The 68,420-nt window shown below is 56.7% G+C and overlaps 2 protein-coding genes and 1 long non-coding RNA gene across 9 annotated transcripts; 2 read left to right on the plus strand and 1 right to left on the minus strand.

Annotated features, from left to right (window-relative positions):
- The first annotated feature begins 555 nt into the window (after positions 1–555).
- On the plus strand, positions 556–14,175 carry NOC2L (NOC2 like nucleolar associated transcriptional repressor). 2 transcript variants are annotated; one of them, XM_019460991.2, is made up of 19 exons: positions 556–687; positions 838–990; positions 2,434–2,608; positions 2,697–2,819; positions 3,499–3,619; positions 3,706–3,796; positions 4,414–4,492; positions 4,620–4,730; positions 5,217–5,330; positions 6,044–6,232; positions 6,580–6,719; positions 7,609–7,720; positions 9,316–9,429; positions 9,770–9,871; positions 11,155–11,298; positions 11,423–11,536; positions 12,514–12,649; positions 13,029–13,127; positions 13,441–14,175. In XM_019460991.2, exons 1-19 carry the CDS (start codon positions 662–664, stop codon positions 13,545–13,547), a joined length of 2,250 nt encoding a protein of 749 aa, XP_019316536.2. In that variant the 5' UTR covers positions 556–661; the 3' UTR covers positions 13,548–14,175. The 2 variants fall into 2 exon arrangements, with proteins under 2 accessions (XP_019316536.2, XP_019316537.2); XM_019460992.2 differs by having other exon boundaries at positions 3,502–3,619.
- Positions 10,796–35,260, minus strand: SAMD11 (sterile alpha motif domain containing 11). Of its 6 annotated transcripts, none has more exons than XM_053899149.1 (14): positions 34,277–35,259; positions 33,034–33,125; positions 28,909–29,090; positions 27,471–27,521; positions 23,360–23,484; positions 20,008–20,097; positions 19,700–19,834; positions 17,577–17,739; positions 16,360–16,475; positions 16,052–16,130; positions 15,454–15,968; positions 15,087–15,211; positions 14,613–14,723; positions 10,796–14,496 (listed from the first exon to the last, which is right to left on the minus strand). In XM_053899149.1, the coding sequence occupies exons 1-14, from the start codon at positions 34,791–34,793 to the stop codon at positions 14,251–14,253; spliced, it is 2,547 nt and encodes an 848-aa protein (XP_053755124.1). In that variant the 5' UTR covers positions 34,794–35,259; the 3' UTR covers positions 10,796–14,250. The 6 variants fall into 6 exon arrangements, with proteins under 6 accessions (XP_053755124.1, XP_053755127.1, XP_053755126.1 ...); XM_053899152.1 differs by having other exon boundaries at positions 15,836–15,968; positions 16,052–16,104; positions 34,277–35,258; XM_053899151.1 differs by having other exon boundaries at positions 15,697–15,968; positions 34,277–35,258.
- A 461-nt stretch (positions 35,261–35,721) lies between these two features.
- On the plus strand, positions 35,722–41,981 carry LOC109273895 (uncharacterized). The gene is made up of 2 exons (XR_002083323.2): positions 35,722–36,070; positions 36,173–41,981. It is a non-coding gene; the product is annotated as an uncharacterized LOC109273895 (long non-coding RNA).
- The last annotated feature ends 26,439 nt before the right edge of the window (positions 41,982–68,420 follow it).

Consider the following 68,420-nt stretch of genomic DNA (forward strand, 5'->3'; position numbering starts at 1 on the left):
CTCTCAGTGTTTTTTTTTTTTGGTTGTTGTTTTTTTTGGCGAACTGCCCATCCAAGGCATTGCCTTTTCAACTAGACCGTTTTTCCTACTAGGTTGTTGGGTTTTTATTATTGATTTGTAAAAGCTTGTTGCATAGAAGTCCTCTCTGTCAAGTGTTTCCATCTGGATGCATTTTGTCCACTGTCAGTGCATTGACATCTCACAGGCACGTGCCATGGAGCTCTAGGGAGGCTGCGGGCAGGGCTGGGAGAGGTTGCCCCAGGTCCCGGCCTCTCTTCCCTCAGACAGGTACCGCTATTACTGTCTCCTAGAACCAGGAAGGACACAGATTTGTGAGCAGCAGGTCGGGATTCTATCATATGCAGTTCTGCCCGATTTTCGAGAGCTACGGCCCCTCACTCAGTGATGTGTGCGGGACCCATGACTGAACCAGGCCTGCGCCATTAGCCCCAATTCCGCCGGCCACCGTGGGAGCCCGGAGCCAGGAGGATGTGAATGCGCCCTTCCGCCTGGATGCCTCCGGAGCCACCGCTGGAGAAACTTAGAGCCACCGGTGGGGCGCGGAGGGGCGGTATTGGGGGCGGGGCCCGCCTGGAGGAAGTGCGGCTAACGCACGGCATTCTGGAGCCGGAAGTCGGGCGCACGCTGAGGTTTGGCAGTAATGGCGGTGGTGCGGGGCACCAAGCGGTAAGTTGAGGCTCTGAGGATCGATTCGGCTTTCCAGGGGACCCTTATATTCACAGCGGCTCTCCTTGAGCTCAAACGCGTTCCTGGTGCAGCAAGGCTGGGGCAAACCGGCCTGGCAGGGAGTCCTGATCCAGATGTCGTAACCCGCAGGCGGCTGGCGGAGCTGACGGTGGACGAGTTCTTGGCTTCGGGCTTTGATTCTGAGTCTGAATCGGATCCCGAAGGAGCCCCAGAAGCGGAGACGTGGGCGGCGTGTGGAGCCGACCGGAGTCTGGATAAGCCAGGCGGAAGCCCCTCGTCCAGGTGAGGGGAGCGTTTCCCGCGGGACGTCTGTAAAGCCAGACCCTCTTCACCGTCCTGGCCCACCCGTCACGTGTATGCTGACCAGTCCTGGGGCCTGAGGATCGCTGGCCCCTTCCCCAGACCCTTCGCCTTACTCATTCTTTCTTCCCGTGTTTGCTGAGGTTGTGTTCTGTGACAAACGTACATTGGTGAATAATAGGCCCCTTTCTGGTGTAGAGGAGCTCGCTCAGTCTCGGGTGATTCACGACGTGTGGTATGTGAGAAGAAATGAGTGCGGCAAACAGGAAAAATAGAAGGGGTAGAGAAATGGGGAGCGTGTTGGGCACCAGCTGTTGCTGTGTTTAGTGGAGACGGCCCTTTGAAGAGCTGGTAACTGGACAGAGACTTGGGGGAGTAAGCCACGCAGGCGGGAAGAACGCTTTGGTGTTTCACGCAGCAGGAACAGCCAGGCTCCCGAAGTGGGAGCGGGTCTGGCACAGAGGTGAGTGTGTATGGAGGAGCGAGGGGGAGAGTAGTAGGAGGGGAACCAGGAGAGATGATACCGGGGTCAGGTTTTGTAGACGGTTTATAAGACATGCGCTAAAACGGGAAGTCATCTCAGGGTTTTGAGCTGTGAAGTCACGTCCTGTGACATGCAATTCAGGGGTCACTTGGGTTGCTGTGTTGACAGTAGGTTGGAGGTGGTGGGTGTGGAGATAGGGGGAGACCACTGTGGTAATTGGGAGCATTGAGAGATGGTGTTGGTTTTTGTTTTTAATTTTTTTTTTCACGTTTGTTTATTTTTGAGACAGAGAGAGACAGAGCGTGAACAGGGGAGGGGCAGAGAGAGAGGGAGACACAGAGTCTGAAACAGGCTTCAGGCTCAGAGCTGTCAGCACAGAGCCCGACGCGGGGCTCGAACTCGCGGACCGTGAGATCGTGATCTGAGCCGGAGTCGGACGCTTCAGCGACCGAGCCACCCAGGTGCCCCGAGATGGTGCTGGTTTAACTAGGAGGCATGAGAGGCTCTGAAGGGCTTTTGCCAATTAGGTCTCATGGCACATTGCATGCTGGGTATGAGAGACAGAGGTTGTCTTTCACCTGAGTGCCTGTAAAGGTAGAGTTACCCGCAGCTGAGGTGGAGCAGAGTGCTGGCAGAGCAAGTTTGGGGGAAACCACAAGTGCGGTGTTGTATGTGGGTTTGAAATGCAGGTGTTGAGGCAGTTGGCTGTGCGAGTGTGGAGTCTGGGGGAGAGAGGAATCTGCTGAAAACTTAACTGCTGGAAATCCCCTACCTTGGTTGTGGGTAGCTGTTGTGGAGAGAGCAGATCAAGCCCTGTAGTTTCCCTGTGGAGGCTGGCGAGCTTGCAGTGTGGAGGACAAGAAGCCTTACCCCACGTCCCGTACTCCCCAGTCCTGTGGGCTATGCCTGTCCTGTGGACTTGACGACCCCTGCCTTCTCAGTCGGCGTAAAGGTCGTGCGTCTGAGCATAAGGACCAGCTCTCTCGGCTGAAGGACAAAGACCCGGAGTTCTACAAGTTCCTGCAGGAGAATGACCAGAGCTTGCTGAACTTCAGTGATTCGGACAGCACCGAGGACGAGGAGGAGCAGCTGCACGCTCTGCCCGACACGTTGGAAGTGAGGGCTTAGGCAGAGTTGGTGGGCGCAGGGGCACACTTATGGCCTCTGCATCCTGCTCCAGCCTGGTCCTCTGTGTCTGGTGCAGGAAGCAAGTGGGGAGGAGGAAGATTCGGATGAGGATGAGGTCCCCAGAGGACTGAAGGGGAAGAAAAGGGATTCTGCTCCTGTGACCCTAGCCATGGTTGAGAGGTGGAAGCAGGCAGCAATGGTGAGAAGTGGCATGGCGTGGGCAGCTGGACACCCCCCACCCCTTTAGGAGTCTGCCCTTGACTCATTTTAGTTACCTGGGTCTGTGGCAGACGGGAGGAGCCCCTTCTCTGAGCACCCACACTGGGGTCCTCTTCTGCACCAGACCCTCATGTGAAGGATGTCGCATGGTTCTGCCTTTCTGCTAAGAGGCTCCAGGATTGCATTCTCCCCTTCGGTCAGAGATTCTAGGGGCTCTTTCTGCTCTCTTCCACTCAGTGTCTCTCTCGGGCTCCCTGTTCCCTGAAGTCTGTCGTGGGTTAGGACATAGTCTCTGCCTTTGTCAGGAGCTAGAGCCCTTCCTCCAAGGGTTTTACGTTGGTTTCTGCAGAGATAGGAAAGGACAGAAGGGAGAACCCTAGAAACCACCTGGTGCAGGCCACCATCCAGATCTGGGACCTTCAGCCTCTCCCCTGAGCCAGGCTCCCTGCCCTCCCAGGAAGATTCTGGACTCTGGTTTTTTGTTGTTTTCCCTGCACGTGGCTCAGCAACACTGCCTCCACCTCTGCTCCGTGTCTCAGAATGTGGGCGAGGGGTACCTTTCTGTCACAGCATGTTTCTGGAGCTCTGGTTGCCTATTGCTCTGTCCAACACAGCTGACCGCTTCCCCAACGTTCTGGGTCCTCTTATCCCTAATTTAGCAGCACCTTACTCCGAAGCTGTTCCATGAAGTTGTGCAGGCATTCCGAGCTGCTGTGGTCACCACCCAAGGAGACCAGGAAGGTGCTGAAGTCAGCAAATTCCAGGTCACGGACAGTGCTGGTGAGCTGGGGTGAGGGGACCTGGGATGCAGGCTCTCTGTTCTGTCTTCTGTCCTGTGAGCGGTATCTGTGGTCCCCTCATTGCAGTGTTCAACGCCCTGGTCACCTTCTGCATTAGAGATCTTTTTGGTTGTCTCCAGAAGCTACTGTTTGGGAAAGCCCCCAAGGACAACAGCAGGTGAAAGGGAAGAGGGGAGGTAGGGGGGGTGTGGTCAGCACCGCGCACTGGGGAAGGCAGAGGCCTTGTGATCTGGCAGTCCCCCTCTCGACCCAACCAGCACAGAGGGATGCCGAAGACGGAACCAGGCCCTTTGCCGGGCTCCGGGGAGAGGCTGGGCGGGGCCGGTTGGGTGGCTTTGTCCTTCCTCCTTTCTGTTTTCCTTCTGAAAAGGTACATTCTCTGCCCACAGTTCCTCGGGGGGCCCAGAGTGTGTGCTTGGCTTTGCACCACTGGTTTCTTAGGTCAGGATTCTCCCCCTTTCACTCTTTTTTTCCTCTTCAAGTGAATATTTCATCCACTCTTCTGCTGTTTGCTCTGGGGATGGTGTGTGTATCTGTAGGTAGGGGCCTCATTGAGGAAGCTGACAGGTGATGGTGGAGGGGATAGCCGTTGAGCGAGTGGGCAGCAAACACACGTATCGTGAGTGGTGCTGGCATCGGCCAGGCACAGACTCTTGTGCGAAGGGGGCCGCTGCACTGGGAGAGCAGTCACCGTGAAGGGTGGGGGGCTTTGGGGGGAGGTGTGCGGTGCGGGGGGGGTTCGCTCAAGATGGGGTGGGCTTGGTCTCTCTGCAGGGTGCTGCAGCCGTCCAGTAGCCCGCTGTGGGGGAAGCTCCGGCTGGACGTCAAGGTCTACCTGAGCTCAGTCGTACAGGTGCAGTTCCAGCGGGGAGGGGGCCTCCTGTATCCCGCGAGGCCTGGCTGAAGCCGGTGGTGCAGTCCTTCCTTGTGTCCCAGACGTGAGTGGGTCTGGGGCCCCGCTGACCCTCCTGCTTCCCCAGCTGGTGGCCTGCGTGACGGAGGCGACAGCAGCGGCGGCCGTGCTCCAGCATGTCAGCAGTTCCGTGCCATACTACTTGACCTTTCCCAAGCAGTGCCGCATGCTACTCAAGGTACCCGGCTCTCTCCCTTTGGCACCGTGATCGGAGGCGCGTGTGGCCACCCCGCCAGCGTGCCCCGCCCCCAGCCAGAGTGGGGGTGGCATCTGCACCCGCCCCCCACCCTACGCCCTGCTGGGATTCTGTTTCGGTCAGCTCTCTGCCCTTGGTGCCGCAGGCACTTGTCAGCTGACAAGAGCTGTAGCAAGACGAGCTCTTCTTGTGTTCTAACGTGCCTTTCTGCTTAACCGACGGAGCCACCCAGGTGCCCCCTAACGTGCCTTTCTGGACGCGTGCCTAACAACAAAGCTGTGTTTCTGTGGTACAGCCTTCTTGGGGAGTCTCTGTTACCTTTCACGTTTTTGTTACTTTTTCACTGAGGTGTAACCGTAGCTCTATCCTGAGGTGCTTAGGGAAGGGCTGTCTCCTAGCAGTGGCCACAGGGGCCTCTGGCTGGGCTTGGGGAGGCTGGGGCAGGCAGTGATGTCTCTCCTTCTGCAGAGGATGGTGATTCTGTGGAGCACAGGTGAAGAGACGTTGCGCGTACTGGCGTTCCTGGTCCTCGTCAGGGTCTGTCGGCACAAGAAGGCTGTCTTCCTGAGTCCTATCCTCAAGGTAGTGTGGACCCCCGGCTCCTGCCTCTGATGCCCCCCAGTCTGTGTCCATTAGAGTCTGGGTTGAAAGTCTTGGCCTGAGGTCTGGGCGGCTGCCTTTGTGGTCAGCTCCTCTTGCTGAGGCTGTGGCTCTGGGCTGACCCGGGCCATCACTGCAGTTCTCTCCCTAGGAAGTGGGGGACAGTGACAGGGATGGGAGCTCTTGGTCCCCTGGGGCTCCACATACACTGCTCTGCACAGCTCTCCCCTCAGCAGATGAGGACATCAGGTGTGGAGAGGGACAGGGACCCTGCTGCTTGGCTGCACGCCTGGGGTGATGTGTCCCGCACAGTGACCCTCTAGAAACCCCTGCGTGGGCCTGGCCTGTAGCTGCAGCTTTTCTAGCCCCTCCTTCCCAGTCCCTCCGTGGTCTCCTTGCCTCTTCCTGCAGTTATTCGCGCTGCGTTTTCCTTGGCACCGCGCCCTCCCTATAAGTCTCCTGTTCCGTGCGCGGCAGACTTTGTGTGTGAGATTGGTGGGTACACGTGTGTGGCAGCTGAGCAGCAGAGGGCCCAAGGAGCGTGTGCCACGTAGGGGGAGGGGTCTGCAGCAGACGTGGCCAGCCGTGGCTCCCACTGAGGAAAGGCCCGGGTGTCTGGCAGCGGCTTGGAGCTGGGTAGCGGGTGCACAGTGCCCTGGAAGCTCGGGTGGCCCTGACTGGGATCTTTCTGGCAGCAAATGTACATCACCTACGTGAGGAACTGCAAGTTTACCTCCCCCGGCACCCTGCCCTTCATCAACTTCATGCAGCGGACCCTGACCGAGTTGCTTGCCCTGGACACTGGCATCGCCTACCAGCATGCCTTCCTCTACATTCGCCAGCTCGCCATCCACCTGCGCAATGCCATGACCACACGCAAGAAAGTGCGTGGTTGGGCTTATGGGGTGGGGGTTGGCATGTCCGGGGTCGGGCCCCACCCCACCGTATACTTAGGGCTCCACAGCTGAGGGGCTGGGACCTCCTGGAAGCCTCCGTATTCCTGTGTAGCCCTGGGGAGAGACATCCCAGTGTCTCGGAGGGCTCAGGGCCCTTGCCGGGGGGGGGGGCTTGGGGAACAGGTGGAGGGTGCGGGCAGCTCTGAGGGTGGGTCGGGGAGGGGGTGGGGTAGGTGGTCGCTGCGGCTGCTGGCTGGGACCCCGTGGGTGAGGGAGGGCTGGACCCTTCTGGGACCCCTGGGCTGACTTGGAAACGGACTTCACTCTGTGCCCAGGAGACCTACCAGTCAGTGTACAACTGGCAGTTCGTGCACTGTCTCTACCTGTGGTGTCGTGCCCTCAGCACTGTGTACCCCAGCGAAGCCCTGCAGCCCTTGATCTACCCCCTCTCGCAAGTGGTAATTGGCTGCATCAAGTGAGTGACGGATGGGCGGGGTCACCCTGAGGGCCAAAGGAGGTCAGGGCCAGGGTATGTGGGCTGTTACGGGGGTCAGGGTTGTACAGACTGTCTTTGGACAAGGTCATGGGAGGCTGGTTTAGAGGAGAGGGTTACACAGGGAGGCATCCTGGAGGGTCAGGAGGAGCTAGTTCTCCAAGGGTATGAGCCATCCCTGGGCCCTGGGGTCTGTTACTTGGCAGCACCTGTGGAAGGACGGGGGGGGGGGGGGGGGGGGGGGTTGGCGCCATTTGTGGCCCAGAGGCCAGCATGGGAGAATGCCCCAGATTCATGCATTCTGGGAGATGCTGGGTAGAAGGGACTATGTGCGGTTTGAAGGGAGTTTGGGTGTCTGTCTTACCATGGGGTTCTTGGGCAGCGGGTCTAGTACAACGCGCCACATTTCAGTTGTGACCGTTGAGCTTCGGTTTCTGGGGGCAGAGAATGGAGGAGCCGCGTGTGCCCAGGTGGCTGCCTTTGTTAGCCAGGAGGGGTCGCCCCTGTGCTCCTGAAGGAGGAGACTTGAAAGCAGGGAGCTGGGAAGAAAGAAAGCTTTGAATGAACCATCTCCCGCTGCTCTCCTCCTGCATTAAAGTGAAATTAAGTTAAAAGCCGCGTGGGATGTTCTCTCACCCGATAATTGAGTGAGGAGGCAGGTCCTTAAGACCCAGATTTTAGTCGGGGACTTTTGGTCTGCCCTGTTCTGTCTGGAAGAATCAGAGCAGGTGTGGCCCCTGACCCTGACAGAAGTGACCAAGAGGGGCCCTTCCTGAGGTTCGAGCCCCATGGATAGAAACAGGTCATGGGGAGCCAGGCTGGGATGGTGAGGCTAGGGCCTCTGCTCACTCCTGCCTTTCCATGCTCCCAGGCTGGTTCCCACTGCCCGCTTCTACCCCCTGCGCATGCACTGCGTGCGTGCTCTGACCCTGCTCTCGGAGAGCACCGGCACCTTCATCCCAGTGCTGCCCTTCATACTGGAGGTGAGAGGGTGCCCGTCGCTTGGGGTGGGAGGGGGCAACACAGTGCCTCTGTGGTCTGCTTGGAGGCGCTCCTTGCTGCGCACAGACCGCCTATCCCGAGATGCAGTGTAACCCTCCTGAGTGCTGGTGTTCTCATCTGTAGAGGAGGTTTTATGAGGACATTGCTCTGTGCAGTGCCTTGCTCCCTGCCCCAGCTGGGGTGTGTGTTGGCAGGCGAGTGGCAGGGAGGACAAGGACAGCTGCTCTGCAGGGCTGGCCTGAGGGTGCTGGTTTTAGGACACGCTTGAGTCTATTCCAGTGGGCAGGAGAGCTGGGCTGGAACCCTAGATCTGATTCCAAAGCTGCGTTTCTTTTTGCACGCTCCTTTGTGTATGCGTGTGTCTTTGCGTGTCTGTGTGGATCTGTGTGCATGCTTGCATGCCCCGGGGGTTAGGCCCCACCCCACCTTATACTTAGGACTTCACATCTCCCTACTAGAGAGGCCCTTAGTGCCACCTGCTGGATGGGCCGGATTAGTGGCTCAATGTGGCCAGAGCTGTGGTCTGCACCGGTTTACCAAAGTAGGGGAGAGAAGGGAGCCCCTGGGGTTTCTCTTCTGATTTCGTGTTTTCTTTTTGCACAGCCCTTGTACTGATCCCTGCGTCAGCATGCCGTAGCTGTACTGGCATGTCCTTTTTACATCCACAGGTGCAGGCCTGTCCTTTCCAGAGAAAATAAGTCACAGAGGCAGAAGGAAAGCTCTTTGCCCCCAGGGCGTTTTTGCCCTTGCCTCCCTGGGTGGGTGGGAAGGGGTGCTGAGAGCAGCCCCTGCTCCACCTCAGGCTGAGTCAGGCTAGAGAAAGGGCAGTGCTCCCCTAGGGAAACCTGTTACTAGCACAGTCATGGGTGCTTTTTATCTGGAGCTGTGCTGAGCTCAGCTGTGAAGCATCATCCTCTGCTCTGTGGTATCTTCAGCATCGGCCACCCACCCCCCTCAGGACAACATCCTGGATCACCCCTGCGCGAGGGTGGTGAGGAGGGGCCAGGCATGGCTCCTGCTCCGCTATCCCAGGACAGCCTGCAGCCTTCGGACACGGGGAGGACTTCCCTGAGAGGCAGAGGCCGATGGGCACAGCCTGTGGTCTCTGTGGAGGATGAGGAGTTATGAGCTCCTCAGGCCCTTGCTGAGACCCTCTGGCCATTGGCATATCACTCCCAGGATGCAGCCTTGGGGTTGGGACCAGGCCTTGGGAATGCAGTCATGGGTGAGGACGTTGCAGTGTCAGTGACCCTGTACAGAAAGGACCTTTCTTTTGTTTCCAGACACTGGTTCTTAGGGCTTCTTGGTCTGGTTTTAGGAGAGGGTCGGTAGCAGTGTGCACGGGTGTGCTTCTGATCCTGCCCCCATTGGCCAGAATCCCGCTCTGCAATGAAGTGATGCCCTTGGAGGCCGGAGCTCTGGAAGGGAGGGGGTCTCTGGGGCCACAGGACTGGCACTGCATGTGGCTACCTCTCCCTGGTTTTGGGGCCTCTAAGGATCTGGGGTACAGATGGGGGGGTGGGATACAGTGGGGCATGAGGCACAGCAGGCCGAGCTGAAGTGGCTTTTGGGACAGGTTTTCCAGCAGGTCGACTTCAATAAGAGGCCGGGGCGCATGAGCTCCAAGCCCATCAACTTCACTGTGATCCTCAAGCTGTCCAAGGTCAACCTACAGGAGAAGGCATACCGGGTAAGGCTGGCCTCCAGGCCTCCTGTGGAGACGCTTGGGAAAATACCTTGGGCGGGGTCATAGCAGGATGTTCTAGGGCACCGAGGTCAGCGTACAGGGTGACTGGAGTCCAGTTAGTGTGGACGGGAGGGGGCTTGCTGCCCTCCAGTTTGTGTGGGCCTTCGTGGGTCTCTTGCGGGGGAGGTTGTGCTCCTTGGCCTCAGCCATATTGAGCCAGAGTGTGGCTTCCGGGGAGGCTGTGGAGGCACATCCTCCGATTTCCACCCTGATAGCAAGCAGGCGTGAAGAGGGCTGTGTTCCCATCTCCCCTGACGTTCTCCTTTCTTCTCTGCTGCCTCAGGATGGTCTGGTGGAGCAGCTGTACGACCTCACCCTGGAGTACCTGCACAGCCAGGCCCAGAGCATTGCCTTCCCCGAACTGGCGCTGCCCGCTGTGCTGCAGGTGTGTGCCAGCCGTCCGGCTCCCTCTTCCTTTCCCAGATGCCTTGATGGCGTGCTTCGTAGCAGACTAGGCTGTCTTCATGGGCTCAGCTTCCCATTGACACAGGGGCCAGAAGGAGGCACCCTTGTCACAGCCACACAGGGTCAGTGGCAGAGCCTAACCTGCTGCGGGGTTTCATGTTGGCGCTGCCTCATCATAGGTAGCACGAACATAGGGGTGTGGGGTCCTGAGGGGTGGGGTTGGCGCAGGCGAGTTAACGGGGACCCTCGGACTTGCTAGCTCCTCCCCAGGCCTGTCACAGCCCAGGGACCAGACCGACCAAGAATTCTCTTCTAGGAGTAGTCCTGGTGGAGCGGGCTGGACCCGGCCCCCCAGCCCTGGGTCAGGCTGGTCTCCTGACTGTATACTTTCCCAAATGGTCCTGCATGCAGGTTTGGGGCAGGAGGAAGTCCCGGTCAGCCTCAGCACCAACCCTGCCTCAGTTTTCCTTCAGGTGATACAAGGGTGGGGTTGGAGTCCTTTCTCTCACAAGTCCCTTCTGGGCCTGTCAGAGGTCCATTTGCTCTCAGCCCAGGTGTTTGCCATCTCAAGGAGGCAGGGGCCTTTCACGGGAAGGGCCAGGTCCTGTCCCTGATTCTGGTGGGCAGAGTCAGCTCCCCCAGCTGTAGGCCTGCTTGGTGAGTAGGGGTGGGCTGCCCACACCCGAACTGCACCTGGTTCCGAGGCCCATCCGGACACATGTGGCCGTGTAGGCAAGGCTTTATTTCTGGACTCCAGGTCCCAGAATCATGGTCTAGAACATGGGTCAGCAAACTGTTCTGGCAGAGAGAGCTAAATGGTATTTTAGGCTTTACAGTCATGTGGTTTCTCACAACTGCTCAGGTCTCCTCTTTGAAGTACAAAAAATCCACAGAAATGCCTAAGTGAAGGAGTGTGGATGTGTATCAATACAGCTTTATTTACACAGACAGGCTGAGGGTGGGATGTGACCTGGAGGGTAGATCCATGCCGCCTGTTCCTCTGCCCGGCCCGTAGGGTGGGCCGTCTGCTCTCCAGCCCCCACAGGGCCCAGGCAACAGGGGTCATGTGGCACCACGCCGCGGCCCCCACCCCACACCAACGTAACTGCCCCGTTCCCCAACTGTGTGCGCTAGGGCTGTGAGACACATGTTTCCTGCTCCCCCATCACCTCCCCGTGGTCATGTGTGATCCCGGCAGATCATGGTCTGTGCCTGGACCTAGGCTGAGCACCGCGCCACCCCCCCCCCCCCTTCCTTTTGCAGTTGAAATCCTTCCTCCGGGAATGCAAGGTGGCCAACTACTGTCGGCAGCTACGCCAGCTGCTAGAGAAGGTGCAGGAGAACGCTGAGTATATCTGCAGTCGCCGCCAGAGGGCCTCCTTCGGTGTGGCTGACCAGCATGCAGTGGTCAGTTGGGAGCTGGTGTCTGGGTGGGTGGGGTGGGCAGCACTGCCTGAGGGCACTAGTCAGTGTAGGGCTGGGGTTTGGAGGTTTCCCCAGGGTGGACATGATCCTGAACCTCTCCCCATAGGACACCTGGGAGAAGCAGACCCGAGAAGAGGGGACACCTCTCACCAAGTACTATAGCCAGTGGCGGAAGCTGAGAGAGCGAGAGATCCAGCTGGAGATCAGTGGCAAAGAGCGGGTATGTCTGCAGAGGAGGTTCGGAGCGGGGATGTGGGCATGACCACCTGGTTTGTTCTGAGACCAGGGTCTAGCACCCTGGCTCTGACTTTAAGACCAGAGTGGGGAACGGGGCTTGTGGGAGGAAATAGTCTCAGGGACGATGTCACCAGGACGGTTGGGGCCTGTTCCCAGCTGCAGCCTGTCCTGGGGCTGCTCTGGAGGGGCAGACATCATGCATTACTGGGTGACCAGGGGGCTTCTCTCATGACCTCCAGGAGGAGGTCCTTACCCCTTGTCAGGCCTGACTGGGCTGGGGATTTTGGGGGAATAAGTGGCCAGACTGACCTTGTTTCTCAGGCCAGCCTGTGGACACCAGGAGGGCAGGCAGGGAGGGGCAGGAGGAGCTGTGCCAGTGGGTGTGGCATGGTGTGACTTGAGGGGACAGTTTCGTGCTGAGTGGCATGCCTGTGACTGTATCCCTGTCCTGGTATCATGGGTCTGCAATCCCATGACGTGATGGCTAAAGACGTGGAGACACAAAGGTGGCGGGGGTGGGGGGGGCTATAGCTGGGCCTTCAGCCAGTGGATGTAACTATGCTTTTGATGGTACTTAGTGGCCAGTGTGCGTGGCTGGGGCCCCCTCACCTGCCTGGCAGGGTGGCTGTCCAGGAGTCCTACCCAGCGATGCCTACCAAGTTGGCCAAGCAGAGTCTGTGTGGGGACGGGTTGGGAGGCAAGGCCTGAAGGGAAATGGAAAAGGGAATAGGATGCCGGGTTTGGGTAAAGTCTGTCTTTGGGAATGGGAGGGAAGGACAGTAGCTGCGGTCAGGGCTCTTGCTGCATGACGCATGATGTGACCCAGCTGTGGCTGTGAGCTAAGCCTTGAGGTGGAGGGTGGGGCCCAGGGCTGAGACATGGTGGGTTGGGGATTGGGCCAGGTGGGTTCTCTCATGGCCACCAGACCACCCTCACCACTCTGGCTTTGGGTCTTTGCAGCTGGAAGACTTGAACTTCCCAGAGATAAAGCGGCGGAAAGTGGGAGGCAATAAGAATGAAGACAGAGTGGAATTTAAGGACCTCTTTGATCGGGACAGTGACGAGGAAGACAGTACCGTGGATTTCTCAGAGAGAGGTAGGGGCCTGGACTCCTGAGCCTGAGCTCCCTGTGGGGAAGGGGTAGGTGGCCCTGGAAGGCTTCCTGACACATCCCATGGAACCAGAAGAGGGTGCCTGTTTCCCCTGGCTGCTCACGTTTGCGGTGCCCCTTCTCCTACCACTTCACTTGCTTTGAGGTGAGGGCCTCCCAGAGTTGGGACACGTGTCCCAAGACCTTATTCCCTCACCTGTACTATTGGCTGGACACTTCTGAATCCTTTCCACCTGTACGAAGGGGGCCTGAGGGAAGGGTGGGTGGGTGCGGGGTTGTGAGCCTGGCCCACACTCCTACGTTAGCTGTCCCCAGTATGTATTTGCTGGTGGGCTTACTCCCATGGGCTCTTCTTGGTCCCCAGGGATGCCCGGGTCCCCGAGAGCTTGGCAGAGGGTAGAGGAGGAAAAGGAGGAGGAGGATGGCAGCCTTAGCGACCAAGAGGAAATCAGCAATGCCAAGGGTGAGTGATTCCTGGGAGTGAGGGGTGGTGCTGTGGCCCTTTGAACCTGTCTGTTCAGGAACCCAAGGCTGTCGGGGGCGTCACTTCGTCGGTGGGTGGGTGGGGCCGTTGGGTGGGAGAATGGCTCTAAGTTGGGCTCACACCCCTCCTTGAGGTTGCCACGCCAGCTGCTCCGTTCCCGCTGGCTCTGGCAGCCGGTAACGGTGGCACCAATAAATTAATTAGGGCTGTGATTAATTAGCGATGAGTAATCTCCAAGGCTGGCTTCTTCCTGATAAAGCAGAATTTATGTAGCCTCGGTCTCTCCCTGCAGATGGAGACCCAGACACAGAGGCGGGGCTGCACCTCGGGGAGCTGTGGCGGCTGGCCCAGGGACCAGAGGATGAGTTGGAGGAGCTACAGCTCTCTGAGGAGGATTGAGGGCTGCCGGCCTGGGGCGGGGCCTGCGGGGCCTGCCGTGCAGTGTTCCCACCTTACCAGGCAGCCAGGCTTGTGTCTTCTTGGTCGGTGCTGAGACCCGCGGCCAGGGCCTGCGCAGTGCGGGGGAGGGCAGTAGATGGTGGACTGGGCTTTATTTTCACAACACGAAAGACCAGAAAGTACCGAGCCCTGTGCAGATCCCTGGAGTGGCGGCTGTGGGGATGGAAACCAGCACCATGGAGCCTGCCCACACTGCCTACCGCACTGCTGGGTTAGATCCATCAGCCCCGTGAGGGAAGCTGGTCTGGAGTGGGACTCTGCCCTGACCTCTCACCCGACGGCAGGATGCTGAGAATCTCGCAGACGACTGTCCCGGTTCCAGAGAGAGCCAGCAGGCATGGCCAAGGCCAGTGTGGCATGATGTGCCTTCTCCGCCTCCTCTGTCGTTCTTTGGTTTGTCTGCAGGTACCCAGGATGCAGAGTCCCTGTGCCTGGGCTCAGGTTTGGGTCCCCAGGCTGTCTGCACCTGACTCTACTCCCAGAAAGTTTCAGAAACTCTTTTCCTTTGATGTCATGTTTTCCTTTAAAAAAATCTTTGTTTTTGCATCCAAAACCAAAAGGAAGAGAAGCTGTGGAGTGGGTCCTTTGTATCAGAGCTGCTGGCACCGAAGGGCTTAGGGATTAGGGTGGTCCACCCACCAGGTTAGCACAGAGGCTGGGAGGGGTCTGCAGGCCCTGGGAGTAGAGCCACAGTTCCATTCTCTTGCTTGGGCGAGGCTCTCCCAGCAGGGGGGTGCCCCCCACCATAGGGGGAAGGGGCCAATGCTGGGGACAGGGCCTGCTCTCCAGAGGTGAGCTCCCGCTCTGGGGCCCGTAGTGTTGGTGGCTGCAGTGGCAAAGCCACAGGGAAGCTGGCCATGTAGAAGACTCGGCCCAGGCGCTTGGCCACCTGCGGAGAGATGGGCCTGGGTGGGGGGGCCTTCTGGGTTGCTGGCCTGCAGCCACAAAGAGCCTCAGCGCTGACCCACCATTGTGTGGAGACTGCTGCCCCCAGCTGGCACTCACCTGGGCCCGGATCTTGAGAGCAGGCCCGAGCTTCAGCCCCATGGTGGTCAGGAGGTGCTCCTCTGTCAGCAGGGGCAAGGTCTCCCCGTCGATCCCCTGTTCTCTGAAGACCTGGGGGCGGGCAGAGGTCCAGGCCTGAGTGCTGGGACCAGTGCCCGCCCACCCTGCTGAGTCCCTCCAGCCCACCAAATACTGAGTGTCTGGGGTTGCCTCAAGGCTTTCCAGCGAGAGCAGGGCCAAGGGAAGCTGCTGGCACGGTGTGTCAGAAAAGCTTGCAAAGGGAAGGAAGGTCTGTGTGTTGAGCGTGTACGTACCAGTGTTGGAGGCAGAGGCACTGACGCGGCACAGGGCAGGGGGAAGCATGCAACAGCATCCCCCTCCTCCCCACACACTGTTGTTGAGGAGGGGAGATGGGGAGGGGCGGGGAGAGGCGCTCGGAACCATCTGAGGAAGGTGTCCCCCCACCCCCCTCACCGGTGCATATTCTCCACAGCCAGAAAGGCCCCCCACAAAGCTGCAGACATCGTCCACTGTCCACTTGCTGAGGTCCTCAGGGGCTGTGGTCTCCTCCCCATCCATGAAGAGTCCCCCCATGGTGCCTGGGTTGGGGGGGGGGTGGTATTACTAGGACTATGGCCAGCTCTTTCCTAGGCTCCCACCCCTGTCTGCTGACCTTTGCCCAAAATGTTCAGAGATGTTGGACTGAACACTAAAAAGGATTTTTCTTCCCACGGACACCCTCCCTAAGACCCAGGGCGTGGTGGGGGGAGGGGGCGCAGAAGGGGAGCTAGGATTCTTTCCACCCCTGGAGGGATCTAAAGCGTGGAGAGGGGATGCCCACCTGTGTGGAAGTAGGGGCTGACGGCGTAGGGTAAGCCCAGGGGCAGTGGAGGGGGCAGCATGGACCCTGAGAGAAGCCCCTTCCCCTCAGGGCTGGCCCCTCCGGTTGGGGCTTGGCCCAGGGTGGGGCCCTGGCCCCCGGCGGCCACCATCTCAGGGTCCTCTCCTTCTGAATCCTTTGGGGGCTCATCCTCAGAGCCATCTTGTGCCCAGAGCCCAGCCCCCGTGGTCTCCTTGGACTCACTGGAGTGGGCTGAGGCAGGGCTGGGTCCCCCCTTCCGAGGGGCTCGGCGGACAGGCTCCCGGGGAGGGGTGGGTGGGCCGGGGCCCGGGGGTCCCTGGGGGGGCAGGGCCAGCAGCGGCGCGGAGCTGTGTCTCAGCACCAGCATGGCCCCGCGCCGCTGCAACTCCTCGGCGCCGTCGGCGGGGCGCAGGGTGGCTTCCGGCGCCAGCAGCTGCGGCCGGTGCGCGCTCTCCAGCTCCTTCTGACGCAGCAGCTCTGCCGACATCTCCAGTCTGGACCGGGAAAAGCAGACAGTAGTGTGGGTCATGTGGCTCGGCAGGGCCACCTCCTCCTCACCGGTCGCCACGGCACCTACCGGGCCAGGTTCTGCTTCCGCAGGAGCTCCTGCTGCCGGGCGAGCATCTCCGCCTGGGCAGGGGGCAGGAAGCCGTAACCTGGTGGGAAGGGGACAGACCACGAGGCCAGGTGGCCGAGTGGTCTAGGGCCGCCCAAGCCCACCTGGTCCGTCCTTGGCTTCGGCAGGGGCGAGGGTAGGTACTACGGAAGCCCTCGTGGAAACCGGGTCGGTCATAGGCAAACCCGGGTGCACCCACACCAACGGCCTCCCGGCGTGCGCGCTCACGAGCCCCTTAGGACAGGGTCGCGCACCCGCCTACTCCTCACCTGGGGTCTGGCACAGGGCCGAGGGCACCCCCAAAAAGGGAGGCCGAAGGTGGGGGCCCAGGGCGATGTGAGGGGCATTCTGGGGCGACAGCAAGGGGGGCGGCTGCGACAGTTCCCTGTGGACGACGGGGCGGTAAGAGTGCGCGCCGCAGGCCCCGGCCCCGCGCGCCCCCTCTATTCCCGTAACTGCCCTGCTCCCCACCCCCCCACCCCCCCGCCCCCCCGCCGCCGCCGCCGCCGCCGCCGCCGCCGCCGCCTCTACTAATTGCCGGCCCCGCGGGCGGTCGATGCACCGCTCGTTACGGCTCCGGGTCGCGCGCCGCCCCCGCCCCCGGCTGGCGGCGCCAATTAATCTCGGCGGCGGCGCGGAGGCGCTGACCCGGCGGGCGGCGGCGACTGCAGCGGTAATTACCGCGCGGGGCGCGCCGGGCCCCCGCCTCCCCGCTCCCCGTGGACCCTGGGCGGCTAGGGGGGCGGGGGCGCAATTAGCTGCAATCCTGGAGGCGGTGGAGGCAGCTGCAGATAGCGCTCCGTTGGGGGGGCGGTGCGGGGGGCTGGGGGCTCGGCGTTGTTGGGGGTTGTACCCCGGGGCCCGGCTGGAGACCACCGAGAGCCGCCACAGCCCTTCCCGCCCCCTAGCTCGCTCACCCCTTGGCCTCTGCAGGTGGACGGAGGGCGGGGGGGGGGGGGGGGGCGAGGGCTCCCTTCCCCAGCTCTCGGCTGATTTCGAGGTTTCCAGGCCTCGCACTGCTCCCATCTTCTGCCTTCCGCCCCCTCCACACCCTCCTCTCCACGGACTCCCCCAATCTGCCTCTAGCCCCCACACCTACCTGTTGGGGGAGCAAAGCCCTCAGCTGTTTCTGGAGCACCTGGATTCAGCCAGTCCCACAGTTGCTCAACGGAAAGTGCCATCACCCTTAGCACCCTGTCCAGAGCAGGGGTCACCCCCCCCCCCCCACACACACACATTCTATTCCAGGAGTGTTCTAGGCCTCTGACCAACTCGGGGGTCAGACCATGAACCTAGGGCCAGCACACTGCCTGGCACACGTTCTGTACCAACATGGCTGCGTGTGACTGTGGCGGGGGAGGAGAGTGTGTGCACGATTGAGGGCAGATGCAGGCTGTGGACGTGACCTGCAGAAACCAGGTGCTAGGTGTATCTGAGAAGCCAGCGAAGAGAATATGGGGCCTTTTCTGATGTGGGCACCCAGTACCTCTCTGAGAAGGATGGGGTGCCAGCTGGCACGGTGCCCTCTCGGTGCTGAGCCAGGCCCTGCTTTCGGCGCTGACCTGCCGTGGATGAGGGTAAGTGGACTTCCAGGCCACTGGGGCTCCTCACAGATGCTGCTGCCACCTCTTGCCGGACCCTCAGGAGATCTGGGGGGGGGTTGGGGTGGGTGGGGATGGTCAGTGGTGGTCTAGAGGCCAGACTCCCCCAGGGCTGGGGAACATAGGACACTGGCCAAGGACACCAAGGAGACCAGGTGCTGATGAGAGCATGTCCTCAGAGCGACCTTGCCGTTTGGTCCTGGGGACAGAAAGATGAACAGAAGGCCACAGGGCAGGGGAGACCAAACCCTTAACAGCGCGGCTAGCTTTGTATGGCGCTGGGAGTGGGGGTTGGGAGGCACCCACCTGTATTGAGAGAGGGGCAGGTTAGCATTGAAAGCGATGTGGGGATGCCAGTAACCAAGATGCAGTGGGAGGGAGGGGAAGGCCTCCCTTTCAGGGGATTCTGTGGCCTCTGAATGTTGATATTGACAGGAGTTCAGAGGTTATGGAGATCAAGGCTGCAGGGGGCCTTGAGGGATGGTGTTGTGCAAAGACCCAAGAGTGAGGGATCCTCAGGCAGGCCTGCTCCTGGAGGCGTGGGGATGGGTCTCCAGCCCCGGACAGACGATGCCCAGGTGACTTCCTTCCCGGTAACACTCCGTGCACACTCGAGGAGTCTAGCCCTCTGCTCCGCATCCGGGTCCCTCCATCCTGCTCGGCCGGGCCTCTGAGTCTTCCCCCACTCCCACTGTCACCCTTCCCCCCCCCACCCCCCCTCCCCCCCGCCCTGCGCAGCCCCAGCCGTGGCCGCCGCCGCCGCCGCCGCCTGTTTATAAATTAATTACCCGAAAAGCGGAGGTGGGCCCTGCCCGGGCCGGGTGCCAGCCCGCAGAGCCCAGCCGGCGCGGCCGCCTGCATCGATCCCAGCGGGGCCCCTCGCCCCCGCGCCCGCCCGACGGCCTCGGTTATTTACAGTCGGCTCCGCGGCGGGGGCGGCGGCGCAGGGCCATGATTGACAGCCCGGCTCCCGGTGCTGCTCCCCGGTGGCCGGCGCCCCCTCCCCCGCGCAGGCCAGCCGAGCGGGCCCCAGGCAGGGCAGGGAAAGCAATTAAAAAGGAAGATTTTTAAATTATTAACATTTGGTGAATTATTCAGGCTCTCGGTGCCTGACTGCCCTGGGGGACAGTGCCTTGTGTAAGGAGAAATCCTGCCCCCTTTCCCAGCACCCCTCACCCACCTCCAGCCAGAAAAGCCAAGCTAGCGGCAGCACCGGGGGCTGGGGTCTGCCAGGCCAAGGTGCAGCTGGTCCGGGTGCCAGATGGTGGGTGGGTGAGGTGTGTCCATGAGAGGCAGGAAGGACAGATGGACAGAGCACAGGGTGGGGAACCGGGTGGGGCAGGGTCCCCGCCTCCAGCTGGAGCTTCTCCTGAGCACCAGTGAGGTCCTGGTAGCCACATCCCAACTGCAGCCCATCCTGCCTTCTGGATGTCCTAGCCTGACTACTCCCCTCCTCTTGGCCCCTCCCACCTAGAGACCCAGGCTGACCCCCAGGTGAGGTGGCTAGCACAATCTCACACATGGCCCTGACAGCTGGAGTAGGAAGGACTACAGCATATAGACCCAGGGACAAAGAGAAGCTGCATGTACTGGAGAGAAGCAGGTGGGCCTGGTTCAGTCCCCACCTCCCACTCTCACTGGGGTTCACCTCAGACTCTGTTTTCTGTGTCTGTGAAATGACAGTGCTTGCCTGTCACAAGTGAGGCATGGGTCTGCTAGACAGTCTGGGAGACAGTGGGGTATGCAGGTGGGGGATCCCCCACATCTGCCCAGGCAAGTGGCTGCCTGGGCAGAAGGGGAGGAGAGTGACTCCTCATTGCCCACCTACAAGGGGCCTGTAGGGACTGAGGGGCCTACAGACCCACATCCAGACCCAGATTTGGTCTTAGCAGCCAAAGACCCCAGGGCCTCTTTTCACACTGAGCAGAGGCCTCCAGGGACAGTTAGAGCCTAGCACATGTGGGTGGACACTTGGTGGGGGATCGTGCCACGGGGAGGGGGCACATACCGTGGCTGGGGAGGCCCAGGTGGTAGAGACGCTGCGGGTCCTCAAAGGTGCCGGCCTCACTCAGGGCAGACACAAGCCGGCGGTAGTGATCCTCAGGGGCCATGCTGGGCCCTAGTTCTGGCAGCAACAGAGTCTCTGTGTTGGGAGGAGCATAAGGTAAAGTGATTCTCCTTCAGATACCACCATGGGAGAGAAGCAGAACCTCCCCTCTTAGACCCTGCTGTGGGGCTGATTTTGCCTCGGCAGGGTCTAAGTTACCCCCTCCCTCCTCTGGGACCTGTCCCTCCACCTTGAAGTTGAGTTCCCACCTTGGGGTGGCTTGCTTCGTGCCTTCTTCTCCAGTGGGCACTCACTGCTGACGTGGGGGGTGCGGCCTGGCCTCTTGCCCAACAGGTCACCTGGGGGAGGGTAGAGTGAGCCCCACCCTGTGTCTCAGGGCTTGGAGGGGATGGAGGCTGGGAAGGCCAGGGGCAGGGAGGGACCCAGCCCAGGCCTCGGTCACCGCCAACCTCAGCTCAGAGCTTAGCACACGTGGGTAGGGGATCGTGCCACGGGGAGGGGGCACGTACCATGGCTGGGGAGGCCCAGGTGGTAGAGATGCTGGGGAACCAAATCCATCATTGCTCAGGTGCCCTTGGATCCTGGCCAGGTCAAAGCCTTTCCCAGCCCAGGCTCCCAAAGGACATCTTGCCAGACTTTGGACAGGTCAAGGGACAGTTCTGATCCTGGGCTTTGGGGTATGTGTGTATGTGACAGGAGGTTTGTGGTAACAGCCCAGGTGCCAACTCAGGACCCCACAGGCACCCTGCTGCCCCTACCCAGCCAGATTAGTCTCCTGTACAAAGTAATGGTCCCTCCTGGTCATTCTGCTAAAGGGAAATGGAAGGCTTTGGTTTAGACTGGAAGCCACTTTACCTCCCCTATCCTCTACCTGCTCAGGGAAGTCCCTAGGCAGCAGGCCCCCAAGGCCACCTTGAAGCCCCCAAGGTCAGGCACACCTGCCACACCAACTCCTGGGTACCTCCACCAAGGCCACACCCCTCACTGCCCTCAGAAGGCCTGAGCCAGCACCCTGGCCTTTCCGGCCACACACCTGCCTACCTGCCCAGCTGGGCTCTGAGCTCCTGAGGGCGCCCCTGATGAGCGGTCTCACCTGCTCTACACAGCCTGGCCGTAGTAGTGGGGGGAGGGGCAGCCCCACTTCTCTCCCGAAGGCCTCTCTCAGGTCCTGCATCTAAAACATACTCATCTGTCTCCCCAAGGCAGCACCTTTCCATCCCAGGCCCTAATCCCTCCTTCCTGAGCTCAGGGCCTGGGGTGGGGGTCTCTGCTGAACAGCTCAGCAGATGCCCTGCTCTCCTGGGACCACCCCAGTGCTGGCCTCCAGGCCAGATCCTGTGCTCTGGCCCCCTCTCTGACCTGAGAGGCCGCCTGGGTGGGTGGGGTGAGGGGGCTACCCCCTCTGTGAACCAGGCCTGCCATGACACCTCAGCAAGGCAGGCTTCCCAGAAGCCTAATTCCCAGAGCCTAATTCCTTTCTCTTATTCCCTTAATCTGTCATTTTTATCAGGCCGGGGAAGTGCGGCAGCAGTGAGAGGCCGATCAATCTCCACTTTACAGCTGACAGAATGGTGCTAATAACTTATTGATCTCAGCCACCTCGCTGCCATTGGCCTGGGCTCGGCAGCCCAACCCCTGCCCTGGGAGACGAGGTCCTCGCTGCTTGGTTGAAGGGTCCCCACCTCAGTGACCTGGCAGGACAGGTAGGGGGCACAACCAGCATGAGGGCCAGCCCCCAACAGCCTTGGGGCCTCAGGGCAGGAGGGCCACAACATCCAGCTGTGCTAGGCCTGGAAGTGGCTTTGGGCTGGGTCCACACCGCATCCTGCATACACCCCTTCTGGGTTTAGCAAAGAACCCGGCACCCTCACTTCCCTGAGTTCTGTTTCCCATTTTCCACAGTGGAACCTCCCCTTCCCCTTTCTCTTGGGGGATGAAGGCTCCCCTCTGTCTGGGGGAGGTGCTGCTGGAGGCAGAAGGGCCCACAGTGAGACTCAGCCCCGGGACTACAGTAAGATCCCGCCATGGAGATCTGGGGGCCCACCAGTCCCTGATGAGGGCCACACTCACTCATAGACCCACATACACAGTTGTAAGATGCCAGCACGGACCCCAGCCGAGCCCCTCACAGTCCTCCGCGGCCCTTCCTGTCTAGGATCCAGGGAAGGACCAGGGCCGAGGTTGTGGGAATAAGATTGACAAGCGGCTCCCGGAGAAGCAAGAGGAGGTGACGGCAGGCAAATGTCTCCACCCAAGGGCCCACAGGCACAAGTGGAAGCCAATGGGGGACTGCAGCCCCGAGGAGAGGGCAAACTCTGACAAAACCTGGGCACGGCGCACACATGTGACACTCCATGCAGAGCACCTGTGACCCCTGACACGCTTGTACGCCCATCTCAGCGTAAAGTGAGAGTGAGGACACAGGTGTGTGGCATGGTGACACCCAGACACGGGGTGTGAGCTGGGTGCGGGGCCACGCGAAGGCCCCAGGCATGCAGCCCCAGCTGGGAGCAGGGCACGCATGCACACTCGTGCTGTGTGCCGTGGGGAGGTCTCCATGTGTACGGGCAGCATGGGGAGGGCCTGCTGGCTTAGAATATCTCAATCACTGTGTGGCTCCCGCAGCTCCGCCCGATCGATGGGGCAATTAGATTTTATCAGCTGCCTGCTCAGCCGCCTCCAACAAGGCTCCAGAAGCAGCCCCCTCACACCCACCCCACAAAGGCCTTCCCAGGCACAGGCACGCCTGGGGGCACTAATGGGGGATGACCGTCTTCTTCCCGGCCTTTCTGAGAGCTGTAGCCACTGCCGGAAACTTCCCTGCCCGGGGTCCGTAGGACTGCAAGGGACCCCTGCCAGCTCCTCTTACCTCCCCTTTAGCCGAAGCTCAGCCATGCCCCATTCTCTGCAGCAAAGCCCTGTGGCCAAGTCCCCTCTGGCCTACTCCTCTGTTGGGTGGGGGGGGGGGGGCGCGGTGTCCCCCAGCTGCCCCCTCCTTCTGAGCTCCTGTTGCCCCCAGGAGCCGTCCCTCTGAGATGACCCTCTGAGATGACCCCAGGAGCTTCTGAGCTAGCACTCTCCTGCCTCACCCCTGCAGAGATGCCCCCTCTCTTAGGCGATGGACCCCCTTCCTCCAGGCGCCTGTGCTCCATGGGGTCGGTGGGCACTTTCATGCATGTAGAGCGTGTCCCTGCCCTCAAGTGAGCCATTCACGATGTGCATTTCTGAGCCTCTGTGAGGCCTGCACATCCGTGACTGTCCTCCTGCTTCTGCTCCTATGGGAAGGGGGTGGCAGTGGCCTTGGCCACTCCAAGCCCACCCCAGAAGCAGCCACGGTGGAGCCACTGCCTGTGCCTCCTGTCTGCCCAGCTGGCCGGGATTAACACAATTACCATCACATGGAGCCCCAGGGGACAGCCGGCCTTGCCACCTCCCGCCTCCGCTGGCCTCCCTGGCTGTCAGCCAAGGCTGCTGGGGGTGGCGGCATCCAGAGCTGCTGAGCAGAGACACTGGGAGGGCGGCAGGGCAGGCTGTCCCCAGGCTGAGCTGCAGTGGCCCTGGCAGCCCTGTTCTCTCCCCCCCACCCCCCCAGCTCCTCACCTGCAGCTCCCAGGCCGATCTCCACACCACCTCTCTGGAATTCACAGCGGCTCTGATGCTCGGGCATAACGAGGTGGCGGCTACGATGGACGCTGGATATGAGGGTGGGCAGGTCACTGTCCTGGCTGTTGTGAAGCAAGACAGCGAGGGTAAGACCCCAAGAGGCCGTGTGCCCAGTGCTGGGTACAGCAAATGCCTGACTGAGCTCGAGTGTGGGCACGCATAGAGCCTGAGGACAACACAGAAGTGCAAGGCCTCCTACACACCTCTCTGTGGCCTGTGACAGCACACATGTGGGCATCCCCACGGCCGGTCCCAGGGGAAACATCTAGTGGGTGTGACCTATCCAGTCCCACCCAAGACCACTAGGACCTGCCAAGTGTCTACCTGGCACGGGACCTTACACTCAGGCCCCACCATGGTCCCCAGGGAGGGTGTGTACAGAGCTCAGGAGCCCAGCTCAGTTTTGCCATGCTCTCCCCAGAGTGACCAGAGCAATCACCAGGCAAGGGGCGGGGGGGGGCGGGGTCTGCTCATGAGAAGGTGCCCAGAGAGGACACTGTCATACATGCACATATCACTTATCTAGCACTTAACTACTGTGCTTCACTAAGGAAGTTGCACGCGCTCTTTCAACTAAAACTTGTAACCACTCACAGACCCTCAATTTCTTCAAATAAGGAAACCAAGATTCAGACCAAAGTCCTGCAGCCAATGAGGTGTGTGCGCACACAGGGACACATGTACACTCACACAAAGGGCCTAAAGAGCATGCACCTACAGACACACACAGACACACAGACATACAACATGAATGGGGAGCCTGGTCCTCCCGTGTGTTCAGGACACTCTGCTCTCCCCAAGGCTCCCAGCTAAGAGCCTCAGCCACCAGGCATGTGCGGGCCTGGAATAAGCATGTATTTAACTCTTTTGTTTCCTCATTTCTCTTCCTGCTAAATCAGCTCAATCCTACAGCACAGAGTCCCAGAGAAAACAAGGAGTGAGAAGATCTCAGTGCGACTGTGTGTGTAAATGGCCCCATTTGCTGTTGATGTTCTTGGCACGGGGAAGGGTCACCCGCCATCTCACAGATACAGCCTAGAGCAACAGGAAGTCAAGACAGAACAGGAGAGGAGCAGGGAGGGCCCTTGGCGCCCCACCCTCCCCAGGACCATCGTTCCCTGGCCCACCTGTACCAGAGCAGCCTCCCAGCTGGGCCCCTGCTAGAGGGCCTCCACGGAGTGACCTGGGAACCGACCCTAAACCTCATTAAGTAGCCCCCAGCCCCCCTGGCCTGGGCGGCTGGAGTAGGCTAATCCAGGCTGGCCCCTAAGCAGATCAGTTTCAGCCCCCAAAGACTCCAGGGCTGGGCTCTAGAGCCTTCTGGGAGGCCCAGATGTGGGTTCTCTCCCCACCCCCACCACCTCTCCCAGGAGGAGAGAAGGGCCCCCCCACGCACACAGGAGTGCAGGTGGGGTGGGAGTAAGTACTTTATGGGATTAATTGGCAGCAATTCTCATCCCTCTATCATCCTCATCAATGCGAAGGTGTTGAGGAGAGAACTGCTGTCCTCAGCACTAGGGAGGGGTGAGGGGGTGTCTCGAGACGCCTCCGAGTTCTCCCCTGAGGGTCCAATTCTGGTGTCCCCAGGGCTCCTACAGGAAGTGAACCAACTACCCGCAGACCGGATAGGTGAGGAAAGAGCCCATCAGTTTGTTCCCCATGAACCCTTAGTCCAGCACCCACACAGCGTCCTTGGACTGTACCCTCGCCCCCCCCCCCCCCCCCCACTATGGCCATCAGTTCTTTTACTGAGAGGTCAGTTATTCAGGCACTCAGGTGCTGTGGCACGGTGGAAGTGAGGCCTAGTGGGAACCAGAACACTGCCGCCCACCCCACCTCTGCTCTCTGCCTTGGGGGTTTATCCCACAGGGCCCAAGACAGCCTGGAAAACATGTTCTGGTCATCTGGCCACTCACTGAACAAATATGCCAGGTTTTATATAAAGAACTACAAAGAAACAGCAGGCTGAAAATGCGTAAGCCTTGCATTTGGCATCCCAAGTACGAGGTTCCCGTGGCCATGGAAACACCCTCTGCTGCGTCCTGCTGTGCACAAGGGACAAAGCCCATGAGGGACTTGGGAGGCTCTCTGTGGCACCATGGAGTGGGGCTGTGTGTCAGAAGGTGAGGGGGAGAGCTTGAGTGACAGAAGGGGCTACACGGAGGAGGGTATGCTGGAGGATGAGGGAGAAGGGTCTTGCCCCTTGGAGCCCAACTCCCTCTGAGGGGCACCCTGGGCTCCTCCAGGCTCCCTCAGCGACCGTCATACTGTCCAGTCCTTGCCCATATCCTAGCCAACTCAGGGGCCTCAGGAGGGCAGGGACCATATCTTCTGCCTGCTGCCTGGGGTGCATGGCCCCTGAGGTGGGAGTTTCAAGCAGGCAGGCCAATGGATGGAGAGAGACAGACAAACGGAGAGTGAGAGATGAGGACGTTCGAGCAGACAGGCACTATCGAGTGGACGGATGCAGAGATCGAAAGGATGAGAATAGCAGAGAGACGAACGGACAGAGCCTAGAGAACAGACAGGAGACAAGGACAGACAGACAGACGGGGCCAAAAGGAGCCAGGAAGAGACAAAGACAGAGCCGGGGAGGGGGCAGTGTGAGGCAGCTGGGCTGTGTGCCTGGCCAGAGGCCGAGGGGCCGTATCAGCAGGTAGTGGGCGGATGGGCCGTAAGTCCTTTTGACCATGCTCTGCCCCTGCCCCCAGACTGCAATCTCCCCTCTGGTAAAATCCAGAAAGTCATCCCAGCCACCTCTGGGAGCTTGTGCAAGAGTGAAGGACCCCACATGCCCTTGGACTTGGCCCCTTACCAGGGGCCCCCTGCGTCTGGACACCTGGGACCTTCTCTCACTTTACAAGGCCGGGGTGGATGAGGAGGGGGCTGCAGGAAGGAGGAGTCATTCTAGGAATGCAGGAGCCTCCCTTGGGTTCCCTATAAGCTTCGCTGACAAATTTATCCTGTAGCTTCCCAAGTAAAAGGCTCATAAAATGTCATCAATGTTCATGACGGTTCATAAAAATGAACAGTTGAGTGGGCAACTTCAGAATGAGGTGGAAATAAGTTTGAAGGTGTTTTCGTTGTAATCCGGCTCTAGGACCCAAACATTTTCAGAGATGTAACTAAGAACACATATGGCACAGGGCCAGGCTGGGGGTGGGGAGTGCAAGCCCCTAACCTGCTGGGCTGGCCCCTTCCTGTGTCCTCCCTGGAAGCCCCAGGGTAAGACTTGACCCCGCTGACCAGAAACCACAGCCTGGGGGGCTGCATCCACAGACTGACCATCCTCTGCCCCTCTGGAACCTGGAACTTGGGCCTTCTCAATGTCCCCCAACCTCCTCATCAGGTCCCCTCATTTTCTCTCCTTACTGAGTCTTGGGTTTGCAGCCCCCCTGCCCTCCACCCTGCTTCTACAGCCTGAAGTGCCGTGTACTGGAGCAAACCTCCAACCTCCTGGGCAGGGCCTCCAAGAAGGACCCCATCGAAACACTCCGTCAGTCCTCTGCTCAAGAACTTCTGGTGGCTCCTCACTGCCTGGAGGACCCTGTCCTACAGCCTCAGCATCCAAAGTTCTTTAGCATTCAATTGAGTCAGAGCTGCCAGTTCCCCCCAAGCCCCCACCCCCATCCCACACATCCCCTTGCCTTGTTCTTCCATACCTTTGCAGACTTCCTCTTTCCCTAGTAAACGCCTATGCATCCTGTAAGATCCCATGTACACACCACCATTCTCACCTCCTGGTGGGTCTTTGGGAGGGTGAGAGGGAGAGGTCACGGCCTCACCTTTGGGCAGATCGACTCAAATGGCCAGTCCCATGTGGGAAGGGGAGTGCACTCTGGCTCCAGGATTGGGCTGCCCAGAACCCATGCCTGTGCTGCTGTCAAGGCCCGGGCACAAGTCGACAGACAGACCACAGGGTAAGGAGGGGAGGAAGGGAGGGAGCTAGAGAGATCTAGCAGCAGACCCAGGGGACATGGGGCAACAGGTCTCCGTCCTGCCCATGCACAGGGTATGGGGAGAAGCCTGGCCCAGACCCGAACCCTACCTGCAGGACGTCTCTCGGAAGGAGATGTTCACGTCCCAGTGGGTGTGGACTCTGCAAGGAGAGAAGCAGAGGGTCAAAGTGGCCTCTAGGACCTAGTACGTGAACAGCAGGGCATGGGTATGGCATAGCCCTCATCTGCCCCAGAGCGCTGGCCCCAAGGGAACTGGGCTGGCTCAGCTTTGTCTCCTGTGCCGTCTGGTACCAGCTCAACCAGCCGGTGGCTGACATCAGGGTAGAAGCATGGGGTGGGAGCCAGTTCCTGGTCTCACGGAACAAAGAAACTGGGAAGGACGGAATCGAGGCTGCCATACCTCTGCCTCTTGGTGCAGTGAACCCAGAAGAGCTGCCACGTTGTGCAGAGGGGGCAGGGCAGCCTAAGGCTTCTTCTGCCCAGCAGCCATATGACTGAACCCAAACTGCTTGTTGTTAGAGCTGCTTCGGCCAGGCTGGAACTAGGGCACGGAGCAAGCCCCCTGACTGCCGCTAGCACCAATGGTTCAGTGTCAGCCCAGGTGGGTGCAGCTCCCTGGGTCCCAGGTGCTACCAGTCTGCCTCTCGAAAGTGAGCACCGCACCCCGTAGGTAGGAGGGATGCCAGAACAACAGTACGACAGTCAAGTAAGGAAACAGCTCTGCCCTGTGCCTGTGTCCTCACCCACAGCAGTGCTCCCAGAAAGACCCTCAGGCTGAAGGAGGGTGGTTGGAAGCCTGTGTGGGCGTGTCAACTTAGCCAGCGGGGGTATGGGGGCTGGGAAGTGGGGGTGTTGGGGGTTTGGGAGGGTTATTTGAGGGTAGGAGAAATTGGAACATGTTAAAAGACTAGGCGAGAAGAGAAAAGGCCTCGAGGATCTGGGGATGTGTGACATGTGCTGGATGGACAGACAGATGGACAGACAGACAGATGGAGGGATGAAGAGGTGAGTGGACAGAGGGAGGTGCCTCTGCCAGGAGGGGAGAGGGTGGGAAGTCAGGAATAGTGACCCTCAAGGCTGGAAGGGACGGTGAGAAGCCAGGGGAGCCGCTGCTTGCCAAGGAGAATGAGCACGAGCGTTTTAGGGGCTGCTCCCAGAGAGGGGCTGCTCAGCCTCCTCCTCTCTGCCTGGCTGTGGTGGCGCCAGGCCATCCCTTCCTGGGTCTCCCTGACTGCCCTCCTCCTAGAGCCGCTGGCCCAGCCTCCTTCCTCCCCCCCACAGAACCACGTCGGCCCCTCCCTCCGGGTGGGTTCTCACTACGGTCCCGTGGCATGGAGGAGTTCAGGCTATTTCAGCTTCGGCAGATACCAAGACAAGAAAATCCAAACTTGGGCCCTGTCCTGAGGTCCAAGGGCCCTCACCCTGGCCTGGCTTTCAGCTGCCTGGAGGCCCCAGTCTTGATGTCCCTCCCTCACCACCACAGCCGGAGCCCATGTGCCCTCCCCACCTGGTCATCGGTAAAAGTACCTTCTCTTCATGATACGGACATGTGGGGTGTCCTCCTGCTTCAAGCCTGGCCGCTGCCCGTAGGCGGGGCCATTCCCATCGCTGTCACCATCACTGGCTGAGAAGCTGGTGGTCAGCTCCTTCTTTAGGACCCGCGCAGTGGGGAGGGCAACCGTCCTCTTGTCTGCCAGCCGCCCCCGGTTCTGGGAAGGGAGGGAGCAGAGAAAGGTTAGGCTAAATCAGGACCCTCAGCCTCCTGGGCAGCTTGCACCCCAGGCCCAACCTTCGGGCAGGGCCCGGGTGACAGAAGCCCTCACAGCAACCACTAAGATCAAATAGGGACCATCAAAGGCCCTGCTAAGGTGCTTCTAGCCTGCAGTGCAGGCCCCAGCGTCCACATGAGCCCCGGTGGCCACAGGCGAAGACAGGAGCAGAGAGCTGAGGCCTGGGTCAGCGACCCCTCCAGACCACCTTCCTTGCTCCATGCCACCCTGGAGGGGGGTGAGGCGAAGGGCTGTGGGCCCTGGCCAGGCTGCTCGTGACACATGCCTTGTCCAGACTCCATACTCCAGCCTCGCTCCCTCCACAGGCGATCGGCCCGAGTGTGGGGATGTCCACCTGGAGGCCAGCCCCAGCTTTCCTGGCGCCAGGGAGCCCCAAGAGGCCGTGAGAGCCCCCACAGCAGAGGTCTGTGTTCTGCCACTTGTTCAATGTGCCGTTACCACTGTCTGCATGTGTTTGCCGGACAATCCCACACAGCTCCCGTGTGAACCCCCAACCGATGCCGGGTCCTTTTTCTGTTCTGCTAGTGCCATGCCAGGTCCAGTTCAAGGGCAGTGTGAAGCCTGAGTCTGGGGCCTGAGCCTGCTGACCCCTTGCAAACTGCAGTCCTGGGGTTCGCAGGTCACCTGGTGGGGAGGCCTTACCAGCCCAGACCCTTTGACCCAGCCTCTGGGGGCCCAGCCTCTCCCCTGCCCCTCTCGGGGCCCAGCCTCTGGGTCAGAAACAGAGATTCAGTATCTCTCACAATACCTACTTCTCCCCACCCGGCCCCCATGTTGCGAGTATGTGGATGCATGTGTGTGCCGTACGCTGGGAGATCAGAGCAGGAGGCATTTGCACAGACGTGGAGGCCAGTCCGCACTGAGCTTGTCCACGCTGAGCATGCTCACACACCAGCGGGACAGGCAAGGTCCCTATATACCACCGCTCCCTCCAGTGTCTTTAGGTCCTGCCGCCCCAGTGGAAGAAAAAAGTTATTGATTATTTTCTGGTGGGCAGGAAGCTTTTTCTTATTTAATAACGGGTTGCTGTTTCCGGGAGGTGGCAGGGACCTTGGGATTATCTAATTCTCTCTCATCCTTTCAGTTACTGAGGCCTCCTCAGACACCCTCTTCCCTGTTGCCAGGACAATGCCACCATACCCGGGGGCCCGAGGAGGAAGGTGTGAAGGAGGGTCTTGCCTCACCAGTGTCATCCTGGACCTAATGGACAGCTGTGCAGCCACCACAGTAGTCCTGTCCTCCAGAGTCCTTCTCTTCAGACCCAGCCCACTCAAGCTCCAGATTTGGGCTGTGGTGCCGAGAGCCAGGGAGCCCTGGTCTTCTCCCCCTCCTCAACTGGGTCTGGGGACCACAATTAGCCCCATCCCCAGACTCCAGGAGCCAGTCTCCATAAGCCAGCCCTTATGAATCCATTTGGGACACCCTCATGTTCCTCTCTGCAACACACTCAATGAGATATACGGGACAGCATTGGGGTGGGTGGGGCAGTGGAGTCTGAGGGTAGGCCTGAAAGATGAAAGGGCCTGCTTTGTGGCCCCTTCTGAGACCCTGGCCTTGGCCCTGTGCTCTATTGGAAATAGCAGAGAGTGGGTGAGGCTGTAGGTGTGACCGCCTGTCTGGTCCCCGCGCCTCTCTGTGCCAGCTAGTGGGCTCCAGGGGGAAGTGTTTTCAACAGCCCCTGGCCTGTCTGAAGTGTGCACTGCTGGGAAGTCCCCTCAGCCCTGCCCTTCTCTAGCCTATTGTAGCCCAAGCACCTGGACCTCCTCTCCTTTCTGCTTTAGTTAAACTATTCCCTCGAGAAGAAAAGGAAATGCACTTCCCTCTGCTTCTCATCTGTAAGACAAGGAAGAGGAGAGGGAAATGACAGCAGTAAGACTGCCACCTGGGACGGAGCCTGACCAGCTGTGCTGGCCTGGAGTGGCTCCTGTGAAGGGGAACTGAGGAAGAGGGACCAGGGCCCCAGCCAAGGACAGAGAACATACGTGCCTCCCAGGCACACCCAAGACCTCAACCTGTGCTCAGCAGCACAGATTTGAAAGCTGGGTGCCCAGCCTCTGCCCCTCGCCAAGCACTGGCCCCTCAGAGTGCAAGCGTGGGTGCATGAAAGCCAGCTTGCATGGCTGCACGATTCCTGCGCCACATGCACACCCACATTCTGCCCCTGGAGTATCTGTGGCTCTGAAGTGTGTACGTACCTTTGGGCCTGGCTGTGGGGGGGTGTAGAGCAAGACAGTCTCTATGTGGCTAAGGTGGATGCTAGAAAGACAAGGAAGTCTGTGGAGCTCCTTCCTAAGGGTGAGGTACAGCGACAGGCTTGGGAGGGACCAGGTTCAGGAGAGGCAGGCCCAGGTCTGAGGCATCCCTCCTGTAGGGCAGTGACCTGGGAGCCCCAGACAAGTAGGCAGTTCTAGGCTGGGCCTCATCCCTGCCCGACCTACCCACCCACCCTGCCCCCAATCCAAGCAGTGTCCTGGGGAAACTGATACTGGGCTCAGGCCACCTGTACCCCACACTCTTGGGAGAGATCTCTGGAAGAGTGGGTTGGGAGAGGCTGGTCCCCTCCGACCCAAAGAGAAACTCCAGGCCAGCCTGGAAGGTGCCCAGAGGACTCTTCTCCAGTACCAGCTCCTTGGAAAGGTGCATATGTGGGGAAGGAACTCAGTCTCTTGCCTCAGGCAGGAACCGTGGTGGTGGGCAGGAGGCCGGCTGCCTGTGCAACAGACTCTGGCGATAAGCCCGTGTCAGGCACGTGAGTGGGATAGGTACACAGGGGAGGTGTGGCCGTATCCCCCTTCCCCTGTCCAATCTGTGCATCTGATCTGGTGTCTGTCTTCACAGGGGTGTCTGTGGCTTCCCAGCTCGCCCAGCTTAGCTACCTCCGGGGTCCACAAGGGAACCAAGACGTCCCTTTCTCCTTCCTACTTCTAGCCCAAAGCAAAGAAGCCGAAGGTGGGTGTCTTGGGTCCTCTCTCACCACCTCCTGTGAGAGGGTGCTGCTGATGGTGCCAGGAACAGCGGCGTAACCCTAACTGCCACCAAGGGCCAGGGCCCTAAGTGGCTCTCCCCCAGAAGCTCAAAACTGGTTCCTCTCAAGAGACAATTTCCTCTTCAGATCAACCCTCCAACTACCGCTGCCTGGAGGACATGTGACATGGAAGACAGTGCTTCAGGGGCAGGCACAGCACCCCGATCTCTGCTGCTCCCCTAGGCCAATGAGGGGGTCGTATATGTCTGCGCTGGGTTGGGGACCCCACATCAGCCTCCAACCCCAGTTCTTGACACTAAAGGCCCACACTGCTCAGATTCTGCCCCTAATTGGGTTGTATCTTCAGACTCTCCTGGACATCCAGAGCCTTGCCCAGCAGGGGTCTAGCTCTTGGCATCCCAGAGACACATGTTAGTCACAGCTAAGCTGTGACCACCCCAGAATGCACATCCAGGCCAGCCAACACTGTTACATCCCAGAACAAGTTTTACCCTGGGACCAGCCTCTCTCCCAACCTGGGCCAGCTGACACAGTGGGACCCCCCCCCCACCCCCCGACATGTGACAGGGCAGGATCCCCAGGCCACAGCTGGATGACATGTCCAGGGAGGACACCTTCACACCCTGTCCCCAGGACCTCAGGAGAAGCAGCTCCAAGCCTCCCCAAGGAGTGGCTCCAAGATAGGCGTGATCAGGCCCTGCATCCAAAGGGGAGAGGGCTCCCCCAGGATTCCCACCCAAAGCAAAGTCTCCCCTGTTTGCTCTTCAGGGGCTCCCTCCTGCACACTGGCACGGACTCTGGATCCTAGAAAACAGGCACAAACTCTGCAGGGGAGAAAGAAGATCCCAAAGCCCCAACTTTTCTCCCACATCTCACCACTGGGGAGGATATTCGACAGCCTGGACAGTCGCAGATCGGAGGGTGCACCTGCAGAATCCCCTTGGACATAAGCGTCTTCAGACTTTTTCCTGTGAGGAGGGCCGAGGCAGAACCGGTGAGAGAGCAGGGCTGGGCACAGGTAGAGTCGACTCACGCAGGAACGCTTTCGGGGCGCAGTAAACTGCGAGGCCCGCTCCCCCTCCCGGCACGTGTGTGAACAACCACCTCAGGCCAACTTCCGAACCCACCCCGAGGCCCTGCGGCCCACCCCACCCTCGCGGACGCCACGGGGATCTGCGGAGCTCAGAAACTCTAGTTCCCGGCGAGCGCCCTCCCCTGACCAAAAGCCGCCTCCTCCCCGCCCCCTGCGTCCTAACCCTCTCCAAGCCTGTCTGCGGGGACTGGGAACCGGGCCCAGGAAGGTCGATCCAGCGCGCAGGTGAACGGCGCCGCCAGGACCCGGGACTGCGCGTGACCCCGCAGCGGGAAGAGGGCAGCCACAGCTGAGCCGCGAACCCCAAAGCCCAGCGCGACCGGGTCCCTAACTTTCTAACGACCCCCGACCCCCGCGCCTGGCGCTCACCGCGCCTCCCCTGCTTGCCTGCTCAGGCGCCCGCACCTCGCGCGCTCGGAGCCAGACTCCTGAATTCTCCAAGCAGGCTGCTACCAGCCCCGCTGCCTTTCCAGCTCCGCGCGCGCCCCCGCCCCGACGCGCGCCCCCGCGGCCCCCACCTGCCTGCGCCACCCACACACCTTCCCCTTCCCTCCACCAAGTCCCACCGGCAGCCCGGCCGCATGTGTGTCCCTCGACTCCCGCCGGATCCTGGGGGCTCACCGACCAGGGAGGGAAGTGTGTCCCGCCCAGCCGGTCTCCCGCAATTTCCCGAGTTCCCGTAAACTTCCCCTGAGCCACAATGCCCAGGAATCCCGCAAAGACCTTCCGAGTGGGAGGAGGGGCCGGCTTGCGTGCAGTTGGGAGCCCAGAGCACCGCGGCCCAAGCTGGGGTGACGGTGGAGGCCGAGGGAGCTCTGCCTCGGTCCACCAAGGCGACCGTGCTGCGGAGGTGGGGGGGGGAGGGGGCGCCGGGGGTGGGAGGGCTGGCGGGGGAGTGTCCCTGCTGCAGCCCCGGAGCCGCAGCGCCCTCTCTGGGCGGAGACGGAGTCTCCCAGGTGGCAGAATGAGGGGGTCCCGACCCAGGGGTCCTCGGGGAGCGTAGAGGAGGGACGGTGGCGGCCGCACCTTTGTGGCGGATGCTGCGCTTCCAGTCCTTGGCCGTCTCCCGGCCGCTGACGAACTGGAACTCGTTGGGTGTGAGCCACTCCCCGCGGTGGCGGATGGACGGACCTTTGCTGCCCTGGCAGAGTTTGCGCACGTAAAGTAGCGCGCGGTTGGCGCCGCACTCCACCTCGATGCACGGCTCGCCGTTGTCGAGCAGCGGCTGGAAATCCGGTGCTGCGGCCGCAGTGGCGGAGAAGCGCTCGAGGGCCAGGGGGTCCCGGGGCAGGTGGAGGTACGGGGCGGCCTCGTGTAGGCTCAGGTAGGCGCGCGGCGAGCGGAGTGACGGAGCCAACAGCGCCTCGTAGCCGGCGGTCGCGGCGGGTAGCGAGGCGGCCGGGGGCAGGGCGGCCGAGGCTGGCAGTGGTGTCAGGTAGCCTGGGAGCGGCGGCAGTGGTAGTGCGGCCAGGGTCGGACGGAAGGCGGCCAGAGCCAGGGCCAGGTCCTCGCGGCCTGGGAGCTCCTTCTTGACCGCCGGCATGGCGGGCCGGTGGCCCTGCAGCCCGGCTCTCCGCCGCCGGCGCAACTTGCTTGGGCCCGGGCTGGAGTTGGAGCTCGAGGGCCGGGGGCCCAGGAGTCGCCTGGCCGCGCGCCCGCCCTATCCGCTACTGCACCCCAGCACCTGCCGCCGCGCCGCCCGCCGGGCCACCTCGGACCGCTTCCCGGCCGGCTGGCGGGGCCTCGGCTGCCCGAGTCATGGTGCCGCGGGAGCTGCTATCGATCTCCTATCGCGCTCCGGAGCGCCAGGGCTCCACAGGGCGCCGGGCCACCTGCGCCCGCGCCCCGTGAGGCGGCCCCGCGCCCCGCTCGCCGGACTGCCCGCCGGGCCCAGCCTGGCAGTGGAGTCGGGAAGTCTGCGGCCGTTCGCCCCGCCCCGCCCGGGGGTCCCAGGCCCAGGTCCCGCCTCGCCGCCTCGCCGCCCCGCCGCCCCGGCCGCGCACCCGCGTACACTGGCGCGCGCCCGCCCGCCCGCCCGCCCGGCGGGGACTTGGGAGACTCCCGCCGCCGCCTCCGCCGCCGCCGCCACAACTTGGCCCATTTAAACGGCCCCGGCGCGGCGGGCGGGCGGGCGCGGGCTCCGGCAGGGGGTGCGTGACGGCCGACTGGGCTCACGCGGCTGGCGGCGGGGGGGTGGCGGGACGGGGCTGCACGCACCCTTGCCTCATTCCCGAGTGGACGAGGATAGGAGAAAGGGAGTCCCGGGTGTGCGAAGGGGCGTATGCCAGCGAGAAGCTGCGCGCACCTACCGCGCCATTGTTGAGGGAGTCACTAGGCGCAGCTGGAGTCCGGGACTGCACCGGGGGGGGGGGGGGGGGGGGGGGCAAAACCCGGAGTGGGCTCCTAGCCGATGGGGGATCGGTGATCTGGGACTGCGTGCTTGCGTGGCGGCTCTGGGTAGGAGTGTTGGCACAGGGGCGGTGGGTGGTGGGCATTACTGTCGGGCGTGGGTGGTCTCCTCTGCATCTGCAGGGCGTGAGGCTGTGGGTTTGTGGCGTGTGGCCTCAGCAGATGTGTTGGGGAGGCTTCATGCTCTGTGAGTAACAACAGTTCTGTCAGTTATTGCCACCTTACTATGCGCTTTACATGCCTTAGTTCACTTGATCATCTCAGTGAGTTTTCCTCATTGTTTCATTTATAGATGAGGAAGGTGAGACACAGAGAGGTCAAGTAACTCTCTTGATGTCACACAGCTGCTTTAAATCCAGGCCGTCTGACACCAGGACAGACAATATCTGAGCCACGTTGTGGGGCAGGAAGGTGGGCTGAGCCCAGTCTGAGTGAGGGTTGGGGGATGCGGGGAAGAGGAGGGGCCAATGAATGTGGGATTGTGCACTTGAGAACATTTCTGTTCCCTATTAGGAGCCGGTCTGGGGAAGAGGAACCCGCTACATCCATGTCCACTTTGGTGTCCTGAGGTAGCAGGTCTGGACTGAGGGTAGCTTCTCCCGCCCGTCTCCCTGCACAGCAGCATGGGAGCTTGCAGCAGGAGCATTAGGAGAAGAAACAGAAACCCACTAGCAGCTGCTGAGACAGGGTTGTCTTTCCCTGGTGTGTTATTTTGGACAAGCTAGAAAGTAGCCTCAGATCCAAACCCAGCACGTAGGCAGCACCCCCCTCCCCCCGCCAGCCCTGTGAGATGCGTTTGGCAGGGTGTCCAGAAAATGTCGGACCCTAGAGGCACATTCACCTTTGGTGGCCCTTGTCTTGCTCTCAGGTGTGGTGCCTCTGTCTCTAATAGATGCAGGAGGCTGTTGCTGCCCAAGAGCCATGGCCCACGGAGCAGCCATCATGTTAATCTGTGGTCATGGCACCGTGTGGAGAGGCTATCAGGACTCAGAGGGGGGCCAACTGTCGTGTCTGACCACAGCCTTGACACTGCTTTCAAAAGATGGTTTCCTCCACTCGCTTCTTCTCATGTTTGTCTGCACCTGTTCACGGATCCTTAGGCCTCCTAACCCCTGACCTTTAAACTAAGGTTTGGGGAGGGAAGCCTAGTGAAGTATGTCTCTAGATGTGAGAAGGTACCATGTAGCCTGCGGAGGGAGCCTCCCTTCCTTTCTGCAGGAGCACCCCTCACTCACCCCTGGCCTCTTTCATCCTGAACAGGCCCACAGTGGGGAAGGAGGGGCATAGAAGGCCCCAACCTTGGCTTTCAGGAGCAGGATCCAGCTGGCAAGGTATGGGGGCTAACCTAGCTCACCCAACCTAACCTCCATGCTACTGTCTTGCCCCACCTCTCTTTGGAGGACCAAGGTGCCTTCCTGAAAAGACCATGACTGGGGTCAAAGTTCCCTGCAGAACCCCTTCTCCTCCAAGGGCCACTCCCTGACTCCCAGGAGACCCCCTTCCAGGGGCTGTCCAGGACTTCGGCTAATCAGTTCACCCCTACCCCCACCCCTACCTGTTTCCCCCTCTTCATGGGAAATAGACCTCTCTGCCCACAGGGTCAGAGCCACTTTCCCACAGGGATCAGACGTCCTTAGTCCTGGACATTCTACTCCTTCCACAAGGATCTGCTCACTTCTTCCCTCCTATCCACCTCTGTCCTGGTTTGGCATCTGGGGCCCCGTGTGCTCCTCTGCACTTCTGACTGAGCCAGAGGTCAGACGGACAGAATTTTGGCTCTAGAATCACCCCTCGCCTCGCGTTCTGGCCTGGCGGCACCCCGGGGAACACTGGTGGGCTAGACGGCCAAAGCCCCTCCTCCGACCCGCAGAGGCCCCGCCCCCTCCCCTTCCTCCGGGCCTCCGCGGCGCCCTCGCTCCTCGCGGTACCCCCTCTGGGGGCCCTCCGCCGCTGGGCCGAGGCCGGAGCCGCGGCCGCCACCGCCGCCGCCACCGCCGCCGCCGCCGCCGCCAGGGAGGGGGAGGGGGGGGGTCATAAATAACCCTTGGGGCGGCTCGGCCTGAGCAGCGCAGACTGTGACCCGAGACGTCTCCGGGGAACGCGGGGCAGCCCGTAGACCTTGCTGCCCCCAACCCGGGGCTCGGCCAGCCGTGACCGCCTCCTCTGGCGCTATCTGACCCTGTCCACAACTGGCGTTCCTGCCAGAAGCGTCCCTCCCTTCCTGGAGTGCCTACCTACCCTCATCCCCAGACTGCTCCCCCTAAAGCCCCCTTTTCAGCCATTCCTTCACCAAGCAATCATTTATTGAGCACCAGATGTGGAACCCAGGGAAGAGAGATGGGTGAGGTTGGAAGAAAAGAGACGCAGAGGAGACCTGCTCCCTCAGCCTTAGTCTTCCTGAGCTCATCTAGGGCGGCTGTCGGGGCGGGAGAGCAGGCCCAGACATGCCAGACACAGGAAGGCATGTAGGGCCAGATCACACAGGTGTGGGCACAGCTGACGCAGCTGTGAGGAAACGCATCCATGGGTACACATCCGTGTGCCCAAAGCCACCAACAGATGCAGGCATTCGCAAGAGCTCATGCCTATACGCTTCCATATGCACGCACAGCAGCTCCCCAAGCTGCACACACAGCACAGAGGCTGACACCCTCACCACAAACGTGCACAGACAGTATGTGTGTTAACTTACATCCAAGATCAAAGACACCACCAACACCTGTGCAAAAGCATACATAGACACACAGGCCTGCAGCATGAGCACCAGATGGATATAGCCGTCGTACCCAAGACAGCATGTCTGGAGCAAGGGTCTGCTGGCTGGCAGCAGTGTTCCACTCGGAAGAGTTAGCCTGGGAGGTCAGAGGTCAGTGGCAAATCAGCTAGGGCTCCTTTACACTCCCTGCTAGAGTGGTCAGAGCTTCCAGGAATGTGTCTGTTCCCAGCCGCAGGTCAGACACAGGAGGGGCTGCCCTGCTAAGACTTGCCTTGCCTTCGGCCCGCCGTGAGCTGGCTGCAGGCCGTGCCTCAGGAGTAGACATGTTTCCGAGGCCAGCCTGTTCACTGACCTTAACTGATGCTATATAAAGGAGTAGGGAGATAGGGCTTAGGGTCAACCCTACATTCCCCTGTGGGCTCACGGACTCGGGGCACCCACAAGGCACACGCTGCCAGAGCATTGGTAACATATACCATGATATTCACCTGCTGCATCATGCATAAGCAGACACACACACACACACACACACACACACACACACACACAGTGACCCCAGGCAAAAACACAGTGACACAGGTGAGCTTGACACACCACAGGCTGCACTGGATACACTCGGAAGCCATACAGAGGGAGTTGTTGGTCTGGCAACATGAATGGGAGTCCTGGCTACCACCGGCTCTGCAAGCCAAGTTCCTCTGCAGGAGGAGTGAGGACACCCACTCACTGGCGTCACCGGGGACAGAGAGCAGCACCTGCCTCAGGCAGCCTGTCACGTGCTGTGGCCCCTCTTGGGCCTGGGTTGTGCTGGAGTTAGCCTGACACAGGTGGTAAAGGTGGCAGACCCTTCAGCGGCCTGAGAGTTGGGCCCTCCTAGCCAGCCACCGAACGACCCAGCCTTCTCTGCCCTTCTCAGGACCTTACTTTCTCCATCTGAAAATGAGATAGGGGTTCAAAATCTGTGGGGTCCTTTGGCCGGAGCAGGGCAGTCAGGGTGAAATGTGGCTACAGGTGCCCTGGTCAGCACGGTGAGGCAGGCCTAGCACACTCTTGATGCTTTCTCCATAAATGGGCCCAAAGTCCAGGAGCTGGGGGATGGGTTCACCCCAAGGTAGGGCCAAGCAAAGGGCAGGAATAGAGTCTTCTAGGGCCCCCGGAGACAGAAGAATCTGTCCCAATGAATGGGCACGTGGGCTGGTTCCACCCCTTTCTGTCCCTGCAAACGTCACCTGGTCTGCTGCCTGGACATGGCCTGGGGTGGGAAGGGGGTCGAGGGGACCCCTGGCTGCAGCTGTTGTCCTGCTGTGTGTCCATGAGGTTGCGGTCCTTATCCCTCATGGCACAAGCCACTGCAGCACCGTAATCTTTCAGATGTCAGGTCAGGGAGATGACCAGAGTGGAGTGGCAGAGCTATCAGAGTGGTGCTGCACGCAGACTCAGTTCCAGTCCCATTACACCCCCACGTCTCGGGAGTGTGCCAGCAGGGGCTGATCGTGAGGGAAGAACAGACCCTTACCCGAGAGCGTAGGGTTACCCATGGGCTCACATGTGTCTATGCTGTGTGCTTATGCGTGAGTGTGCTTTCCTCCTCCTGTGACCACAGTCCTGCTGCTCACGCTCAGTGCAGATCCCACGTGAAGGCCTCGGGGACCCATGCTCCTCCTTGTGGGCGTGTAGGCCCTGGAGGGTCAATCCCAGCTGTGCTGGTCACATGTTCACTCTTGGCCTGCTCACCTGTTTTGGCCTGGGAAGACCTGTGAGCATTCGGAACCTACCACGGTCCTGATAGAGACGCTAGGATGTGCCACCCTCAGTCACAGGGCAGCAGTCAGGCCTCTGGGGGGAGGAGTGGGCTCAGGTAGGCCTCTGCCAGGACTGTTAGTGGAAGTTGAAGGAGAAAGGACGTTCAGGCGGGGACCCTCGGCACAGAAATCCTGGAGGAAGAGGGAAGCTGGAGGTAAGGGGCCAGTTGGTGGAGGGCTAGGAGGGTGGGTGGCTGGAAGGTACTGCCCCCAGGCCCAGCTCTGAGAGACTCCCAGCCTCCACAGCGAGCCCAGACTGGCCCTGGAAGGGACTGTTTATGTTGGGCTTCCTGCTGAATGTGAGCTCCCTGCGAGCAGGACTTTTGTTTGTTTTCTGACATACCCACCACGCGTCAGCATTTGAGGCTTGTTTACAGGGCTCCACCCTGGTGTGGCCCCCTCCGCCCGGCTTGGCCTCCCTGGCCTGAGGCAGCCCCAGGCCTGCTAACCTCTTCTCCCGGCACCTGCCCACTGCGCTTCTGCCCAGGCAGGACTCTGAATACCTTCCTATCCCCAGAAGCTTCTTAAGGTTTGGCCACAGGCATCGTCTTCTTCAGAGAGAGCGAAAACTCCCAAGCCTGGGGGAATCTCTTGGCCCGGCCTCATCTACCATGCTCCAGCAGGGTTGCAACTCTGTGCCTGCCTACCCTGGGAGGAGGGGTGGGTTATCTGGGCGTACTTCACGCACAGTTCCACCATCAGGGTCACCCAGACGACCAACAGTCACCTTGTCATCATTGATTTGTCACATCAGGGGTTTTCAGAAGTAGCATGCTGAGGTGGTCAGTGAGTTTTACTGGTTCACAACTGCAGCCCAGGCTGGCTTTCTGAGGCGATGACTTAGCCCGACCCCATCCAAGGCCCAGTCCTCCTTGCAAGGGTTGGTTGAGTTGGTGATATGCCTGCTGAGTGCAGTGATGTCGTTGTGGGTGCCCGTCTGGGTATGAGGGTTCCTTTATTACTGCAACTGTCCACGTCCTCCACCGGGTCATTTCATCTTCCGCGTTGCTGTCTGTGGTTTCACAACAGAGTAGCTCTGCACATTTTGCCATGAGAGCGGGAACTCTGTGATGTCCGACCCTTTGAAGTTCTGCACGGTGCCCCAGGTGCAGCCCCAGAAGTGTGTTGGACTGAAGAGCACAGCCTGGTGTGGGCTGAGACACTGAGCAGAACCCGCCTGCGGAGGCCGGACCCACACCTGCCGTGGGCAGGGGAAGGGCAGCGATCCCAGGGTTCTGTCCAAGGCCACAGCTTGGCTCTTTCTCCAGGGCGTTTAACAAAGTCCCAGGTTGGTCCTGGGGGCCTTCCCACCTGTAGACTGGCCAGGCTGCTTGGAGGCCCATGGAAAGTGGGAGCGGAAGAGACACCTGGCAGGACTGAGGCCGGTCTGAGGGGGTTTTCCCTCTGCGTAGAGGAGGGTGGGCATCCCCAGATGTGGAGTCCTCGTGCCCTGCTCAGAACAAAGGAGCCTGACCTTTCATGCTCTGTGTACATGCAGATGCTAACAGATGTCAGCGTGCTGCAGACTCCTTCCAGCAGAACAGATAGACCGTTCTTTCCGACTGGGAGGCCTTGCAAAAACCTGAGTTTGCCACATGTTAGCAGTTGAGTAACTGTGTGTCTGAGTCCAGCAGGTGTGTGTGGGCTCCCGGGCTCCTGGGGCTTCAGAGACAGGATGGGGTGATTCATGACTGGTGAGGGGCAAAGCCAGGACTTGGGCTGGGTCATCCCATCTTCCAGCCGGGAACATGGCCCTCAGCAAACTTGTCAGCTTCTGCATAATGCCTTGTTTGGCATCAACACATTGGGATTTTTCTTGGTGCTTCTAGTTGACGCCTTGCTATGTATTAGATGAGCTGCACTCATGGCCCGGAGACCCTCCTCTCAGCTCAGCCTCCCCTCTCATTCCTTCCTTCAGGACCCTCTTCTGCCTCACCCACCCCTCAAGCATAGGATGGGTGGGGGGATGGATTGATGGGTGAACGAGTGTATGATGGGTGAAAGGGTAAGTGGGTTAGGCTTCCACTCTAGGCACCCTTCTCTTTCATATGTACTTCTTTACAGGTTATGGAATCTGAAAGTCTATCTTCAGTCCAGACGCTCAAGAGTCTGTAGCCTGCCATATGCATCCACCCCATGGTCCCCTGGGTCCCTTTTCCACCATCATGCTGTCATGCCTACCTCTCTTGCAGTCACTGAGCTGGCACTACATTCCTCCCCATGAGCCAAGCAGCTAGCTTCATCTATGCTCCCTTCTAGATTCCTCTCACTGCTGAATACTTAACCTGGCCCCTCTCACCTATCATATTTCTCTGATACTCCCAGACTCTGCCTGCACTCACCCAGTGCCTGATGGGCACATCTGGCCAACTTTTTCTCCAGGGGCTCCTTTGGGAATAGTCCAGGACCCCTGGCCTCCAGGCCTTGCCTCTTCCCCAGGGCCCAACTTCCTGTTTCCTTGTCTCCCCTCAGTGTCTCTGAGTGAGGCTGAGTTGTTTCCTCTGCCCGGGGAGTGCCACTCCCTAGAATCACTAACCAATGGCCCCGTTACCACCCGTGTAGCACCTTTTGTATTTGGGAGTCCTTTCCTCCATTGAAAAGTTTTAAATTATAACTTACAACTCTATTGGTATAAAGATAAATATAGCCCATGATGGATTAATTCTTCAATACTCGTTGTTATTATATTATTTTTTCATTCTGGTTTTAAGGGAAATTAAAACTAAAATGTTTTGTGGTCTCTAATAGTATCAGGGGTCCAGGTTCTGTGCTTCCCTCACCTGGTGGTAATGTTGGCCCTGCCTCCACCTACTCATCTTTAAGACTCACAGCAGCACCCCCTCCTCCAAGAAGCCTCCTAGGAGTACACTCCATTCCTGTCAGGGTCCCTTGTACCCCAGGACACCAGCACATACCCTGGCGCCACAGATTTACTCCTGTGCTGCTGAGGCCCTGGGCAGATGAGGGTGTTCAGAGGGGCCAGGTGAAGTCCCCTTGGGGATGCTGATTTGGGTGACCTCACCTAGAAGCAATCATGGCTGGCTGGTGCAGAGGCTGGGCTGGAAGTATCAGTAGCAGAGAGAGGTGGTATTGGCAGAGACTGAGATTTGGAAGCAAGACTTGACCTCTAGAGAGGGGCGGGTGAGGCCAGCAGATATTATTCCCAGTTCCGGGTGGCAGGATCCCAGACCCAGGGTGGCCCGTAGCTGCCAAGACCTTCCTGAGTCCGCCTGTGGGGACTCTGGACAGGTTGTGTCTGTACCTGCAGGTAGAGCCGGACCAGGCTACCACATCTCTGGAGGCAGGGGCTTGACTTCCCTCTTTCTGCCCCCCTCCCCCCCCACCCCCCGCAGCCATTTGGCCCCCAGAATTCCCAGGCAAGTCCTGCTTCCCCCAACCCCCAAACCCCACTCTGGCTCTGGCTGGGTTCCCAAAGGTCCACCAGGGAGGGAGGGGCACAGACATATGCATGCCTGGGTGCACACCGGGTCTCTGTCTTGACCCCTGAGTGCCCAGCCTGGGGACTCATAGTGGCTGCTCAGTCTGGTGCTCTGGGGATGGGGATCTAAGGGCAGTTACAGACCAGGTCCAGGGGATGCCTCGGTTCCCGGTGCCTGCCCATGACGACAGGAAAGACTGATCCCTGGGCACCACCAGGCTACTCTGAACAGCACAGGAGGGTTCCAGAGCAGAGGACTCACCCCTCCCCCCCAATTCTGGCGCCTGCAGCACTGAAGCCAAGACCAATAAAACACCCACCTCACAGGAGACAGCTTTATCTTGTTGATCGGAAGTCTGCCAGCCCAATTTATGATGGAACATAAGCTCTCCAAATCTGAATTTATGCGCTGTAGTATAACGAGAGGTCAATGGGATTAAAAGTGGGCTCGTGAGAGAGCCACAGGCGGCTCACTCCTCCGTGCTGCCACAGAAACCTCACGGCCTGAGTCTCTGAGTCCCAAGGGAGGACAGCCCAGCCCAGCACCAGGACAGGAAAAAGGAAGGCAGGGGAGAGACCAGCCTGAGTAGGGGGAAGAGGATGGGAGGCAGGCAGGAGCAGCAGGGGGAGCAGGGCACAGGGCTGGGGCCACTGATGGCCCAGGCCAGCAATGTCTGATGAGGCAAACACCGGGGGAGAAGGATAGAGAGAGGGAGGGAGCAGAGGTTGTCAGGCAGGAACAGGGGTGCTTTCTCTCACTGCCAAGCCCTGGGCTAGCCCCTGGCCCCGAGAACAGGTAGGAGATGGCCCTGAGGCAGGTTGAAGGACAGAGTTCTGACCCTGGCTCAGGGGGCACAGTGCCTAATGAGGCTGAAGTGGGCACACTTCAGTCACCCCACCTCTCCGTCCCTTCCTTGACACCCTCTGTCTTCACATCCCCTTGGGTTCCGGGTGAGGGTGAAGGAGTGGTGTGCTCTGTCCAGGTGGGGGTCTGAGCACCCATCCAGCGTGAGGCTGGCTTTCTGAGCTCAGACTAGACCCTGACTTCAGAATTTGTGCAAATAAACGAAATGAAAAGTGCTGGCAGTCCTGATCTGATTACGGAGTCATTCATTCTTTGGTCGTTAATAATTTGTGCAATAAAGGATTGCGGCCGCTCAGCGTGAGGAGGAGGCTGTGGCCCAGCCTTCCCTTGGCGCCGGGGCCGCGGGAGCTGGAAACATAAATTATTAGTTTCTTATCGCTCAGCCTGCCATCGCTCATGCTGCCAGGGGCCTAGCAGGAGCCAGCGGCAGTTCCACTGCCTGCCTTGGCCTGGCTCTCAGCTGCTGCTTGTTGTGGAGACTCTGGGTGCGGACCCTCGTTGTCCCTCGCTGGTGGGACCCTGGAGCCTCCGTGTGGGCCGAGGGGCTGCAGCTGGCATGGAGGCCAATTCTGGAGCTAGGGGAACTTTGGGGTTTCGGCGCTTGTGCCCTGAGCCTCAGACTCTCCCTCTCTGTAAGTGAAGCCAAAGCACTGGAGGCTGGGAAAGCAACCACGCGCTCCTGGCCCATGGCACGAGCTCAAGAAGGGCAGCGGTCATTATGAGCAACACAACAGAGGCCCACAGACGGCTCCCCCTACCGACCGCCCCCCCACCCCCCACCGCCGCCCCAGATCAGGGGAAAGGAAAGGTCTGCGTCTGGGTGTGTGTCAGCTCCTCTGAGTGTGTCTCTGCCTTCCTGGGTGGGACTCAGAGCAAGCCCCTGTACCTGAGTGTCATACCTGCAGACTTGGCATTTGCTCCCTGGCTCTTTTTGTTTTCCTGCGTCCAGCATTGGCAGGCGGGCACTGAGCAAATAGTCTAGGCGAGGGTGCTGATGGAGGCACCCGGCGCCCAAGCTGCAGAAGGCTGGGGCCTGCTGGGGAGGCTGGGAGATCATGCTGCGCCCCTGGGCTGTGCGTCTGTACCCCCAGATGGAGCTGCTGAGGTGTGCAGAGGAGGGGGGCTGAACGCGAAGGCTGCAGATGAGTGTTCCGGCCCAAGTGGTGATTAAGGCAATTATGGTAATTACAGAAATGAGCACCCTCAGGCAGGGCTCCCAGCCTGCCCACTGCCGTTCCCTGTCTCCACTCACAATCTGGGGAGGCCGAGGCGAGGTTGGGAAATTGGGGTGGGGGGGGCTCTGCCCTGGACTCCACATATCCTGGATGGAGGGTGCAGACAGAATCCGGCTGCGAATCTGGGTGCGGGCACTGACATCTGCCTCCTACCAGCTACTGGTATCGGACCTGAACTCTGATGTGCCTCCTGCCTTGGCTTGCATCCTGGGGGACTGGGGTTATACCCTAAGGCTACCTTGAACCCGCCAGGTTGGTGAGACCTGGTGGCTGGAGGTGTGCTGCACAGAGTGCCTGAGGCTGCAAGCCCAGGGTCCTGCACCCACCCCTTCCTGGCTTCATGGCCTTGGGGAGACCTCTAACCTCTCTGAGTCTCAATCTGTAAAATGGGAATGAGAATGAAACAAGACAATTAATATATACTGAGCACCAGCTGTGCCCCAGGCATCCTGAGTCTGCGTACAGTGGGATGGAGATGAGGCCTCCCGGGAGCCGGGCCTGCCGGGCGGCCACCTGCAGGATCTGGGTCTGAGCCCAAGTCCCCCTGGCAGAGATGCTACTGTGGCCACATCCAAGAAGTCTGCCCTCTTCCCAGAACTGACCTCTTCTGGGAAGCCCCAGAAGGTCCCCACTAAACACAGTCTGTCTTCTGCCTTCTTGGACACCTGGAGACAGCTATAGTGGGCCTCTTCATGCCCTTGTGTGCTCACTCTGCCAACCCCACCATTTCTGGGTCAGCATCACGTGACTGACTTTCCTTCTCATGGGTCGTGTTTTCCTGCTTCCTGCCCGGTGATTTTTAGTTGGGTGACCAGGATTGTGAACTTTGATGGGTGCTGAATATTTTCATGAATATTCTTGTACTTTGCTCTGGACATCAGGAAGTCATTGAGAGGAAGTTTGGTTCCTCTAGGTCTTGCGTTTAAGCTTTGCTGGGAGGACCAGAGCAGCGTTTGGTCTAGGGCTAATTTTGTCCTGCTTTGAGTTGAGGTCTTCCGGACTGGCCCCTGGACCGAGCACTCTTCACAGCCCCGTGTGAGCTCCGGGCAGGACTTGCTGTGACCCTCTCGCTGGTTTTCCTGGCACGTTCAAGCACGTTCCTCACGCTCTGCAGATCTCTAGGACTCCCCTCTCCCGTGCTGCCTCCTGCAAACTCTAGCTGCCTTAGCTTCCCGGGACTCCCAGCTCCTTCTCTCCCCTCGTGGGGACCCCTGAGCCTGCCGGGTCCCCTCCCTGCACTACAGCTGGAAATGCTCTGGGAAGTGAGCTGGGCCTCTCAGGGGCTCCCTCTTCATCACATGATACCCAGTGTCTTGAAGGCCATGTTTTCTGTATTTGTCTGGTATTTGAGGTTTTTTTTTGCTTTTTTTTTTTCTGGCAGGAGGGTAAGTTTGGCTGCTCTGTCTTATTCATCTGCCTGTCCCATGAGTGTGCCTACGATGTGCTCCGTACCTGGTGCAGGACCTGGCATATAGGAAGCTCTCAGTGAATGTTTTCTGAGCATGCCTGAGCTCTTTATGTGACCCAGTTCTGTGGCCCATACAACCTGCAGCACACCAGACCCCTGGCCCCATCACTTGCTGACCCAATCACAGCCTGGTAAAGCTGGGTCATCCTGAACTTCAGCCCAGGAAAGGGGCATCAGAGGGGATTCCACGGTCAGGGGCCTGGGAGCCACAGCTCCCTGAAGCACTCCCATCGTGGTACCCACTGGCCACTTCCACCTCCAGGACCTTGGGCCAATCCCTGCTGCCTGGGGTGACTAGCAGCTTTGCTGTGGGGACCAGGAGGACAGGGAAAGAGGGAATGGGCCACAGCACAGGAACTGTGAAGGTTCACCCCATGCCTGGAGCAACAAGAGCTGGGAGTGGGGGCTGAGTCCACTCTGGGGAGAGCGTGATGGACCCTGGGCCAGGAATCCATCCCTCAGCAGGGAGGGCCTCATCACCAGTGCCCTAGGATGCTGTCACTGGGGGAGGAAATTCCATCTTGCTAAGTCCCTGGGAATGGAGAGAAGCCTTAAAGATGCTGGGTTTTCTTTATTGCCTGGAAATGGTATCTGTGGACTGTATGAACAGCAGCTTCGGTCATAAACACACACACATGTGCCACGCAAGGCTGTGCATTTGCTAACATGCGTGTACACACGAGACACAGGCAGGAGTGGACATTTCCTGAAACTGAGGTGGGTTCAGATCTTGGCCGATCGCTACCCAGGGACTCCAAGGACAGGGTGTCTCTGACATGGGGAGCTCGGAGTGGGGGAACTCTTTGCAGCTGGCCCTCTAGCTGAAGAAGCAACCTGGGGCATGGTACCCGGAAGAGGTGGACAGCTAACCTGCAGGCAGACAGGGGCCTTGACTTCGACCTTCGCAGACAGATGGGCAGACAGCATCAGGAACGGGGTATTCCAGAGCAGTGTGGAGGGACAGAAAGGAGGGGAGTGAGGGCACCATCTACCTGAGTCTTGGATTTGAACTGGGCTCTGTTTCTTCTGTTTGGGGGACAGGTTGGATCCAAAGGCTCCTATGAGCCAGGCATTCTTTGAGTGACAGGTGAACCTCTTTCTCAGAGAGAGAACCTGGGCCCAGTCCCGAATGCCACCCACCTTCGGCACAGCCAGCATCAGGGTAGAGCATCCGGGAACCCCATGTCAGAGGCTTCCACGGGGAAAGGATGCTGCCACCAGCTACCCCAGGGGAGCTTGGAGACCAGTGTTACTCCTGGGAGGTGACCTCTGTCCCCACAAGGCACTATTCTCAAAGGCAGTGAGTTTGGGAAGCTCAGTGCCCAAATAGCAGGCACCACAGACACTCTACACAGCCATTTTCCTCCCCAGCCCCGAGCTGTCTCTGACGAGCCCCCTCCTTCTCGTCCCACGCTCGCTCCCCTTTTAGAGTCTTGCCTTGCCCCCGCCCCATGCCTGGCCTTGTGGGCAGCCCGCTTAGGGTACTGTTGTCTCTCCACCGACCTCTCCTGTACGGCCCAGAGTGTTTGACCTGTCATTTCTCGACTCATTAACTCCATGGCTCCACTGCCTGCAAGATGAACACACATTTATTATTTATCCCTGGTTTGTTTCATCAGCACTGAGTCGGACTCTGTGCCTGTCACAGTGTTGCCCACCCAGGCACAAAGGTGAACGGTTCACACAGCCCTTTCTTCCTGGTGCAGGAGACAGAAAAGGGGCTACCTGAAGCTGGTGGGACCATCCACATTCCAGGACAGCACTTTGACACCAGTCCCCTCTGTCCGATTCTACTTGTCCTTCCATGCTAATTTCAAGTGCTGTGTCCTCTTTGAAGCTTCCTAGAGCTCTCTGGTCAGAATGAGACCATTGTCCCTTGAACATCTGAGCACACTTCCCTGCATTTCCAGAACTCTGACTCTGGATCTGGCTGGCACAGGAATCTGATATTCCTACCTGATCTGTCAGCCCCAGAGGGGTCCCATCTCTACTCCAGGGGCCAGTCAGCTCTCAGGAGGCCTTGGAAATAAGTGTCACAATGACTCAGCAGTTCACAAGCATAATCTCAAGTGCCCTTAGAGCAACCCGTGTGGTCGGTGCTCTTTCCACCTTCTTTTATAGATGACAGCTGGCAGGTGGTGGAATAGCTTTGAGATCTGGGCCTCTGGACCTCTGTGCTCTACCAAAGGAGCCCACAGCTGCTCTGGGCCACGGTGTGCCCCTGAGGTCATCATTTTGATTATTAATTAACCCCTTAGTTATCAGCAAAGGACTTCTCACGAATTCCTGGGCTGAAAGAAGAAGAAAGCAGGGGATCCAGTAGGATCCAGAGGAGCCACTGGATATCATTCTGCTGCCTGGGACTGGTACTGAGAGTTGCCTGACCTCTAGCTGTCTCAAGGTCCAGAGGCTCCAGTTAGGATGGGCAAGGGCTCATCTGACACCTGAAGCTGTTGGAGGCTTCTTTGCTGTGCTCACCTGCAGCTACATGGCCACTGGTCGTCCTGCCTGTATGCTCATGAGCTGCCTGCTTCCTCCCCTCAGCACCAGGCAAAGCTCCTAGACACCCAGACCCTCCTCCTGTCTGCCCTAGCACCCTACTCCGTGGCTCACCACAGTCTTCTGATCCCTCCAGGCCCTTCATCTGGGGATATAGCCTTTCCTATCTGTGGCCTTGCCTAGACTCTGAATCCCAGCTGCTACAAGGCTCAGCCCCCAGCCCCCGTCCCACCATTACTCTGCAGAGGATAGACACAGAATCACACATGTCTTTTTACCAAGAGTACACACGAGGACGCACAAATCTACTAACTTGGCCCTCGCCAGGCTATGAGCTAACACAGAGATAATTCACCCCGGGTTTCCCTCACCCAGGCCCAGAAACCCTGAATGGGGCACCCCACCCCCACTCTGTATGGTCGCCTCTAGACTGATTTCATTTATCACTGGCTGAGGATGAGTAATTTTATCGTGAAACACAGTTCAGGGTGATAGATGAGGGAGTGGGACAGGTGATCGCCTCACTGCCTCCCTCCCCTTGGAGAGGGAGCCTGCAAGGAGATTCTTGCCCTTTTATAAAGGGAGAGCAGCCTAGGAGGGGGGAGCAGGAGGGGAGCCAAGATAGGGTGGCTGGCAGGGCCACGGTGGGAGTGGGGATGGGGAGTAGAAGGACACAGACTAGGTCCAGGCCCCCCATGAAGAAGATGAGGCAAGGCCAAAGTAAGGAAGCAGACATGTCCTTCCCCCCAAATCTTGTGCAGGGCCAAGGCCCAGAGGGTCCTACTGGGGTGGTTGCAGGTATGTGGCCCCAGTGTCCAGACAGAGAAAGTGGAGAAAACTTTTCTCTGAAAACCTCCATAATCTTTTCCTCATCTTGATCTTAACCTTGTCTTCTTTTTGCGGTGAAACTCTCTGAATCGATGTCCTTTTCACCAGTGCCCGTCTCACCAGCATGAGCACATGTACACTTTTCAAAATAACCAAGACTATCCACACTTGTCACATAGATTTACAACCTATAGTTTTGGATTTTCTGGAGCCTCTGTGGCTCCAATTAGGATTCTAGCCTGAATGGCTGGCTGTCAGTGGGGGGTGGGGGGGGGGGGAGTGCTGGCCTGCTCAGCCACCACCAAGGTCCCTGGCCATAGTGGGGTGGCCGAGGGCTCCACGGGGTGCCTAGGGAACAAGTCCACCCCTGTTTGTATGGTATGCGAAGTTCCTGGGGTCTGGGAGGGGGGATGAAAGCATCCAGCCCCAGCTTTCCCCTAGGTGTGATCAGCTCCTCCCCCAGCTTCATGACCTGGCAGGTTGCCCCATGGCTAGACACCAGGACAGACAGATTCAGCCCCTACTGGGGACCTGGGACCCTGCCCGCTCTCCCGCCGGGAGGGGCACAATGTTGGCTGGCTGGCGGGCGCTCTTCCTACTGGCACGCGCTGGAGCGCGCTGACAACCTCGCTGTCACCGCTGTTGACGAGCACCGAGAAAGACAGTCCCCGCCAGTCCCCCAACGGGGGCGGGAGACTTGCGGGGTGGGGGGCTGGCGCAGGAGCGGAGCTGTCCCCAGGCAGCCGGGCAGCGCGTCCCCGGAGGCCGCCGGCGGCGCAGCGGAGGCGCCAGGCGCGTCCGGGAAGTCTGGGCGGCCGTCCGCCCGCAGCTGCCCCCGGGTCCTGCGCCCGAGCCAATCGCGACGACTCGCCGGCGGCGTCAGCTCCCCCTTCCAACCCCCTACCCGGCTCGCGCGCCGGTAACTTAACCCTTCCCTCCCCTCCCCGTTCCCCGCCGGGTTGGACTGCAGGCCAGGGGAGTGGCCTCTCCCATCCCGGGTGATTCAGTCTGGATGCTGGCACGGAGCTGGCACGGAGCTGGGGGAGGGGGGGGGGGGCGGATGGGGGGTGTGTGTGTGGAGGGTCCGGGTCTGGCCTGCGGAGCTTGGAGTGTCCTTGGGGCCTGGTCACACCGCCCAGACAGAGATCCTGGTGGGCAGCCTCAGCAGGCTGCAAGTGCGGGGACCTGGCCAGCTGGGTCCTCTGGCCCTATCTGTGGCCAGTGGCGTCTCCCAGGTCACTAAGGAGACTACACCTCATTCCTTGGTCCCATACTCTACCCTAACCCATCCCCCCAGGTTCTCTGCAGCCATATCTGCGCTCCTGTGGTTCTTCCCAATATCACAGGGATAGCAATAAGGACGTACTAAAAGCAATGACTGTTTTTACTAGTATTATTAGTGAGGTAGGCACTGTGCTGTTAATTCAAGTCATGAAGCCAACGATCACGGTGTTGCCCCGGGTTGCAGATGAGGAAACGGGTCCAGAGAGACCCAAGTCACAGTAGAGGAAGCTGAACAGGGTCCTGTCTCCTGCTTCGGGACTAATGCCCCCTCCATCCCTGCTCCTGCACCTTCCTCTCTTCCCTCCGTCACATTTCCATTGTGCGGATCTACCACAATTTGCTTATCCATTCATCAGCTGGTGAATATTCGGGTTGTTTCCAGTTTTTGGCCATTGCAAATAGTGCTTCAGTGGACATACGTGTATATATATTTATTTATATACAAATATATGTATATATATTTGAGCACCAACGTTCAGTTCTTTGGGTGTATGTGCCTAGGAGTGGGATTATAGGATCCTATGGCAATTCTGTGTTTAACTTTTTGAAGAACCATCAAGTTGTTTTCCTCAGTGGCTGGACCATTTTACATTCTCACCAGGAGTGTATGAAGACTCGAACTTCTGTCTTCACCAAGACTAGTTATTTTTCTTTTTTCTTTTTTGTTACAGCCATTCTAGTCGATATGGAGTGATACCTGGTGTATTCGTTTTCTCGGATGAACAGTGGTTTCAGGTGGCAGCGATTTACCAGTGGGGTGGGAGAGAAGATCGAGCTGCCTGGTGATGGGGTGAGAACTGTACACATTGCCTCTGATGGTTCTAACAACTCTCTGGGAGGCACTTTTATCTCTATGACAAATAGCCTCACAGAGGCTGGGGGACTTGCTTAGGGACATGTAGCTTCTTACCCCAGGAAAAATTTTCCAAAGCCCCCTTCTCCTCTATTCCCTGTTGTCCCTACAAGTCTTGGGACATCTGGTCCCCAGATGAGCTCAAACAAAATCCCACATATACTCACCCAGAAGTGGGGGATTGGGTAGATGGCAGGAGCAAATTTCTATAGGCAGATACTTGCTGGAACATGTGCCTCTTTCTGTGAACAAGGGGTCCAGAATAAGACTAGAATTTAGGGAACCTGGCCATTGTTATGATGTCTCCCCCCCCCCCCAAAGCTTCCTATTTGCTCACTCTTATTTCCACACGTTTATTTTTTGAAATTCTTCAGCAAGCAATGTGTAGGAAGCCCAGGGAAGGTTGGAGCAGCATTTCAAGGAGGAGCAGCGCCCCCTCGTGGCGGTGCTGCGCTCCTTCGTGAAGGACCCACAGCAGGTCCAGCCTGGGGAATCAGGACCACGAATGGGGATCCGTGCCCTCTCAGGGACACGTAGGCAGGAGCCCATGGTATCTAGGGACAGGACACGGATGCGAGGAGGGCAGGAAGGGGCAGCCCCTCAGTCATCCAGGTACTGGAGGAGGAAAGGCAAGTGTGAGCAAGCACATGGGCCCGGCACCCCAAGCCCCAAGGGTCCTGCTTCTTGGGCAATGGGAAGGGGTATCAGTGGAGCCTCACCAAACTCCTGGGAGCAGGGGCCTCTTTGGACCTCACAGGTTTGAGGGTGGAAAGGGCCCTCCACACTCATATTTTCCAAGCTCTGGCTCTTGAGAAGTGGTGGCCTAGTGTGGGCCCTACCACCCTTCTGCTGCTGTCCCTGGACTTCACGGGGGGTTCTGAGAAGAGCCTGGTGACACAATAGATGAGCCGCTGAGGGGTAGAAGGCCTTGCTTCAAACAACAAAACGGTAAGACAAGAGTTCGGGGACACTGGGACTCACACCATCCTGTGTGGCTGGCACAGAGCTCATCCGTGAGCTCTGGTGGCTTTGCGTGGCTCAGTTATTCTCACTGATAGGGAGACATTGCAGTGACAGAGGGAACTCAGGCTGCAATGGTTTAGTCTAGAGCTGCATCTGTCTCCCTGAGAGACCCTTCACTTGTACCGAATTCCAGGTCCCCCTAGCCCAGATCCAAGCTCTTTCTTGGGACTGGTCGTTGGTGATGCTGTCTGCGGCTTGCTGATGTCCCCTCTAGTGTTGGTTCGTTCCTCACCAGCAGAGGAAAGGGCTCCCCTGGACTCTCCCCCGTGTCCTCCTGCACAAGCCTAGTATGCAACCTTTTTTCCGACATTTTGGAAATGTTTTTCTAGCTAAAGGTCCAACCTTTACGAATTACCCTCCACAATAGTATGGATTTACATAGATTAACATAAAATTATGTAAGGCCTAGTGAGGAGGCCGAGCTAGTGTCCAAAGAACATCAGCCTCTGGATTCCTTTCCAATGACAGGCCCTGGGGTCTCTGATGAGGGCCTTGTAGATGAATTGATGAGCCGTATGGGGGGTGGGGTGGGGGAACGGTCTAGAGGAGGGAGATGAACACATGTTGGCAGATGTGGGGTGTTCATTTAGTCTCAGCTCCTAAGTGCCCAGTATGTCTAGATGCTGGCAGTTGCTCAGAGGCGGGGCTTTGAGTATACCATGAAGCAATGGCTGAAAACTTCCTTAACCCGAGGGAGGAAAGACATTTGAACCCAGGAGGCAAACAGAATTCCAAATAAGATGAACTCAAAGACACCAACACCAACACACATCATAATTAAAATGTCAAAATTTAATGACAGGAGAGAATGGTAAAAGCATCAAGAGAAAAAACAACTTATTACCTACAAAGGAATCCTCACAAGACTGTTGGCAGAGTTTTCGGCAGAAACTTGCCAGGCCAGAAAGGAGTGGCATGATATATTTAAAGTGCTGTTGGGGGTGGGGGTGGGGGTGTATGACTGGCTGGCTCATGCCAGTGGAGCATGCAACATTTGATCTCAGGGTCATGAGTTCAAACCCCACAGTGGGTGTAGGGCTTGCTTAAAAATAGAAATAGAAATAAAATAAAAATGGGGGCGCCTGGGTGGCTCAGTCGGTTAAGTGCCAGAGTTCGGCTCAGGTCACGATCTCCTGGTTTGTGGGTTTGAGTCCCATATCAGGCTCTGTGCTGACAGCTCAGAGTCTGGAACCTGCTTCCAATTCTGTCTTTCCCTCTCTCTCTGCCTCTCCCCTGCTCACGCTCTGTCTCTTTCTCTCTCAAAAAGAAATAAACATTAAAAAATTAAAAAAGAAATAAAAATAAATAAAATTACTTAAAAAAATAAACGCTGAAAGAAAAAGCTTGCAACCAAGAATACTCTCCCTGGCAAAGTTATCATTCAGAATTGAAGGAGAAATAAAGAGTTTTCCAGACAAGCAAAAACTAAAGAAGTTCATCACCGCTAGACTGGCCTTACAGGAATTGTTAAAGGGAGTTCTTGAAGCTCAAAAGAAAGTGTGCTAATTATGAACAAGAAAACATGAAAGTATAAATATCACTGGTAACATAAAGGTAGTGGATTAATCACTTATAAAACTAGTATGAAGGTTAAAAGCCAAAAGTGGGAAAAATAGCTGTAACTACAATAATTAGTTAAGGAACACACAAGATAAAAAGAAGTCAAATGTGACATCGGAACCATAAAGTGTGTGTGGGATGGTAAAAACGTAGAGCTTTAGAATGCATTCAGCCTGAAGTTATTATCAAGTTAAAATAGACCATTAAAATATATCGCTATATGTAAGCCTCATGGTATTGACAAACCAAAAACCTGTAGTAGATACTCACAAGATAAAGAAAACTGATTCTAAGCATAGCACTAATGAAATTCAAGCTACAAAGGAAGAGAGCAAGAGAACAAAGGGACAGTGAGGAACTATAAAAACAACCACAAAGCAATTAACAAAATGTAAATAAGTACATACTTATCAATATTTACTTTATGTGTAAATGGACTAAATTCTCCAGTCAAAAGACATAGCGTGACTCAATGGATAAAAAAACAATACACATCTATATGCTGCCTACAAGACTCACTTTAGATGTAAAGACACACACACTCTGAAAGTGACAGGATGGAAAAAGATGTTCTTTGCAAATGGAAACCAAAAGGAACTGGGGTAGCTATACTTATATCAGACAAAACAGACCTTAAGACAAAGACTAATAAGCAGCAAAGAGGGGCATTACAAAATAATAAAGGGGTCAATCCAACAAAAGGATATAACATTTGTAAATATTTATGTGCTCAACATAAGAGCACCTAAATGTAAGAAGCAAATATTAACAAACTTACAGGGAAAAATAGCAATATAATAATAGTAGGGGGTTTCCATATCTCACTTACATCAGTGGACAGATCATTCAGAAGAGAATAAAAAAGGAAAAATTGGCCTTAACATATGAGACCAGATGGGTTTAATAGATATACAGTTAACCCTTGAGCAGCACAGGTTTGAACTACAGGAGTCCACTTTTATGTGGATTTTTTTCAAGAAATACAATACAGTACTGTAAATGTATTTTCTCTTCCTTATGATTTTCTTAATAACATTTGCTTTTCTCCAGCTTGCTTTTTTTTGTCAGAATAAAGTATATAATATATACAACACACAAAATGTGTGTTAATCCACTGTGTATGTTATCATTAAGCCTCTGGTCCACAGTATGCTGTTAGTAGTTAAATTCTGGGAGAGTGAAAAGTTCTACATGGGTTTTTGCCCTGCAGTGGGTCAGCACACCTAACCCCTGCATGGTTCAAGGGTCAAGTGTATACAAAACATTCCATCCAAAGACATCATTTTTCTCAAGTGGACATGAAATATTCTCTGGGATAAAACATACATTAAGTCACAAAACAAGTCTTAATAAATGTAAGAAGACTGAAATCATATGAAACACCTTTTCTGAGCACAACAGTATTAAATTAGACATCAATTGTTCACAAATATGTGGAGATCACAAAACATGCTACTGAGCAACCAATGGGTCAAAGAATAAATCAAAAAATGCCTTGAGACAAATGAAAATGGAAACATGACATATGAAAACATATGGGATGCAGCAAAAGCAGTTCTAAGAGGGAAAGTCATAGCAATACATGCCTACATGAAGAAACAAGAAAAATCTCAAATAAGCAACCTAACTTTATACCTCAAGGAACTAGAAAAAGAACAAATTCCAAGGTTAGTAGAAGGAAGGAGATAAAAACATCAGAGTGGAACTAAATGAAATAGAAACTAAAAGGACAATAGAAAACATCAATGAAACAAAGAGCCAGTTCTTTGAAAAGATAAAGAAAATTGACAAAACTTTAGTTAGAGTCACCAAGAAAAAAAGAGAGAAAGAGAGGGGTCAAAGAAATAAAATCAGAAATGAAAGAGAAATATCACAAGAGACTACTGTAAACAATTATATGCCAACAAATCTGATGGCCTAGAAGAAATGCATACATTTCTAGAAGCATACAACTTACCAAGACTTAATCATGAAGAAATAGAAAATCTGAACAGACCAATTACTAGTAAGAAGATTTAATCAGTAATATAAACCCCCCCACAAACAAAAATCCAGGACCAGATGACTTCACTGGTGAATTCTTCCAGACATTCAAAGAAGAATTAATACCCAATCCTTCTCAAACTCTTCCAAAAAGTAGAAGAGGAGGGAATACTCCCAAACTCATTTTACAGGGCATTACCCTGATACTACAAGCAGACAAAGATGCCACAAGAAAAGAAAATCAAAGGCCAATATCCTGATGAATATAGATGCAAAAATCCCAAACAAAATATTAGCAGATTGAATTCAATAATACATTAAAATAATCATACACCGTAATCAGGCAGGATTTATTACAGGGATGCAAAGATGGTTCAACATCCACAAACCAATCAATCTGACATACCGTATTAACAAAATTAAGGATAAAGTGATATGATCATCTCAATAGATGCAGAAAAACCATTTGACGCATTTCAACATGCATTTCAGATTGAAAAAAGCTCTCAACAAAGTGGCTATAGAGGGAATGTACCTCAACATAATAGAGGCCATACACGACTAGCCCACAGCTAATATCAAAGTCAACAATGAAGATCTGAAAGCTTTTCCTCTAAGGTCATGAACAAGACAAGGATGCCCACTCTCAGCACTTGTAGTCAACACAGTTTTGGAAGTCCTATCCAGAACAGTTAGGCGAGAAAAAGAAATTAAACGCACCCAAATTGGAAAGGAAGAAGTAAAACTGTCACTATTTGCAGATGACATATTATATATAGGAAACCCACTAAAAACCTGTTACAACTAATAATGAATTCATTTAAGTTACAAGATACAAAATCAATGTAAAAAATCTGTTGCATTTCTGTATACTAATATTGAACTATTGGAAAGAGAAACTAAGAAAGCAATCCCATTTATAGTTGTATCAAAAAGAATAAAACGAGTAAGAATAAACTGAACCAAGGAGTTGAAAGATCTATACTCTGGGGTGCCTGGGTGGCTCAGTCGGTTAAGCGGCCGACTTCGGCTCAGGTCATGATCTCACAGTCCGTGAGTTCGAGCCCCGCGTCGGGCTCTGTGCTGACAGCTCAGAGCCTGGAGCCTGTTTCAGATTCTGTGTCTCCCTCTTTCTCTGCCCCTCCCCTGTTCATGCTCTGTCTCTCTCTGTCTCAAAAATAAATAAACATTAAAAAAAAGATTAAAAAAATAAAAGAATAAAATGAGTAAGAATAAACTGAACCAAGGAGTTGAAAGATCTATACTCTGGGGCGCCTGGGTGGCTTAGTGGGTTAAGCGGCCGACTTCGGCTCAGGTCATGATCTCGCGGCCCGTGAGTTCGAGCCCCGCGTCGGGCTCTATGCTGACAGCTCAGAGCCTGCTTCAGATCCTGTGTCTCCCTCTCTCTCTGCCCCTCCCCCACTCATGTTCTGTCTCTCTCTGTCTCAGAAATAAATAAACATTAAAAAAAATAAAGACTTGAATGTAAGACCTAATACCATAAAGAAGAAGAAAATATAGACAGAAAGCTCCTTCACATTGGTCTTGGTGATGACTTTTAAATTTGGTGACAAAAGTAAAAATAAATAAGCGGGACTATATCAAACTAAAGAGCTTCTACACAGCAAAGGAAACCACCAGCAAAATGAAAAGGCAACCTACGGAATGAGAGAAAATATTTGCAAATCATATATCTGGTAAGGGGCTAATATCCAAAATATGTGAAGAACTCATACAACTCAATAGCAAACACAAATAATCCGATTAAAAAATGGGCAGAAGATCTGAATAGGTTTTTCCAAAGAAGACACACATGGCCAACAGACACATGAATAGATGCACAATATCACTCATCATCAGGGAAATACAAATCAAAAGCAAAATGAAATATCACGTCACGGCTGACAAGTGTTGGCTAGAATGTAGAGAAAGGGGAATGTTTGTGCACTATCATGAGAATGTACAATGGTACAGTCACTGTTGAGAACAGTATGGAGGTTCCTCAAACAATTAAAAACGGAAATACCAGATGATCCAGCAATTCTATTTATGGGTGTTCATCCAAAGAAAACAAAAACACTAATTTAAAAATACACAGGCACTCCTATGTTCATTGCAACATTATTTACAATAGCCAAGGCATGAAAACAACCTCAGATACGACAGAAAAGTGGATAAAGAGGATGTGACACACACACACACACACACACACACACACACACACACGCATGCACAATGGGATATTATTACTCAGCCATAAAAAGTGACCAAGTCTTGGGGCACCTGGCTGGCTCAGTTGTGGAGTGTGTGACTCTTGATCTCAGGGTCATGAGTTAAAGCTCCATGTTGGGTGGGAAACCTACTTAAAATAATAAAAAAAAAGGGATTGCCATCTGCAACAATGTAGATGCACCTTGAGTGAGTTATGCTAAGTGAAATAAGACAGAGAAAGACAAACACTATGATCTCATTTATATTTGGAATCTAAAAACAAAAAACTTGAGCTCATAGATGCAGAGAACAGATTGGTGGTTGTCAGAGGTGGGGGTGGGGGAGGTGAAATGAGTGAAGGGGGTCACAAGGTACAAATTTCCAGTTAATAAAGCCATGGGGATGTAATGTATAGCATGATGACTATAGTTAGTAATAGAGTATTGCATATTTGAAAGAGTAGATTTAAGAGAGTGGATGTTAACAGTTCTCATCACAAGAAAAAAACCTGTAATATGTGTGGTGGCGGGTATTAAGTAGACTTGTGGTGATTATTTCACGACGCACACAAATAATCTAATCATTACATTGCACAACGGAAACTAATAGAGTGTTGTATGTCAATTATATATATATTTATTTATGCTTATTTTTTAAAATATTTTTTTTTCAATGTTTTTTATTATTTATTGTTGGGACAGAGAGAGACAGAGCATGAACGGGGGAGGGGCAGAGAGAGAGGGAGACACAGAATCGGAAACAGGCTCCAGGCTCCGAGCCATCAGCCCAGAGCCTGACGCGGGGCTCGAACTCACAGACCGCGAGATCGTGACCTGGCTGAAGTCGGACGCTTAACCGACTGCACCACCCAGGCGCCCCTATGCTTATTTTTTAGAGAGAGAGAGACAGGGCACGAGAGGGGGAGGTGCAGAGAGAGAGGGGGTCAGAGGATCTGAAGTGGGCTCTGTGCTGACAGCAGCAAGCCCAATGTGGGGCTTGAACTCATGAACTGTGAGATGATGACCTGAGCCAAAGTCAGATGCTTAACTGACTAAGCCACCCAGGTGCCCCCAATTATACCTCAATTAAAAAAAAAAGACCATGACTTCCATCTTGTCCCCAAACTCACCCTGAATAAGCTTGGTTACCATGTTGTGAAGCAACTTCATGAAGGACAGGGACAAGGCCTGACCACAACCACCTGACTGAGTTTGAAAGTGAAGTTCCTCAGGTCAAGCCTTCAGATGAGACCATAAACCTGGCCAATAGCTTCACAGAAAGAGGGCTTGGGAGGTAGGGTAATTTAGGTTGTAAGGCCAGGAAGGGCTTTGTGAGGCAATGACATTTGAGCTGAGCTTAGACGATGAGAAGGAACCAGGCACTGGAAGGTGGAAGAGACCCGGACTCGGAACAAGCTTGGTATGTTCCATGGACAGAGAAGGTTGGTGTGGCTGGAGTGTAGTGAGTGAAAAGGAAAGAGATGCCATGGAAAGAATTTCGGTGGATCGGGTGAGGGGGGTTGGGCTCTGAGCAGGGAAGGTGCAATGTGAGTAGTCTTGCTTGAGAGCTTGGGGCCCAAGAACGTTCCAAGGTTCAACAATCTGGGACACTCAGACTGAGAGAAGGAGCTGGCACGGTAGGCTCACAGTTAACAGTTCATTACAAGGAGAGGATGTGTGCTCACAGCTGTCCATTCTTAGTGGGACATCCAAGCAGAGGTCTTGAGTGCATAGTTTGAATACGTGCGTCTGGAGTTTAGAGCACAAGTCTGGTGTGTAGACGCTTATTTGGGGGAGCAGGTATCAGCAAAGTGAAGCCACAAGTGCTTTGAAGCCAAGGGAACATTCTCTAGTGGTGTGTGTGTGTGTGTGTGTGTGTGTGTGTGGACAAAGCTCTGAAGGTAGCTAGGAAACTTTCACCTATGGGGACAGCGACCCCTGGGGCAGAGGAGGAGAGCCAGAGGGACATTTGGAAGAGTATCCCACGAGGGTTGTTTGGTCAGCAAAGCTAGTCGGAAGGCAGGGAGGAGGAGGCTGAAGATTGTCCCGGACCGGCCGCATGGAGGCTGCTAATGGCCACACAGATCCTGACTGCGGTGGTGAGAAATGGGGGAGGTGAGGGAATGGGAGCCACTTCTCCAGAGAAGGGATGCGTGAAGCAGGCTGCAGGAAAGGCACTGGACCGCCCCAATCGTGGACACGGTAGCCACCAGAAGTCTGTTGAATTGAAATGCTCGAAGGTAGATAACGAACAGACTGGCCTTGTGGAGGAGTTAGCAGGCAGGGAGTCTACACCACTGGAGTGCCACCCACTGCAAGTCCGCAGATGCACCTGGGGTTTCTCTGGGGCTCCTCTCCAATTCACATTCCCATCAGTGCCTTGACAGTGTGGCAGGGCACGGCCAGCCACCACTGCTGATGACTCCCACAGCTGTCCTGATCAGGGACAGAGTCATGAAGGGTTTACATCCCCTAGGCCTGATGCACCCTGCTTGTGCCCAGAGCCTCTCAAAGCTTCCACGAGGCAGCTCCCTCTGTTTCTTACCCTCCAACAAGACTGTCACATGCTATGTACATGCCAGGCCACTCTCCCATTGTTTCCATGTCCCCTCTCGGCTCTCCCCACGCTCCCCTGCCATCAAACTCACCTTTCCTCCTTTGGAAAAAAAACTACATTCCTTTCCTTATACAGGTGAAATGTCTGAGCTCCGACCCTTCCCCGAAAGTGACTGTGGTACCTAGTCTATAGTCCATGCTCATGGCTGAGTCCTGTGCAGGCAGTGCCATGCATCAGGAATGTCTGAAGTTAACCATGTCCCCAGATTCCCAGTAGGACAGTCAGCATGAGGCCTGGCTGCCCTTGGGAGGTGTCTGCAGTATACCTGCCCCAGGTGTCCCAGCCTTTCCTTACCTGCTGGGCTTTTCCTTACCTGCTGCTTTTTCTCAGCTTGTCCTTCCTGAGCTTTTGCTTATGTATGAGCAGTTAGCACCCTGCTGTCCTCTTGCCCAGAGCTTAGCCTGGGGGGATATTACAGTCTCTTTCCACTTTTCAACTCCTCCCTTCCCCCTCTCTCAACTGTGCTGTTGGGAAGAAAATGAAGGGGGGGGGTGCCTAGGACCTCGGGGCTGGGGGGCATTGGGGACCCACGGAAGGAGGAGGGGACTTGGGACTCAGGGCCATTAGAAGGGAGTGGGCTTCGGCCTGGCTTGTGTTGAAAACAGATGAGGTACCCCTGCTCATCTGCTGGGGCTGGCAGGACATCAGTCTGCTTTTCTGGGGGTTGGAAGCTGCAGCCTCACAAAGTTACGGCCAGGCTCCTCCTACTGCGGTGGGGGCAGGGGCCAGAGGGTCCACACCCCGCATGGATCTCATCCCCGGGTCCCTCCTTTCTCTCCAAGTTATACTCCCCTGCTTTTAAACAAGCGTCCAGTGTGCTGATGGCCAAGAGGTCCTGGTAAACGTGGGCAGAGACCAGGCCCTGGCACGCAGAGGTGGACCTGTTGGCCAGTGCAGCAGGACATCTATGGGACAACCCTTTGGGGGGATGCTTCTCAGGACGCTGTGCTGGGCAGCCCACACATGGCCCCATGCTGATCGCTCTCCCACCGACCTTCCTGGGGTTCCATCTCCAGCCCCACATCTGGAGGCCCAGAGACACTCAGGCTTGGCCTGTCCCAAACGAAGTTGCCCCAAAACTGTGCTCAAATAACCTCTCTGCAGGGGTCACTTGTCTGCCTACCTCTCTCCCCCTACATTCAGGACTGCCTTCTAGACACCATCCCTGCCGAACCCTCCTCGAGAGGGTGGCTTGGGGTCTCACAGGGGGGATGGAGAGTCTCCAGTGCTCTGAGGCCCAAAGGTTAAAATGTGGCTCTCTTGGTTTTTCTGTGTGCCATTGTCTTATTGGCTTGGGCTCCCATGGCAAAAACACCGTAGACTGGGTGGCTTGAATAATGAAAATGGACTCCTAACCTCTAGAGCTGTGAGCAAATAAATTTCTGGTTTTGAAGCCACACAATCTGTGGTGTTGGTGATGGCAGCCTGGCAAACGGATACAGTAACACTCAGCTGCCCATATATATCTGGAGTGGGTGGCCGTCCATACAACAGCACTCCTTGCAAACCAGCTTTGCCTTTCAGAGGGGCTGACAGACTTTCCAGACTCAGGCGAGAGGGGGTTGTTATTGACTGGCTCCCGCTAACCCACCCCTCTCCCCTCTGGGAGGCCCCTCCGCTTCTCCTTACAGGGAGCGCAGGGGAGCGTGGTTCCCGGGGCAGTTGGGGCTGGGGGGCAGAGTCACCAGGCCCAAACAGCCTCCTTCAGCTCGGATGACACCCCGAGGGTGGGTGGAAGGCTTGTCTGCAGGAGCCTCTTAGGCTTTGCCCAGTTACAGCTCAGGACCCCAGGCCAGGAGAGCACCCCCGCCCGCCCAGTGTTCCTTCCATCTGTTTCCCATGGCACCCAGATAGTAAGTCGTTATCTCGGGGCTATTGGTTAACTTGGTGGCACAGCCAAGTCGCCCCCAAGACTCCTTCCCTCTTGTGGTGAAAACTACTTCACACTCATCACGCATGGGCAGTCCCTCAACCCAGGGTACCGTGCGAGGACTGAACTCTCCTCCCCACCACACAAGGGCACCTCCACACTGACATCTCTTAGTAAATAAAATTACCTGCCCACCCACCATCCCGCTTAGCGTCACACTCGCTGACCCCCTAGACACCTTGCACACACACATTCTTACACATGGGTGTACGTACATGGCATCCCTCCACACACATACAGATGTAACCCTGATCCTTCACACTCATCCGTGTCCCCCAACACCCAGTCCACATGGACCCTGGCCCACCCACAGGTTATATACGCAGTACATACACCCCCTCCTCACATGTGCCCATGCCCCCATCACTTCGCCCCACCCACCCTTGGTTGCCTGTGCAGACTCCTCCCTCACAGAGACTCCTCCCTGTCCCACATACCTAGAAGGAAGGGAGGGGTTTTCCAAGTGCGTCTTTTCCCTGGGACCCCCTCCAGAGACTCCAGGTCAGGGAGGCTGGACAGAGTGCTTTTTGTGGGCCAGGGTATGGTTGGTCGAGGTGGTCTGGGGCTTTTCTTTCAGAGAGAAATGGTCCTAGCCCCTCCTTGCTGTGCCTAGGAGACTTGGGGACCTTATTTGTCTTGTGTGCACATAAGCAGTTCCTAACTGGGTGGGCAGCTCAGGAACCTGAGGCCAGCACTTGCTCCCATCCCGCTTACTGATTTCCAGATGTGGCCTCCAAGGCCTTTGTCACAGAGGCTCGCATGGTGTCCGATTTGAAAAGGCGTTTGACCCAGAAGAGAGGGCAGTTGAGGTCAGGCCATGGAGACTGCAAATCTGGGCTGCAGGAGAACCTGGAGGGGCAGGGCAGCAAGGCTTTTACCCCTTCACTATTACCCAGCTCTCCTAGTCAATAATTCTTTACATTCAAATTTTTTTTAACGTTTGTTTATTTATTTCTGAGAGAGAGAGAGACAGAGAGAGAGAGAGAGAGAACTAGCATTGGAGGGGCAGAGAGAGAGAGAGAGAGAGAGAGAGAACGAGCATTGGAGGGGCAGAGAGAGAGGGAGAGAGAGAGAGAGAACGAGCATTGGAGGGGCAGAGAGAGAGGGAGAGAGAGAGAGAGAGAACAAGCATTGGAGGGGCAGAGAGAGAAAGAGAGAGAGAGAGAGAGAGAGAACGAGCATTAGAGGGGCAGAGAGAGAGGGAGGGAGAGAGAGAGAGAGAGAGAGAGAGAACGAGCATTGGAGGGGCAGAGAGAGAGGGAGAGAGAGAATCCCAAGCAGGCTTCACACTATCAGTGCAGAGCCCGATGCAGGGCTTGAACCCACAAACCATGAGATCATGACCTGATCCGAAACCAAGAGTTGCCCCTACATTCAAATTTCATTTTTTCATTACTAGGGTGAATTAATGGGAGCAGCTAGTAAAAGAATGAGCCTCCTCTAGTCAGGTTTCCTGTCCCAATCCCCCAGAACCATCGCTGTAAGGTCACTGCTGACCTCCACATTGGTAAATGCAACATGCCCTATAGTTGATCCCTTCTTCTTCCAGACCTCCAAATGCTGGAGGGCTTTGTCTTTGGGCTTCTTCTCTGTCCACACTGACTCTGTGATGATCCCATCTGGTTATACACACGCTGGTGGCTCCACACACATACCCCTCCCCGCCAGCCTCCTTCTCACACGGACGTGTATTTGCGAGCCCAGCTCTACGCTCACACCTCTTCATGGATACTGATGCTGTCAGAGCCCACCCACTTTTCCCACCTTTCCTCCACACTCGCCTGTAGCCTTTTTAAAAAAAATTTTAATGTTTATTTATTTATTTAGTTTTGGGGGGGAGGGGCAGACAGAGAGGGAGACAGAGGATCTGAAGCAGCCTCCGTGCTGAGAGTGGAGAGCCCGAGGCAGGGCTCATGCTCACCAACTGTGAGATCATGATCTCAGCCGAAGTCAGAAGCTCAACCAACCGAGCCACCCAGGTGCCCGCACCTACAGTTTTTTATTGCAAGCTCCTGAACTCTACTGAGGGCTTTCTGTGGTTTCAGGAATGTTCTTGTCCAATGTGCCAGAGAATTCATACTCTGGTAACAGCCTCTTACCAGAGACGGATGGGGGTCAGTGAACAAAAACTCAGCCATCCGTGCCAGGGTGCAAATCTGAGGTGTGTTCTACGGTCTCCATGAAGTCTCTGAAAGGACTGAGTCTAGTTTCCCACAATGATAACCTACCTGCCCCCCCCCCCCCCTTAGGATACCACCCCTAAGAAAAGAAAAGAGCTACTTGCACTCAGATACAGCCTAAAACCCATTCTCAACCCTAGGTTTCTGCACATCTTCACACCCTGGAATTGAATGCCACTCAGGCCAAACTTTTGGCCTTATTGCAAACTCCTCTCTCTTGTCACACTTTACACCCCTCTATCTGAATCTGACCCCCTCTTTGGCCACCGCCACCGCCACCGCCCTGGGCCACGTTGCTATTGCCTCATCTGCAGTCTGTTCTCGACCTCGTGGTGGGACCGCAGATCAGCTCGCGGGTTCCCCTGCGCGACTCTCTCTTCTCAGCCTTCCCCGTCCCACCCGCCCCTCCCCTCCCTCCGCCCCCTCCACCCCCTCTGCCAGGTGCCTCATCTCTTCCCGCAGGGCGGCCTGGAGGGGCTACCCATCCCGGAGGCGCGCCCTCTGCCTGCCTTCTTTCCTCCTTCGCGTTCGTCCCTCTGCCTCTGGGCCGTGCAAGCATCCGGGGGGCAGGGCTCTCCTCTGTTATTTATGATGAACAGCGCCAGGCAAACCAGAAACGCGATTAATGTCTGTTGGACGCTTCTCCCGCAACCCGTGGCCCCTCCACCATCCCAATGACCAGCTCTGAGACCATCTGCACGCCAGTGGGATCCACCCGATGAGGCGAATCCGCTTTCTTTGCCCCAGGAGTAGCGCAGACACGCAGGTCCCTGGACTACAAGTCCCAGAAGACGCCGCGCCGCCTGCGTCGTTCGTGTCCTTTCCGATGTGGCGCTGAGCCTTCTGGGAAGTGTAGTCCACGCCGCTTTCGTGCGCAGCCTTGGGCAACCAAAACGGGCCTGTACTTTTCGGCTGATCGGCTTTCTCCAGCGGTGTAGCCACTTCTTCTGCCTTCTTCGCCTCAATGTGAGGAAAGTCTTTGGACTGCCTCCCTCCCATGGTGGGCCAAGTGCCCCTCACAAGTGCCCCATTATTTGTGCGCCTTTAGTTGTGGGAGCATTTACTGTGTCCATCAACTTTATTGGCTGACGTGTCACCCACCTCTATGAGGACACCACCCCACGCAGGGCCCGCGCACACCATTTTGTTCATCGATTCGATAGCGTTTGACCACCAGCTGCACACTAGGCTGTATAGGAAACCCTGAAAACGTCCCTGCCCTTGATGCAGTTTTAACTGTATGACTCTGGCTATTGTATTTAAAAAGGCCTATAGAGGGGCAAGGGCTGAGCAGAGGGAACCTTTAAAGAAAGAAAATCACATAGGGGCGCCTGGTGGCTCAGTCCGTTAAGCTTCCGACTTTGGCTCAGGTCATGATCTCCCGCTTTCCCGGGCTCGAGCCCCGCGTCTGGCTCTGTGCTGACAGCTCAGACCCTGGAGCCTGCTTCGGATTCTGTGTCTCCTTCTCTCTTTGCCCCTCCCTCACTTGTGCTGTGTCTCAACAATAAATAAATGTAATAAAAGAACTCATAAAAAAAGAAAAACAAATCACAGGCCCAAATGGTGTCACTTAGACCAAAGTGGGGCTGGATACCTAATCTAACCGCAGTTTCAACCTCTCCCAGAAATGTAGTCTTCACCGGTCAGTCAGGAATCGTTCAGTCAAGGCCCCTGAGTCTGCCACATGGGCCTTCTCTATCCTCCAAAGAAAGAGGCAGATTACCTTCGCTTTTCCCTCTAAGGGAAAGTGGCATGAAACAATCCATTCCTTTTGCTGATAACTTTCTTGTCCGACATTCCTTCTATAAAAGCCTTCCCTTTCGTACATCCTCTCTGTTTGCTAACTAGGATGAAGCCCCATTCACGAATCATTTAATAAAGCCAACTAGATCTTTAAAATGTACCTGTTGAATTTTTGTTATTTAACAAGTCTTCTCGTGGTGTGACCTTGGGCAAGTCGGTTGACACTTCTATGACTCAGTGCCGTCATCTGAAAACTAAGTATAATAATAGTATCTACCTCATAGGGTTGATGTCAAGACTACATAAGTTGTTAAAAAGAAAATCACATGCCCCAGATGGCATCACTTGGGTTAAGGTCCCAGGTTGGTTAACCAAGACTTAATACCTAACCTAACTGCAGTTTCAAGCCCCCAGGAATGTCACTTTCAACCTGTCACCATGGGAATTTCCTGGTCAGCATTAGGAAATTTTCTTATAGACACCTTTTGTTCTCCTTAGGACTGTAACCTTGCCTAAAATAAAGGAT

Source organism: Panthera pardus, unplaced genomic scaffold, assembly GCF_024362965.1.
Source record: "Panthera pardus isolate Hobbes unplaced genomic scaffold, ASM2436296v1 HiC_scaffold_11, whole genome shotgun sequence".
In the NCBI taxonomy this organism is placed as follows: Eukaryota; Metazoa; Chordata; class Mammalia; order Carnivora; family Felidae; genus Panthera; species Panthera pardus.

What these genes read in the sequence shown, in the direction of transcription:
- SAMD11 (XM_053899149.1), bottom strand. Translation starts at nt 34,793, where the DNA reads ATGCCGGCGGTCAAGAAGGAGCTCCCAGGCCGCGAGGACCTGGCCCTG. An exon ending in GTCCGTATCATGAAGAGAAG is followed by an intron (nt 27,522 to 28,908) that starts GTACTTTTACCG and finishes CTCTCCTTGCAG; the next exon opens with AGTCCACACCCACTGGGACG. An exon ending in ACCCCATCCTTCTCAGAGAG is followed by an intron (nt 16,476 to 17,576) that starts GTACTGGGTGCC and finishes CGTCGTCCACAG; the next exon opens with GGAACTGTCGCAGCCGCCCC.
- NOC2L (XM_019460991.2), top strand. Translation starts at nt 662, where the DNA reads ATGGCGGTGGTGCGGGGCACCAAGCG. An exon ending in CTCTGCCCGACACGTTGGAA is followed by an intron (nt 2,609 to 2,696) that starts GTGAGGGCTTAG and finishes TGTCTGGTGCAG; the next exon opens with GAAGCAAGTGGGGAGGAGGA. An exon ending in GTGGTAATTGGCTGCATCAA is followed by an intron (nt 6,720 to 7,608) that starts GTGAGTGACGGA and finishes CCATGCTCCCAG; the next exon opens with GCTGGTTCCCACTGCCCGCT.